Consider the following 72,089-nt stretch of genomic DNA (forward strand, 5'->3'; position numbering starts at 1 on the left):
TAATATAAAACCACAGCTTTTGCTTTGCCATTGCCATCATGTAGTCTACCTGCAGCACTGCATCTGTTGTACCAATCTGCTAATTAATCTCAAAATACCCGGCCTTTGCTCATGAATAGATCTTGAGGTACTGGATTTTAGCTCCTATAAAGACAGCAGAACATCATTGTTTTGTGGGAGAAAATTACGATGTTAGACTGAAGGCACAGATAATAAAATTAGTACAATATTGTTCCCAAAGAGCAGATATTAACTTCATTCTAGCTAAGAAAATATCAATTTAAACAGATTTTTTTATCTATGCTTTTTGCATGTAAGAACATATTCTCTCTCAAAAGGTATGTATGAGAATGCCACAAACACACCTCACCTAATATATTCAGTACAGTATATGCATACCATCTGGTGGATCACTCAGAGGCAGGCATCTGTTGCAGGTTTTGTGCTGTCTTTCTGTCATTCTTATGCTAAACATACTGTTTTTTTTGCTTATATGATTTCTCTCATAAGAAACATTACAGCACTTGTGAGTCTGGTTATTCAATCAATCAATCCAGCTCTTTCTGAAAAGAGAGGACATCCAGCTGTGACCCATACATGTCACATTACAGATGAGCCAGGAGCTGCTCAGGTTTTGTATTTCAAGCAGTCAAAAGAGACCTGGCATCATGATTTAAGAAGTTTTTATTTATTAAAAAAAATTGAATTTGGCTACTAACTAGTTAACTGCTAAAAAAATAACATTGTCAAACACATCTGAAGAGCGATTTAATTTCCATTGGATTTTTAATTATTGTATTTTTGAAATTCGTAACTGAATGTAATTTACACTTTCCTTAATTTTTTTATCACATTCAATATAACATTGTTTACACTGTGTTAAGTGAAAACTGTATTTTTGTGTATAATACTCATTTTAAAAATTATTTAACAATATTTATTTTTCTTGGTTAAATCTGTAACACATATATACTCTGCTTTAGTGATGATTGAGCCCTGCCATATTCACATCTCCTCGAGTTCGATGAAAATACTGAAATGTTAGGGAACGTCACAGTACTGACTGAAATGCTTTGAAGGTAATGGAGGAGAAACACACCTAGTTTTGAATGAATTATATTGCCACAGTGGTCTCTTAAGTGTCCCTGAGACACAGATTCAATAGCAGGTACTCACTTCTCTTGAATCTAAGAGTACAGTTTGTTTTTTTTTGCTCACTCACTGCTACTGGCAATTCTGTGCTGTGTTTCTACATTGGTTCCATATTCTTAGTGAATGAAGGACAATTGGGTTGTTAGTATATTGACGATACTTTTTATTTACTGGTATACAAAGCATGGAATATGAGGAAGTACTGCAGGATTTAATTTCTATTGCAGATCAAGCTAGTATGTGTTCATCTATTTGTGTCAATGCCAAGGTTGTTATGGCTTGTATATTTGCTGCCCGGTAATAAAAGTTAAAATTAGGTAGAGCCCTGCCACTTTCTGATTTATGTTGTTGTACAGTCGCCCTTTGGATGAATAAATATTTCAAATTCTAAATAAATGAAGTAATGATAGAATCTAATTTCTTAAAAAAAATGTTTATTTTTTTATTTGGTTTTACTTTTGTAAAACTTTATTTGCATGGAATGTTATTTGATTTTAATAAAAATCAATATATTAAAAAAAACGATTTGATAATGCTTATGGGGTGTTTTGAAACATAAACAGAAGCTTAGGAAGGATACTCATCTTGATAGTGTTAATTCTCCCTTCTGAAGTAAGATGGAGGGTAGGCCACCTATGCACGTCTTGTTTAAGTTTTTTAAGCTTTTTTTTTTTTTGTAGAAATAGAGCTTTATATTCACTTGTAATATTTACCACTATGTATTTAAACTGATCTGCTAAGATAAATTGGAAGGTGTCCAGTCTAGTATTACGTGCCAGAGAATTCCCACGAAAAAGCACACTTTTGTTCAAATTAATTTTGAATCCAGATATCATTTGATATTCTGCTAGTGCAGTTAGGGCTGCAGGCACAGAATTGTGTGGGTTTGATATATACAGTGCCGTATCATCTGCATATTATTATATTTTCTGTTCCAGTCCTTCTCTGAAAATCCTCTTCATCTCTTATGCATTTCGAAAGTAAATAGCCAATGGCTCAATGGTGATTGCTGACAAGGGGCATCCTTGTCTAGTACCGCGTTCTAGTTTGAAATAGTCTGAAATAATGTTGTTAATATAAAACTAAAGCTTCGGGACTGATATACACTTGTTTGACCCATGCACATATATTCAGGCCAAACCCAAATTTATGCAATTTGGTTAACAGGTAGTCCCATTCAACCATATTGAATGTTTTATCTACATCCAAAGATAATAAGATCTCCAGAGTGTTTGACTTTATGGTGAATATGTTACATTAAATAGGCATCAAAGATTAAAGCTAAGTGTTTACCTTTAATAAAACTGGTTTGGTCTTATGATATTACCGAAGGGAACACGATCTCAATCCTTCTAGCTAGGACTTTGGAGAGTATCTTAACATCACTATTCAGAAGTGAGACTGGTCTGTATGATGCACATTGAAATAACTCCTTAAACTGTAATTAATTCTTGGCGAAAAATTTGAGGTAGAATTAAATTGTCTCTGGCTCCTATAAATGTTGTTAATAAAAGGGGAGCAACTTAATTGAATTTTTTTTATGCAGTTCAACATGGTAGCCTTCAGGACCTAGGGCCTCATGTATAAATGGTGAGTATGCACAAAAATGTTACGTATGCCCGTTTCCACTCTCACATTGCAATGTATAAAAACTAAACTTGGAGTAAAGCCATGCACATTTTCAGGCTAGCTCAATCCCTGGTGTATGCAAGATCTGCACTCAGTTTTGCAAACTATTGGCACCCAGTGTCAAAGCAGTGCTTTTGTTCCAGTGTGGTTTCCCTTTATTAGATCCACATCCATGATACAGCTTTATCATATACACTGAAATTAACCGCATATTGTTTATTAGTTTAAGGCATCTGATTATAATTAACCTGTAACAATACAGTATAATGGTCCACAGAATGGCCAAACTATTCCAAATACTACAGCTGCTTTAGCATTGTTACTCTCACTGCACCTTCTTCTTCTTCTTCTGTCAGCTGCTATCGTTAGGGGTTGCCACAGCTGATCATCTTTTTCCATATTACTCTCACTGCACCACTTGGAGTATTTATATCACTGTATCTGAGGGTGGAATCACAGTGCTACAGCAGCTGATCAGAAAGAGAATTATTGGTATACAACATCTAGTACACGTTGCTTCAGCCATGCTGTCTATTTGAACTGCCTCCATACAGCAAATGCTTCAGAGCCTTTCCACTAGGGACCTCGTGGTTCAGAAACAGTTTCTTCCCAAGAACTGTAAACGCACTCAGTCAGTCCATCAAGTGCTCCTTGTAGAACTGTTTGTACTTATAAGTACAATTACTTAACTGTAAACTTGTGATAGTTATAATATTGCACAACCTCAGCCACTTTATTGTGTTTTTACATATGATGACGATATCATTTTAAGATGAAATGCAGCAAAATATGTTTATTACATTATACAGATAAAATGTAAACATCATTTAAATAATCTATATTGCTAATAATTAAACAGATATATATATAGATAAATAGATACTTTATTAATCCCAAGGGGAAATTCACATACTCCAGCAGCAGCATACTGATAAAAACAATATTAAATTAAAGAGTGATAAAAATGCAGGTAAAACAGACAATAACTGCATAATGTTAACGTTTAAGGATGGAGTCGCATAGTGTGGGGGAGGAACGATCTCCTCAGTCTGTCAATGGAGCAGGACAGTGACAGCAGTCTGTCGCTGAAGCTGCTTCTCTGTCTGGAGATGATACTGTTGAGTGGATGCAGTGGAATCTCCATGATTTTAAATATGTGAGGACATGGTGTTGCAGCACTAGCAAGCAGCTGGCGCCCTGTTCAGGGATTGTTCCTGCCTCGCGCTGTATTTTTTCTGGGACTGGCTTGACACTGGATGGATAGAATAATTAAACATGTACTACGAAGATATTTTCCTTAAAAGTTTTGAAGAATCGGCCTAGTAAGCTTACAGATGGCTTAACGTCTATTAAAGAGCTGATTGTGTGGTGATTGGGTACTTGGAGAAAGAAAAGGAAGGACAGAAATCGGTTGTTAGTACGTACTGCTGCAATAACTTACTTCATTGAAGGTTGTGCACTGCAAAGCAAGCATCTTGTGGGAGGCAGGAAAAATCTCTGAATGGGGCGCCAGCTCGTCACTATCACTGCGCCACTGTGTTCCCATGTTTAATACATGCTTTAATTCCTATCATCATGAAAATGATATCAAGTATACATCTCAGTGTTTTGATTATTCAGAGAGCTGTAATATCACGAATGTAATGGAATCTGTGTCCTGTCACACAGATAGAGCACATAGAAGAACACATACAATACAAAGCATTTAATGTGCTGCTGTAGTTACAATGGTATTTGAGAAACTAGTAAATTAAACGATTTTAAGATGTAGTTTGTGATCTCCTTTAATGACAAAATAAACTACATGATTAAAGTGGAAATTTCGAGATTAAAGTTGACATTTCATGCTTTTTTCCCGTTGTGTCTATTTTTTTTCTTTTCTCTGTACCCTAATAAGCTTTCATATGACACTCAGACGGTGGGCTACAACTCGCCTTTTCACAGCGACTTTGATATCTGACAACTTCGTTTTTATTTCGGGCACTGTGTGACTTTGTGAACTTGAGCTTTCGAGTTTCATTTGTTTAAACCAACAAATAGTATGTTTTTCCTTGCCTCCTTTTGATATTTGCTGAAATTCTTCTATTTTCCCCCGTGCTTTTGCCATTGTCTTTTCACAGAACGCTGAGCTTAAGGGCAGGCTATTTATATTGATTTGCATATACAAAGAGGCATAATTCTGGGAGGAGTCTGGGAGTGGCAGCAGGTGTGTGCACATGTTACTTTTCACGCTGACCAGGATTTTTGTAGTGGAAGAACTTGAAAATTGGCATACACACAAACATATGCATCTGGATTTTTTGAAAATAAGCAAATTTCCACTTTTGTCCTTACACCTTGTTTTAGTGTGACTTCTACACACAGCGTTATGCACAATGCATGTATGTGTTCTTCTATGTGCTCTATGTGTGGGAATCACTATGTGGTTCTTAAACCAGCTCTCTTCCTCCGACAGGACACAGAGTCTATTACATTCGTGATATTACTGCTCTCTGAATAACTACAATACTGAGATGTATACGTGGTATCAGTTTCATGATGATAGGAGTTAAAGCACGTTATTAAACATGGGTTTCATGGTGGCGCAGTGATTGTGTGCGACTTTTGATCAAATAATTTATTGCAGCAGTACTCTGGGGCGGCTCTAGGCTTGGGGCGGCCCTGGACAGAGAAAAAATCGGTGGCCCCTTCGCCTGCCAATGTCAATATGGTATCTTATGTACAGCGGATGACCACGTCCGTTGCGAACACTGCATAGCCGCCTCGTGCTCATGACACAAGCATTTAACTTTTGCCGAAATTTGCCGCTGCTTTCTTAGCTGTGTCGTTATTTTCTCTTTCTGTTTTATATTCAATATATATTGGCTTGGCGGCCCTGTGCAGGTGCACAGTTTGCACATGCTTAAGGCCGCCCCTGCAGTACTGTCTCTTTCAAACGTACTAACCTCCAATTCTTGTCCTTCCTTTTCTTTCTCCAAGGTACCGATTGCCACACAATCAGCTCTGTAACAGACGTAGAGCCATCTGTAAGCTTATAACGCAGATTCTTCAAAACATTTAAGGAACATTGAAATATATTCGTAGTACATGTTTAATTATTCTATTCTTCACGCCAGTCCCAGTGAAGCATACATTGCGAGGCAGGAACAATCGTTAGTGGAGCGCCAGATCCTTCCTAGCATAGCAACACCGTGTCTTTTAATTATTAACAATATAGATTATTTAAATGAAGTTAAAAATTTATCTGTATAATATAATAAACATATTTTGCTGCATTTCATCTTAAAAATGAACTCCTAACGGGAGCAGCTGAAAGAAGAAAAAGAAAGTGCAGTGGGAGTAACAACACTAAAGCAGCTATGGTATTTAGAATAGTTTGACTATTCCGTGGACCATTATATTGTTACTGGTTAATTACAATCAGATGCATTAAACTAGTAAACAATATGCGTTTAATTTCAGTGTATTTACAAGGCCGCATCAGGAAAAGAAAGGATAACCACACATGAACAATATCATTGCTTTGATGTTGGGTGCCGCCAGTCTGCAAAACCAAACAGAAAACTTGCGTACGACAGGGTATGAGGTACCATGGAAATGTGCGTGGCTTTAAGCCAAGTTTAGTTTTTATACATCGCGATTTGAACGTGGAAACATTCTTATACAACATTTCTGTGCGTATGCAACGTTTATACATGAGGCCCCTGGTGATTTCCCACTCTGAAGTGAGTTTATAACATTTAATAATTCTCATAGTGTCAGGGGTTTAACCAATTCCTCTGCACTGAGATGAGAGTATCTAGCTGTGGTATCCATAATGTATCAAAAAATGTTACTTGTGCTCTTTAAACTAAGTACAATATAAGGACTTAAAGTAGTCTCTGATTGTGTGCATTATTTTTTTATGGTCAATGATTTTATCTCCATCTGTGTTAGCGATTACTGATATTGCATTGCAAACTTCCTGCTTGTGGATTAGTTAGGCTAAGACCCTATTAGCCTTCTTTCTGTGTTCATAGTAATGATATCACGATTTTAAAATGAGTTGTTTCAATTGTTTTGTTTTCAAGATGTTGAGTTCTGATTGCAAAGCTTGTCTTTTTCTTAAAAGTACCTCATTTGGAGACCTTGCATGTTCTTGATCTATTTTGGTAATTTCACTGATTAACTCTTCTTGCTTTCTGATTTATTTTTGTGGGAGAGATATGAGATAATCTGTCCTCTTAAAAATGCCTTCAGAGTTTCCCAGAGTATTCCAGCAGAAACCTCTAAGGATGCATTTGTCTCTAAAAAAAGAAGCAATTTGCTCTTGTCAGCTAATAACAGGGGGTTAAGATGCCAGCTGTGAGATGAGTATATGGGGCATAGTTATTTGAGTTCCATGATCAGAGGAGCATTGTCGTAGATAACAACAGAATCCTACTTGCAAGATTTGTTCGTGGGTAAGAAGTTGTTATCTATAAAGAAATAATCAATTCTTGAGTAACAAAGATATACTGTTGAGAAGAAGTATGGATTAAGTCACTCATGGACATAGCTTACCTGACCCAAGGAAATTTCTATGATCAATTAAAAACTGTGTGAGTACTTCTGCAGTTTTAGATGTTATTACCCCTATAGCTGAAGATCTATCAAGGTATAAATTTAAAACACAATTAAAGCCTATGGCCATTGTAATTTTTATGAGTGTTCAAGATAAGAATCGATGCAAATACATTTTAGATGAAGTCTCTTTCATCCACATTGGGTGAAAAGATATTTATCAAAATCACTTCACAATTAAATAAGTTACCCATCACCATCACATATCACCTTTCAGGATGACATACTACTGTACATTTGAAACTGCAAATTAAATTGTTCTATGAATTAAGATTCCCACACGTCTAGTTTTCTTTGTATAGCTGAAGTGGAATATTTGGCCAGTTCAATCTCTTTGCAACCGAAACTGATTCTTGCTTTTTAAGTGAGTCTCCTGTAAAAATACTATCTTGGCATTTAGACCTGTTAGGTGATTCTTCCTATTTAATTTGTGATTGAGACCTTTGACATTCCAGGTCACAAAGTTCACTGTTTGGCCATAGAGAGATTGCTTCTGTTGTCATTTCATAATCTTAAATTAAGGTTGTACATTATTACGTATGATAGCTTTAACTTTAATTTCCAATATTTTAAGGACTTATGACGATGAAGCCTTTTTTTGTATTGGCTTTTACAATCTATACTAATAAAAGGCAAAGCCCTCACTGACTGACTCACTCACTCACTCACTCACTCACTCACTCATCACTAATTCTCCAACTTCCTGTGTAGGCAGAAAGCTGAAATTTTGCCGGCTCATTCCTTACAGCTTACTTACAAAAGTTAAGCAGATTTCATTTCGAAATTCAATGCGTAATGGTCATAACTGGAACCTACTTACGTACATATATACAGCCATAGCCTGCAGCTCGTTTGCCGTGTGAGGCGGAGTTGCGTCCCGCATCATCACACCTCCCACGTAATTGAGTGCCTGCCCATATAAGGCCGTCCATCAGCAGCAATCCAATAGACACACTGCCGCTAAATATTCGCGGGTGAAGGACTGTGCTTATGCAAACGAAGATGAGATGGTCAGGGATAGACTAGTGTTTGGCACAAACTCAGCAAAAGTGCGAGAGAAACTTTTAAGTGCTAGGTCTTAGCTAACATTAAATAAAGCCGTGGACATCACAAGATTGCACGAGATAGCACAAGCACAGCGGAGAACCTTCGATGCATGTACTCCGAGCGGCTCACATGAACTGACTGTGAACACAGTACGCAGAGAACAAGCAAGAGCTCCAAAGAGCGCTGAACAAAAAATGCATTACACAATTGAGAAGGCAGCAAAAGAATATGAAGCGAGTGATGCATACAAGCATATTCATAAGTGCAGCTACTGTGGAAACAAAGCACACGGTGGAAAAAGTCAATGTCCAGCTAAAAGAAGACAGTGTAAAAATTGTGGTAAATTGAACCACTTCCCTATAGTTTGCAGGACTGGGAAAGGTAAACCCTTGCATGCAATGTGTGATGTCTCAGATAAAGTAGGAAGACAAGCTGTTTATTGATGCAGTAAGACTGGAACATCCCTCTGAAGCTGAACAAGCCTTTGAGGACATATCAATAGGAAAGCACGGTCTGAACAAAAGACGCATTACATAATTGAGACGGCAGCAATAGAATATGAAGCGACTGACGCATACACTCTTATTCATAAGTTCACCTACTGCGGAAACAAACCACACGGTGGAAAAAGTCAATGTCCAGCTAAAGGAAGACAGTGTAAAAAATGTGGTAAATTGCACCACTTCGCTAAAGTTTGTAGGAGTTGTAGTGTTTGATGTCTCAGATAAAGAGATTTATTGATGCAGTAAGAAAGGAACTACCCTCTGAAGCTGAACAAGCCTTTGTAGACATATCAATAGGAAAGTAAGGTGTAAAGCTTAACTTTAAATTACGTTCATAGACACACTTCTGCTAAATATTCACAGGCAAATCCACAACTTAATACCGGGAATGCCTGTTAAACATCTTAAATTCACGAGTACTGTAGGGTTTGGATAGTGATCACTTCGATGAATGAAACCTGTTATCTTTACAACGGTTGACAACGAAGATGAGACGGTCAGGGATATTACGTTATTTTTTAAATTTTCCTTTTCTTTTTCATAACTTCTTTAACACACTACTTCTCCGCTGCGAAGCACGGGTATTTTGCTAGTTGTAGGGATAAAAAGGACAGATCAAAAATATCTTGCACTCTTTCTCTCCTGCCCTCCATTTTGCCTCCCCAAGTGATGCTAGACCACACTTCACAAAGTCCCAGTCCTCAAACATGCCTAGAAACAGAGCATGTCTAGAACAAAACAGACCACAATTAGCATTGTAGAAGGAATAAAGTAGAGCAGAGTAGAGTAGATTATAATTGTAATTAGAATGTTAATGTAGCAAGGAAGGAAATAGGACAAATTGCAGCTAAAATCTTTGCCTTGTACACGATGTGATTTATGAGTGTCGGGATCAATTCTTTTAGCTCTTTTTCTGCTTTATCTGGAGAATTTCACTTTCAAAGAGCCTTCTGGAATCAACAAGTTCTCCTGGTCTGACTCAGTTGCACTTTTGCTCTCAGCTGGAGGCGATGCTGCAGGGTCAGGTCCCAGAAGATCTGTGCTTTCACCTGTCTGTTCCAGGTCAGTACCTGGCAGGTCATACCTTGAACTTGAACCTGAGGCCTGTTTAGGCTTGGATGAAGCTTTATCTGTCTTTTCCATTTTTTTTTTTGCCTTTTTCTGATACTCATGCTTATATACTGTATACTTGCTTATACTATAATTGAAGCTTCTCTGGTTGAGTAAATACAGGATACCTAGGGATGACAAAAAAGGAAAAATAGCTGCTAATGGAGTTCCATCTGAGACATCCGTTTCCCGAAATGGATGAGACCTACAAAGCTTTAAATGGCCTCACACCGGACTATATTCATCACCTTCTCCATCACTATGCTCTTTTTCACACACTAAGGTCCTCTGATTCTGGCAATCTTGTTGTGCCCCACACTAACCTTCACTCTATTGGTGACAGGGTCTTCAGCTGTGTAGCACCCAGACTTTAGAATGACCTCCCTACATTAATCAGATTAGCTGACTCTACTCATTTTTTAAAAAAAAAAACAAGATAAAACGCATCTGTTCAGGAAGGCTTTTAAGTCAACCTGACATTCTGTCCCCTCTACAATCTTCCTCTCTGTCCAGATGCTCAGTATAATTTGAATGTGTGTTAATATTACATATGATGTTATTTGTTTGGTTTTCTTTTAGTACTGAATTCGGTATTTCACTGTGGTTTATTGTCTTTTAAATGCGTTTTATATTCTGTATCTATGTGTTTTAGTATTCTATTCAAGAAACAGCTGTATCCAATGTTGCATATACCTGCTATTAGTTTATGAGACTCTGTGAAGCGCCTTGAGCATGGGAAAGGTGCTATATAAATAAATTTATGAATAATAAATGTATTATTACTAACAATAATATATATTCATTTTTGTTTTATATACTTTTCAACACATAATTTACATAAATACCAAGTTAGCTAAATGTAAGTGGAATACTGCATATAAATCACCACAGAATTAAAATGATTAGATAGATAGATAGATCCTTATTTGTCCCCAGACTTTACAGAAGCTCTTTAAATAAAGTTATATGTTCAGAAACAGAAACAAAAACAATGAGATTAAGTTCAATGTTCAAATGTACACTTTATTAGAAATACTGTTTGATTTTTCTGTTGCAGAGAAGAATGAATAATTTGCAAAAAGTCTTCTACAATTTTGCACTGATGATATACAAAGGTTTAGATAACATATAAATCAAAAGGAACGTTTCATACCTAAGTGCGTCTTTGCAAGTGACACCACTAACACTTTGTCAAATGTGAAAATTATCAGAGAAAAAAATGTTTTTGGACATTTCTTTTTATTATATTTATATTCCAAGATTAAATAATACTGAAGTTTAACTACATGGTATTTGCATGAGCAATACTGATAATAATGAGTGGTATGGTCATTTGATTAGAAATTCTGCCTAAGACTCCCCAAGGACCTGAATTAAATTTCAGCACCATATTTGTACAGTATGTCTGGAGTTTGCAAAATCTCCTCCTGCTTGTGTGGCTTTCCACTGGGAAATCAGTATTTATAGAATGTGCCAACAGAAAAACAGTACAGATTAAACTATACATGGGCTCCTCACTTATGAACATATTTCTTCACTGCTACTGTATGTGTAGATCGCAATTGGTAGATGTTCAAAATATGCAGCCATATCTTACTTTTACATTTTCGTCTTATTCACTTTAAAATTGAAATAGAGATGAAAACATTATGCCTACAACTTTGAACTACAGTAGATAAGTGGTGGTGAATATTGAATGTCTAGCTGGATACATGAAGAGGCAGATGGACAGGTTAATAGATAAAATTGATGACTAAAGCCTGAGTAGAAGCTCTGTCTCTGCATTATAGAAGCAAGGAAGCTTAAAAAAGTTGAATTAAGATAATTGCTCATCCATTTTCACATTTGTTGACATTTCTGGAAGGTAAATTCTTCTTGTTAAAACCACGGGAAAAGCTATAAAGGCACTTCGTTGTCGACAACTAAAAAAACTATCAAGCATGACAAGTAAATTAACTTTCTTGAAAAAGCACTGGAGCAGATAAACAGACAATTACATAAAATTACATTGATCTTTGACCACATTTACAGGGAAGAGAGTATGACAAATTATACTTTTTCAGCCTGCACAGATTGACATGTATTTCCTACATAAATCCATTGCTTACATTCGAATTGACTCCTAGAAACTAAAAAAATTACCTTAGTTACCAAAGGTGACTTGAAAGTGTAATTATTCGTTTCTGGTAAATGAGCATTTATCTTTTCTATAAAAGTAATCTTTATCACATAAAGTGTATCCAATACACATGGAATACTGAAGACAGCCTTCATTATAATATATAATATGAAAACTATTTTGAAATTCAAACCTAGGTCCCTTACAAACTTTATGAAGCCAAATGGGGACAAAAAATATTTAACCCACCCAGTTCACGTCACCCAAATGATATCACAACTGACCTCTGCAACTTGCCTTTTGGGCAGTGAGTCAATGGTGGTTCCATCAGGTCTATTCAGGCTGGGCTCAGTAGCAGACATCTTCCTATAACTGGCTCCAGCAGTAGAATCCTAGATCCAGGAATCATTGCTTCACAGTGAGGTTCAGATAGATTTATTAAAACCATGAAAGGAGTTTTTGGATTGCTGTTTGTCTGGACCAACACATTACTCAAACTTATTGTGGGTATTCCTGTGAGGGACACACAGCTTTTGGTACCATAGTCCAAAGGATGTTTTAGACAGAAAAGCCTCTCCACTACACCATGGACATGATTTTGGGAAGAATATAACAATAATAACCACCTTTAAACAGATTTAAATGATTAATATAAGTAAAGAGCTGTACATATAGATAGATAGATAGATAGATACTTTATTAATACCAAGGGGAAATTCACATAATCCAGCAGCAGTATACTGATACAAAGAAACAATATTAAATTAAATAGTAATAAAAATGAAAAGAATTGAAATAAAATTAATGTTCGCATTTACTCCCCCGGGTGGAATTGAAGAGTCGCATAGTGTGGGGGAGGAACGATCTCCTCAGTCTGTCAGTGGAACAGGACAGTGACAAAAGTCTGTCACTGAAGCTACTCCTCTGTCTGGAGATGATCCTGTTAAGTGGATGCAGTGGATTCTTCATGATTGACAGGAGTTTGCTTAATGCCCGTCGCTCTGCCACAGATGTTAAACTGTCCAACTTTACTCCTACAATAGAGCCTGCCTTCTTAACAAGTTTGTCCAGGCGTGAGGCGTCTTTCATCTTTATGCTGCCACCCCAGCATACCACCGCATAGAAGAGGGCACTCGCCACAACCGTCTGGTAGAACATCTGCAGCATCTTACTGCAGATGTTGAAGGATGCCAACCTTCTCAGAAAATATAGTCTGCTCTGAGCTTTCTTACACAGAGCATCAGTATTGGCAGTCCAGTCCAATTTGCTATCCAGCTGCACTCCCAGATATTTATAGGTCTGCACCCTCTGCACACAGTCACCTCTGATGATCACAGGGTCCATGAGGGGCCTGGGCCTCCTAAAATCCACCACCAGCTCCTTGGTCTTGCTGGTGTTAAGGTGTAAGTGGTTTGAGTCGCACCATTTAACAAAGTCCTTGATTAGTTTCCTATACTCCTCCTCCTGCCCACTCCTGATGCAGCCCACAATAGCAGTGTCATCAAAGGTGTATTGACAGATAGATAGATAGATAGATAGATAGATAGATAGATAGATAGATAGATAGATAGATAGATAGATAGGAGTTTTTTTGTCCCCACGGGGAAATGTATCTTCCTATACAGTATAAGCCCTTTCAATACATGAATACATAAATAGGTAGATAAGTAAGTAAAAAAATAAATATGCACACACACACTTTTAAAATTTAAAAGAAAAAAAAAACATCACATCTGACGTTGCTGTAACAGTCCCAGTGAGACATTATGCAGTCGTATTGCTGTTAGTATAAAAGAGCCCCAGTAATGTTTCTTGAAACACTTCTGCTGAATAATTTGTTCGCTGATAGTACTCAGTGTTAGTGTGTCAGAGAGAGGATGTACAACATTTTTTAATTCTCTCTTTTGCTACTACCTCCAGGGGTCAAGAGGGTATCCTATAATTGAGTTTTCCCTTTTTATTAAGTTGTTGTTTCAGTGGACCACTCTTGAAGTGATATTACTAGCCCAGCACATCATAATCCAGAAAATCACACAGGCTATCGCAGAGTTATTAAAGCTGTGAAGGATGTGACTTCCTGCTTTGAAGAAACACAGTCTTCTAAGGAAAAAAAGCTTGCTTTGCCCTTTCTTATATAGTTCCTCTGTGTTCGGAGACAGGTTTAACCTATCATTAATGTGAACCCTCAAGTACTTGTAGGAGTGGGGACCAGTTTTACATCCACTCCTAGAATAGTGACCAGACATAGAAGCTGTTTGTAGCGACGAAAGTCAATCACCAGTTACTTGGTTTTGCTGATGTTAAGATAAAGATAGTTCTCTTTGCACCAAACAAACTTCTCCACCTGACTAAAATACTCTGTGTAATCCTCATTATCAATAAACCAAGTATTGTACATCATCTGAGAATTTCTGCAAATGACATGACTTGGTGTTATATTTGTAGTCGGAGGTATACAGAGTAAAGAAAAAAGGAGATAAGACTGTTCCTTGTGGTGCTCCAGTGTTGCTCACATTCGTATCAGAAACACAGCCCTTAAGTCTCACAAACTCAATGAGGAAAGATTAAAAGAGCTGAGCCTTTGCAGTTTAAGCAAAAGAAGATTAAGAGGTGACATGATTGAAGTGTTTAAAATTATGAAGGGAATTAGTACAGTGGATCGAGACTTGTATTTTAAAATGAGCTCATCAAGAACACGGGGACACAGTTGGAAACTTGTTAAGGGTAAATTTCGCACAAACATTAGAAAGTTTTTCTTTACACAAAGAACGATAGACACTTGGAATAAGCAACCAAGTAGTGTGGTAGACAGTAAGACGTTAGGGACTTTCAAAACTCAACTTGATGTTTTCTTGGAGGAAACAAGTGGATAGGACTGGCGAGCTTTGTTGGGCTGAATGGCCTGTTCTCGTCTAAATTGTTCTAATGTTCTAATGTTCTAAACTGCAGTCTGTCCGACAGAGAGTCCTTTATCCAGGACACCATAGGCTCATCCACCTGAGAGTTTACACCTTGACAGGGATGGCTGGATGGTATTGAAGGCAAAGGAGAAATCAAAAAAATATAAAATAACAGTGCTACCAAATTTGTCCAGGTGGGAATAAGCCTTGTGAAGCAGACAGATATTACATCCTCCACTGCAACCTTTGTCCAATAGACAGACTGCAGTGGGTCCAGGTGGTCTACCACAAGAGGACTCATATAGTCCAGGACCAGTCTCTCAAAGTTTTTCATAATGTGAGATGTAAATGGCACTGGTCTGTAGTCATTAGGCGAAGAGACACCTGCCTTTGGAACAGGAACAATGCAGGATGTTTTCCATAGCAGTGGCACTTTCTGAAGCCTTAGGGACAGACTGAACAGGTAATAAGCAGGAACATGCATTGTTTTAAGTGGCAAAATAAATCAAGTTTGGATTTCTGATCACTATAACACATGTCAATGTCAAACAAAAATGAGATTTCCAGGAATGAAATGATTGTAAATTGAACTGATTCAATCACTTCAAATTGTACGTTGTTATACAAACACATCTTTAGCTTCACCACTTTTAAATTTTCATTAATAATTTCACCTCTAAAAGGCATCATTTTTCAAACTTAGACATCTTCAGAAGGAAAGCAAATATGAAATGTACTCCCCATTCAGATGACAGTTTAATTATATTCATGTTTAAAATTCTAAAACATAGAAAAATGTCTCTGCAATAAAAAATGTGAATTGGCATTTATATAATATGTTTTATCTGTGTGTCTGATAATACCTATTTATCACTTTTTATATGTAAAACTATTATGACATTTTATTACTTTATTAGGCAGAACAAGTGAACTATAAAATATTATTCTTTAAATTACAGCTACACGCCATTATGGAAAGTTTCACTTTTTCCAAATTTGATTAGTTAAGCCTAGCTCACAATAAATTAATAGGAACAGGGAAAGACATTTCCCTGATTGGAAAAAAGAGCGGGCATAAATTGGTGTAGGGGGTGCCCGTTCACTTTCTATTAGCTAGGGGACCTTTCACCAGACCTCCACAAAATATATATTTAAATTTTGAAAATTTCGGGCATTTTTTAGGTAAACAAAACTGGCAGAATCTGATATTCAGTGGTACCTCTGGTTTTTTCTGTCTTCTTGGCCATCAGAGCTTACTTTATTCTTTGTTACTTGATACTGCCTAATCTTATTTTTATTTTTTTATTTTTACTTCATCTTGTAAAGCACTTTGAGCTAAATCATTTGTATACTATATAACTAAATGTTATTGTTGTTGTAGTCTTTAATAATTATTGCGATCAATATTGCTATTAATTAATACATCTTTGTGTCCAGGTTGGATTTTTTTATGTAATGTCATGGCATCAAAGGTAGCAGTACTATCATTGCACAAGCTACACATATTCATTTTATTATGATGCCAGTATTTCTGTTTTGTTATGGTTACCAGTCACTCCAAATTTTAAAAAAAAATCACAAATCTATACAACAGCTGTTTCTCACAATGCACAACAGTTTCTGCTTATGAACACACAAACATTTTGACAGAGTTCTCTATTGGTGCAGTAAAGGTATTGCCTTATACCCACAATTAAAATGAATATGGAAAAATATATTTTAGGTGTCCTGTGGGCGTGTGTTAAAAATTTGCCTTTAACCCAAAGTAATGAATTTGTAGAATCTAGCAAAGAACAGTGATAGAAAGTATAAACTGTATGCATTTTTAAATGATAATGTAATACAAAGGGCCATAGCTACCTACTGTGCCTGCTTAAAATGTAATTAAGTTGTCAGAGGCAGTCTTTTCAGGTCTGCATGACAGGTTTAATGATATTTTTACACTGAAAAATGGAAACTTATTGCATCCAGGAGCTGATAAATATGAAAAGCATGTGCAGTCATTTGACAGATAGCAAGACAAAATAACTAACGAGGTGGGTAACTATTTTGTTTGAATTACATTGGACAATGATTTAACTGACTTTGTTAAGTGGTCTCAGGGTAACACAATTGTAAAGTGGAACTGATAACTTCACTGGTGGTGTGATAAGTTGGCTACATCTTCCATATGGAAAGACAAAAATCAAATCATGACATCCAATCGAAATGACCAAAAAATGTCCTCGAGGTAGAGCCACTGACTGCCAATTAGGTGTTTGAGTCACGTCTTGCATTTCTTCCTGTGTAAGGAGGCAACACTAATATGTTGATTACAGGTCACTGCAACAGTGAAATGATTTTGTTTCTGACAGGACTCCTGCTTAACCAACATTAGCACACTCACTTTTGAGGATGTGACTTCTAAGAGCAGCAATTTCTGTGCCATCCAAATGTTTTGAAATGAGTAGAGAGTTGTATATTTCTTTACAGTAAATGCAGATCATTGATTGCATATTCACCCACAGTATGGGGTGAATATTTTTATTTTGACTACAGTTTCTTCCCACAGTTCAAAAGCATACACACTGTTCTTTACGAGGAACACTAGAAAAGCTATGTGTGCGTGTTTGATAGTGCCCACTAATTGACTGGCATTCAGCCTAAGATACTGTATCATATCTGCTGTTCCTGGCATAGGGTCTAATACAGGGGTTCTTAACCTGGGGTCCATGGATGGGTTTCAGGGGGTCTGTGAGGGTCAGATAAAAATTAACATTTTTATCGACAAATACACCCCGTTATTGTTGATTCAGAGTAGATATAGTATTAGTAGTAGTAGTAGTAATGGTAGTAGAAAAGTAGTAGTAGTAGATCTGTTTTAATTTGCACAAGAGGATTGTATTTCATAATTATAAGTGGCCATTACTTTTTACATAAAAAGAAGTGTTTTTTTTAGATTGTTTACTTTAAAGTTAAAAAATGCTTTGTGTATCTATACTAATAAAAGGCAAAGTCCTCACTGACTGACTCACTGACTGACTGACTCATCACTAATTCTCCAACTTGCCATGTAGGTAGAAGTCTGAAATTTGGCAGGCTCATTCCTTACAGCTTCCTTACAAAAGTTGGGCAGGTTTCATTTCGAAATTCTATGCATAATGCTCATAACTAGAAGCTATTTTTCTCCATTTACTGTAATGGAGTTGAGCTCGAAAGCCGTGGGGGCCGGAGTTTCGTGTGACATCATCACGCCTCCCACGTAATCAAGCAGTACGTATAAAACCAGGAAGAGCTCCAAAAAGCGCTTAAGAAAACATGCATTCTATGATTAAGAAGGCAGTAAAACAATTAGAAGCGAGCGAGTGACATATAAAACCATATTCAGCGGCTCACGTGAACTGACGCAGTGCGCAGACAAAAAGCAACAGTTCCAAAGAGTGCTGAACAAAAACCGAATTATATTGCTACGCTCAAATAGATAAACCACATGCTGTGGCGCAATAGTAGAGGCTTCGCCTCTAGCGCTGACGTCCGAGGTTCGATTCCCGAGAGGGGATGCACTGAGTATGTACGCATTTTATTCATTTTACCTCGCATCCCCTTGGTTTGAGACGTATGAAAAAATATGCGGTTAACGCAGAAACACAGATCACCAATTGAAGCTTTATGAATAATGGATACTTTATTCGCGATCAATGATTGTTTTGGTAAAGCCATACTCAGTGTATTCATTAGATGAACGGTAAAAAAGTAAGAGCGAGGGGAGGGTAACTTATTGAGGCACGCAGGCAAAACCACAATAGCACCCGGGCTTGATGTACTGTAGTTCGCGTCAACTCAATCTGAATTGCGCGATCACATTCGAAAAAATATATTTTTTCAAGTTCTATTTAGTCCATATGTGTCAAACTCAAGGCCCACGGGCCACATCCGGCCCGGCGTAATTAAATCCGCCCCGAGATCATTTTATATACTGTATTATTGTTATTAATGGCCCGGGATATGAAGCGCTGGTAACACAATAAACTACAGATCCCATAATGCAGCGCTTCAGCTGCCTTGCCGAACACTTACAGCGTTAATCAAGTCTAGCTTATGATGCTGCAAGTTATTGCGAAGCTAGCCCACACGATGCCAAAGAGAAAAGGTGATTCTGAACATAGAGCCTTTACAAAACGACTGAGTATATGTTTACTGACATTGCCGGTAAACCCGTGTGTCTCATTTGTGGAGCTAATGTGGCTGTAATTACAGAATTTAATCAAAGACGGCACTATGAGACAAAACATCAAGATAACCTGAAAGACCTGAATGCAATGCACAAGATACAGAAAGCAGAAGAGTTAAAGAAGAATCTGACACTTCAGCAGACGTTTTTACCCGTGCAAAATCACAAAGTGATTTCAAGTGAAGCTACTTTTATGGGAGACACAAATGCACCAGTGCCCCACTTTCCCTGTTGCCAAGTAATGTTGAACCAAGTCGGCACAACGGTGTTCCCAAATACGCACTTTGCTGATAAACTGAGTGCACTGCGCACTGAGTTCGCACGACGCTTTGGTGACTTTGAAGAACAAAAAGAATTTTGACTTGTTTCAACCCATTTGCCGTCGATGTGGAAACTGCACCTGTGCAGATTCAGATGGAGGTGATTGAGCTGCAGTGTAATGGCACACTGAAGGCAAAGTACGATACTGCAGGGCCTGCACAGTTTATTCACTGCATTCCCGCACAAATGCTCCAGCTCCATCTACATGCAGTTCGAACCTTGTACATGTTTGGTAGCACATATCTGTGTGAGAAGCTCTTCTCAGTCATGAAGACTAACAAAACAGCACACAGGAGTCGCCTCACTGATGAGCACCTGCAGTCCATCCTGAGAATCTCCACAACACAGAACCTCACACCAAACATAAACGAACTTGTTGCCAAAAAAAGATGCCAGGCGCCCAGCTCTGATAAAATGACATAAGAGCAAAGACAACTGAATGATTTGATTTGTTATTGCTGAAAAGAACAAATTTTATTTATATTTCCAGGTTTTGTTATGCACCATGTTCATATTTGAATTTGTATAATTTTGACAGGTGTGGCCCAGGAGGACCAGAGGAGGGCTTGTATCTCCTCCAGACCGAGAGGGGGCATCCGTCCTGGTTACGCTGGTGGCCTCGGGTAGGGGGCATGGAAGCCCAGCCCTGCAGGGGCCCATGGCCACCACCAGGCGGCGCCCCACTTCCAGACCGTCATCTGCCACATCTGGCCGAGGCAGGAGCCCGGCTGGGATGCCCAGGAGGACTGGAGGAGGGCCTGTACCTCCACCAGACCACGAGGGGGTGCCCGCCCTGGTTACATTGGTGGCCTCGGGTTGGGGGCATGGAAGCCCAGCCCTGTAGGGGCCCGTGGCCACTGCCAGGTGGCGCCCGGCTGTCTGAACAGCCCTGGAGCCCAGCACTTCCACCACACCAGGAAGTGCTGGGGGGAAGACGACAGGGGACACCCGGACGGCTTCCGGGTGCGCAGCCGGCACTTCCGCCACACAAGGGCGTGTCTGCGGAGGAGTGCCGGGGAGCAGCTGGGGCCCATCCGGGTTCCCATAAAAGGGGCCGCCTCCCAGCAGTCGGCACGAGAGTCGGGAGGAAGGAAGACGAAGCTGGCGAGAGGACAGGAGGAGGCCAGAAAAGGACTGTGTGGCCTGGACTTTGGGGATCGGTGCTGGAGACATTGGGGGTGATTGCATGGTAGAGACTTGTAAATATTAGTGTAAATAAACGGTGTGTGGTGAAATTATCATGTCCGTCTGTCTGTGTCCGGGCCAGCGTTCACACAGGATATATTTTTATGGAGAGCAAAATCTTTTGGGATATTTAAAATTTAAGTTTATTTTTTATATAAAATTACATAAGAGTAAAGAAATTTGAATGTTTGTTCTTTTAACGTTTACTTTATTTCTAACTTGTATAATGTAGATAGGATATATTTTTTATGGAGAGCAAAATATTATTTTTAAGTTATTTAAGGTTTGAGTTGATTTATTCCGGAATAATATTCTGTCGACTAAATAAAAATTCCTTCTATTTAACATTTAAATAGAACTTGAACAGAAACAATAGTTCATAATATCCACACAGACTTGCACGTAAGAGCGGGAGTCATCCGTTTTAACAAACAGCGTATTGCACTGATACGAAATAGCCTGCCCATTTAATTATTTAGGAATGGATAAATAAATTAAGATTGTATACAAATAATGTTTTTTATTTTTCTTCCTTCATGGATTCTGGCACCCCCAGCAACAGTTGCTCGCACCCCAAAGACTGTATATATGTGTGTATATATATATATATATATATATATATATATATGTGTGTGTGTGTGTATGTATATATGTAGATATGTATGTATATGTATGTTTATATATATATATGTGTGTATGTATATATGTATCGATGTGTATATATATGTTTATGTGTGTGTGTGTATATATACAGTATATATATATATATATACAGTGTATATATATGACAGCAACACTCATCACTCACAACAATGACAAAACAATTACATTGACAATCATGTTACGTTATTTTCAAAATGTTTCCTTTTTTTTCATTACTTCTTTAACACACTACTCCGCTGCAAAGCGAGGGTATTTTGCTAGTATCATATATGTATGAGACAATCAAATCTCGAAAAATAAAGTACATTATATTCATTGCATGCAAAGTTGTGTTTATATGAATATTTCTAGGGAAGAGGGTCTATAGCTTTCATTAGATTCTTAAAGGGGGTGTTCATGACTCAAAAAAGGTTAAGAATCACTCTAGTAAATAAAAATCTTACTGAGGATTATGTTAGTATCTTTAAAAGTAAAGTGTAACAGTCTTTTGATTAATGGTAAATGTAGTAACAGTATGATTCCACAAAGCTATTTTATTAAGTTTTGAGAGTTGATTACTACTAATAAATATAGAGTGACACAGAAAAACGGGAACATTTGAAATGCGTAGTGGCAGCCATGTACAGTTGGCATCACTGCGGAACAGGGACCTTTAGCTGTAAACAATCTCACCATTTAGTAATTTAGTAATCAATTGCAAGGTAATCAATGGCAACTGTGCAAGAAATGTTCGGTAACCGTGTCATCTCAAGATTCGGTGACATTCCCTGGCCCTCAAGATCACCGGATTTGTCCGTTTGTGATTTTTTCTTGTGGGGCTACCTTAAGAGTCGGGTCTACACGACTCGGCCAAGGACACTGAATGAATTGAAACAAAGAATTCAAGATGAAATCTGTGGTATCCCAGCTGAGATGTTGCAGCGATCAATGGAGAACCTCAACAGCAGATTGGAAGAATGCATACATACAGGAGAACACCATCTACAGGATGTAATTTTCAGACATTGATAATTTGGATTACTGTCTCTTAAAAGGCAAGTTGTAGTGGTTCAATTGCTGTCAATACATTTTTTTTGTTGGATTTCTTCTATTTTTATTGGGTTTTTCAAAAATTCCCATTTTTCTGTGTCACCCTGTATAATGTTCACTATTTGATTAGGTATTGATTATATAGCATATCTTATGTCCATGCAGCTTAAAATGTTAACAGCATTTGCCTTTGACACTTATATAAGGTATTTTAATTAAAGCCTTTTGATCTATGACAGAGTCCCACTGCTACTTCTCTGCAAGGTAAAGTTTTAATAAGAGATCCAGTATAATCTAGAGTAGCAGCAACCTGACTCCAGTGGTCCTGTTTATCAGTAACTAGCAAGGACATGATAAATAGAACTAATCACATGCTACTGTAATTGACAAGTACATTTAAGAAGTGTAACCAGCATCTGTAAGTCAGTCATCTTCTTCCATGTACAGTACAAAGTGATTCTTTATATGTGTAAATAAAGGTATTTTTCTCTTACTAAACTGGCTTTGTGATTTACCTTTGACAGCTGACGCTACGAGCAGGGTCGAACCTGTGTGGGAATGCCCCATTGGATTTGAATAAATAATGTGTACATTTCCAAATTATTTTAAAGCCTAGCTAAATTTACAAGGCTGAATCAGCATAGAGCATAAGAATAAAAATGATTTTAAAAATGAGAAAAGATCCATCCACCAGGCTTGTTTGTTTAGCTAAAAGTTAAGATGTCCCATTATCTCATTCAGATCCTTCTTACAGGTTCTCAAGGTTTCTTTTTCAACTCCATGTCTCGATAGTTTGTTGAAGATTCTCATAATTCTTTACGTTTTTTGGCTTCAGTCCTAAAGGAACTTCCCCTTATTTTGCATAAATTAAGGAGTGGTCAGTTTTTGATGGATTCTTTTATTCTTTTATTTGCTCTTCTGCCTTGTTAAGATGTGTCTGATAATTTGACATAATCAGAAATCATGAACAAACATTTTTTTCTGTGGTAATTAAAATGTCTCTTATGTTATGTTCAAATACCAACTGAAATTAAAACACACAGAAATAGAAGTGGGTGCTAATTTGTGTCCAGGGTTAACATGTAACAAATAGTGTCCTGTAAAGTGCTCTTTCTGCTATTATGAGCCAGTGCCTTCTGAAAGATTTGTGTTCATCCCTGCAGCATATATACCCGAATCTTGGCCATTTACAGAAAGTGAGAGAAAAAACAGATGCCACTATTTGTGCTTTTTCTTTTCTGTATGAGAGTTATACACAAACTACAAGGCCAAGATTGGTTAATAATAAGGGTTGGATAAAGAACAAAAAAGCACATGCCAGAACATTTCAGGTATTAGTTTTAAGAATCAATATAACTAAAAGCTAAAGCTTGTTGTCAGAGATACAATTAAGGTAGTGAAGGATCCCATGATGAAGAATATTCAGTGGGCATCTCTTTAAGGAAGATCATACACCAGGCACTTTACTAAGTAAAGCTTGCTTGAATATTGAAACACCCTAGGAAGAAGTCTGAAACTGTTTAAAGAAAATGTTTAAAATAAGGATATTTAAAGGAAAGTTTACATAAGGCAGAGTGAAGAGAACAAATAGGTGAGACAAGTTATAGGTTATAGACTTTCTATACTTAAAACTTGCATACAAATGTTCATGGCTAACTTTTCTCTAAATTCATCATCGGCTCCTGATTATTCACAATAGTAAAGAAAAAAGAATTAAGTGCAAAATTAAGAAAAGATCTCATTATAAAATAAAAGTAGAGAAGGACACTGTTTAAATGCATTTGTTAATTAAAAGAGAGCATGGCTTAGGTGACTGGAGAGCATCTGCTGCTGAAAGACAAGGGTAAGGAGCTGTGCTGCAGGACACTCCAGCAGGAAGACATGAGGCGAACTGTGGCAATAACATTAACCTTTATCATTAGTGTTATCTATGCTTCAAAGGAGGCATCCGTAGGAACAACCAAAATGATCACGAACCACTGTGGGTAAAGGAAATCAATTTGTCATACATTTCCACTCTATCTGAAGGTTATATTTGACTTGCTGCTCTGCTTGACCAAATATAAGGTGTCTATAATGTCAGTTTGCTACAAGTATTCTGAAGAATAAAATTCACTTTGACTTTGAAGAATGGCAATATACAGAAGTCAGAAATTATACAGTATGATCTTTGAAAATACAGTAAGAATTATGTGATAATTAAATGAAACATTTAAGGTATCCATGCATATCATTGTGCTTTCCATTTGCAAATGTAGTCTAACTAATTCCCATGGCTTTCTGGAGCTCATCCGTACAGAGCTATGCAAAGATAGGAGCCAATCCTAGAATAGCAACACTTTAAATCCATAATATTTGGAAATTAATTCAGTTTATTGATTTGCTTAAGATGCTGATTAAACCTTTGAAACTGGAGTTTATCTTAAAATAAATATAATGGAATTTTAAGAGCACAATATGCTCATAAATTATGCTTTTGCTTTATGCCACCCAGATTATTTATACCATTTGAAAGCATTTTCCATGTGTATATGTAATGTAATTTAATTGCAGACATATGTTTTTTCATTATCAAAATATTTAACTTTAAAAGAAGTACAGTAAAAACATTTCAGCTGGACAGGAATGAATGTTTTATTCACTGTCTATGAATTGCTACTCATTTAAATTTAAATTCACCCCTGCTGGGCATCTGAATGCAATTATTATTAATTTTTGTGTAACAAACATTGTTGATTGCAAAATATGTAAAAGTTAAGTATTTACCAAATAATGTGGGTTAAAGAAAATGCCCTAGAACAGCCAAAGGGAAAGATTCCATAAATTGTACAAAGCAAGGCAAGGAGTCACACATCTAATGGCTAAGGCCATTTGAACTAACCACCTGCCAAATAGTGCAGCAGGTAACCTGCTTTATATTTTTAAAAAGCCTCCCTAAAAACTTTGCCCAGCCTGACTGGGGAGTTTTACATTCTGTGGAAGAGCTTATAAAGCTTGTGAAATCACCCATGACAGTCTCAAAATCTGTAAGAGCAAAACAGTCCTCTAGTGGATTACCTAGAGACTACGTCCTACAGAATAAGTCTCTTCCACATAAATCGGAGCCCGTTTCTGAGTTCCCGGGCCACCGAGCATGCAACCTACCCTGGAACAAGGCGGGATGTAGGGGGGGGTTGGGGGTTTACGGTTGTGCGCTCTTGCCAACCCCATGACATTTTCGAATACGGGATCAGTAGTCATTAATGGTTATAAACTCAATGCCCTGTTTGATTCTGGCAGCAACATTTACATTGTTGATTGGCGATTTGTTTTACCGCGACAAAGAATTAAAGAGAAGACCAGTATTAAATGTATTCACAGAGACACCCGGATGTACAATACCGCCCTATTTTTTGTGAGTCAGGGAGGATCGCTAAAACATTTCCCATGGCGTTCCGCCCTAATCATCCCTTTCCAGAGATTCTGGGGCATGACTGGTTGGAAAATAAATGCGGTAAACTATTGACTACTCCCAATAAAAACTTAGGCCTCGTTATAGATGGGGATAACTCATCTCAAGCTGTCTCCACGCCGTGTACACAGTCGGTGGAGAAAGATATGGAAGCCCACGAGGAGGATGAGATTCCTGGACCGTCGCAGGCAAATACGTCATGCACCCGTGCCTCAACGAGTGGGGAGGAATCGCCTCCCCTTGAGGTCAAACCAGATCCTCTATCCGACATTCACTTTCAATTTAGACAAACACTGGCTTCTTTTAAAAGGGAACAGTGGAATGATGACTCCCTAAAATTTGTCCTTGTTAACGGCCAACGCACACAACGGCCCATTCCACAAGGACCTCACTTTGTAATAGATAATGATTTATTATATCAGGTTGCGGAACATGGGGCGGAGGTCCGGAAACTGTTGTTAATCCCACGAACCTACCGGCGGCAGGTTTGTGAATTAGCTCACACCCACCTCCTTGGAGGCCATTTAGGCTCCGGAAAAACTTTAGAGCGGATTAAGCTCAGATTTTATTGGCCAGGAATAAACAATGTGGTTTGCCGTTTTTGTATTTCTTGTCCAGAAAAAAATTCTTAAGTTGATGTCCCCTTTGAACGAATCAGGGTTGATATTGTAGGACCCTTAGAGCCCTCAGCCCTAGGACATAAATATATATTAGTCCTCGTGGATTATGTGACCCGATATCCGGAAGCTGTTCCCTTGCATCTAAAGCAATCGCATGGGAACTAGTAGAAGTTTTTATTCGTGTCGCCATTCCTACAGAAGTCCTAATGGACCAAGGAACGCCTTTTACCTCGGACACATTCAGGGAAACGGCCAAGTTACTGAAAATAAAGCATTTAAAGACCACCGTGTATCATCCTCAAACCAACAGTGTAGAGGAGGGGTTTAATCAGACTCTTAAACAGATGCTTCGCAAGGTGGTGATTGGGATAAACTCTCCCTCTCGTTCTCTTTGCCTATCGGGAAGTCCCACAAGCCTCTACGGGATTCTCACCTTTTGAATTGTTATACAGACGACAACCCCAAGGTATATTCGGTATTTTGAAAGAAGGTTGGGAAGGAGAGGCTCTTCCCTCTACAAATGTTTTGGAATATATCGCACAATTACGGGATAGATTCGAGAAAATCCGACCTATTCTAAAAAGTCATATGAAACAGGCACAATCAGCACAGGCCTGTTATTGTGAACGTGGCACGGCACTCCGAGATTTCCATCCGGGGGATCGTGTCATGGTATTAGTTCCCACCTCCCATTATAAATTGCCATTGGCAAGGCCCTTATGAAATTAAGGAGAGAAAAGGATTGGTCAACTATTTGGTAAAACAACCCAATCATAGACCAAGCGAGCGGGTTTATCATGTGAACTTGCTGAAGCCCTGGAAGGAGAGGGAGCCAGATCCCTCCTCCGCTTAGCCCTGCTCATTCTTTGCTCTCATAGTCACCCTTAATTTTGGTGAGGAATTAACTTATAGACAAAGACAGGAGCTGGAGACAGCTATCCTGTCCGTCTCTGAGGCGGTGAGTGAAAAACCCGGGAGGACCTCTCTGATTGCACACGACATAGTGACTGAACCGGGGGTTACAGTATAGTCCGAGAGCGCCCCGATAGACTTTCTGAGGCAAAGAGAGCAAAAGTGGAGCTGCAAATCAAGCGATTGAGGAAAGTTATAGTCCCTGGTCCAGTCCAATTGTCTTGGTTAGTAAGCCTGACAGCAGTTGGAGGTTTTACAATGACTTCCGTTGGCTTAACCAGGTCTCCCTTTTTGATGCTTATCCCATGCCTCACGTGGATGACTTCCTCGAGAGGCTTGGACAAGCAGGATTTTTGACCACGCTTGACATGACAAAGGGTTACTGGCAGATTCCTTTAACGGACTCCACGAAGGTCAAGACAGCATTTAGCACCCCTAGTGGACACTGGCAGTATCGTGTTCTTCCATTCGGGTTATACAGGGCTTTTGCGACTTTCCAGCATCTGGCGGATAAAGTGCTCCAACCCCATAATGCTTATAGTGCTGTCTATCTGGATGACATTGTCATCTATTCCAGCACATAGAAGGAATACATACAGCAGGTCACTGCGGTATTGTGGACACTAGGAGAAGCTGGGCTTCATATTAATCCCAAGAAATGTTTCTTTGGATTGAAAGAGGTTAAATATTTAGGCTACCTGGTGGGTCAGGGTACCGTGAAACCACAGTGTTCAAAAATAGATGCCATTGTAAAATGGTCCCGTCCACAAACCAAGAGGCAAGTCCAAGCCTTTCTCGGATTGGCCAGGTACTACCGCCGGTTTGTACCTTGGTTTTCAGAGAGAGCAGCGCCCTTGACTGATCTAACAAAGAAGAGGGCTCCTAATCATGTGGTATGGACTGACAAGGCGGATGTTGCATTCAGTGACTTAAAACAGGCTCTTACTTCAGCATCAGTATTAAAAGCTCCTAATTTTTCTCTCCCTTTTATTCTCCAGACGGGCGCTTCAGACACAGGCCTGAGTGCTGTGCTGAGCCAAAGCGTTGATGGTGTTGAACACCCCGTCATGTACCTGAGCCGGAAACTGTTGGATCGGGAGACCAAGTATGCAGTGGTGGAAAGGGAAGCCCTTGCGATTACATCGGCGATTATGCAGTTGAGGTACTACCTCTTGGGCCAGGAGTTCACTCTGGTGTTGGATCATGCTCCCTTACAGTGGATGGCCCTTCACAAGGAGTTGAATCCACGGGTCACTAGATGGCTTCTTGACCTTCAACCTTACAAGTTTTCGTTAATTCATTGTAAGGGTTCTCTCCATTGCCAACGGTGATGCTCTCTCTCGTGCCACGACCTCTCAGTGCAGGACACCCGACCCCATGGGTCCGGGCTGAGGGGGGGCCTTGTCACACACATGCGAGTAGGAGGCAGTTAAAGGGTCTGAGTAAGTGTAATAAAACATCTGATCGGGGGGAGCGGAGTGCGCCTAAGGATCTTTCTCAGTTCCCTACAGACCTTTCCCGGGAAATCCTGCAAGGTTCCGGTGCCTCAAAAGACATCACTTCTGAAGCCGGCCCCTTTTCTGATATCACTTCTGAAGCCGACCCCATTGCTGACGTCACTTCTGTTTCTGGCCATTTTGATGACATCAGTTCCTCTACAGGTCTCTAAAGCCTCCATCTTGGGCTACTATAGTCAGTTCTGTTTTGGACTCTGTTATAGGCACATCGTGCTACTTATTTCAACCCTTTTGCAGCTGGGAAAAACAATATATGGGTGGCTGACCCAAACCTTTATGATGTCTTGGACTCTTGATTCTGATGCAGCTAGACGAAAACAACTTCGTGACGCTTCCGCCAAATACACAAAACAATTACATTGACAATCATGTTACATTATTTTAAAAATGTTTCCTTTTCTTTTTCATAGCTTCTTTAACACACTACTTCTCCGCTGCGAAGCGTGGGTATTTTGCTAGTATTGTATATACAGTGCATCTGGAAAGTATTCACAGCGCATCACTTTTTCCACATTTTGTTATGTTACAGCCTTTTTCCAAAAAGGATTAAATTTATTTTTTTTTCTCAGAATTCTACACACAACACCCTATAATGACAATATGAAAAACGTTTACTTGAGGTTTTTGCAAATTTATTAAAAATAAAAAAACTGAGAAATCACATGTTCATAAGTATTCACAGCCTTTGCTCAATACTTTGTTGATGCACCTTTGGCAGCAATTACAGCCTCAGGTCTTTTTGAATATGATGCCACAAGCTTGGCACACCTATCCTTTGCCAGTTTCACCAATTCCTCTTTGCAGCACCTCTCAAGCTCCATCAGGTTGGATTAGAAGCGTCGGTGCACAGCCATTTTAAGATCTCTCCAGAGATGTTCAATCGGATTCAAGTCTGGACTCTGGCTGGGCCACTCAAGGACATTCACAGAGTTGTCCTGAAGCCACTCCTTTGATATCTTGGCTGTGTGCTTAGGGTCGTTGTCCTGCTGAAAGATGAACCGTCGCCCCAGTCTGAGGTCAAGAGCGCTCTGGAGCAGGTTTTCATCCAGGATGTCTCTGTACATTGCTGCAGTCATCCTTCACTTTATCCTGACTAGTCTCCCAGTTCCTGCTGCTGAAAAAAATCCCCAGAGCATGATGCTGCCACCACCATGCTTCACTGTAGGGATGGTATTGGCCTAGTGATGAGCGGTGCCTGGTTTCCTCCAAACATGACGCCTGGCATTCACACCAAAGAGTTTAATCTTTGTCTCATCAGACCAGAGAATTTTATTTCTCATGGTCTGAGAGTCCTTCAGGTGCCTTTTGACAAACTTCTGGCGGGCTACCATGTGCCTTTTAATAAGGAATGGCTTCCGTCTGGCCACTCTACCATACAGGCCTGATTTGTGGATTGCTGCAGAGATGGTTGTCCTTCTGGAAGGTTCTCCTCTATCCAAAGAGGACCTCTGGAGCTCTGACAGAGTGACCATTGGGTTCTTGGTCACCTCCCTGACTAAGGCCCTTCTCCCCCGATCACTCAGTTTAGATGGCCGGATAGCTGTAGGAAGAGTCCTGGTAGTTTTGTGTGCTTATTGGGACCTTCAAAGCAGCAGCAATGTTTCTGTAACCTTCCCCAGATTTGTGCCTGGAGTCAATCTTGTCTCGGAGGTCTACAGACAATTCCTTTGACTTCATGCTTGGTTTGTGCTCTGACATGAACTGTCAACTGTGGGACCTTATTTAGACAGGTGTGTGCCTTTCCAAATCATGTCCAATCAACTGAATTTATCACAGGTGGACTCCAATTAAGCTGCAGGAACATCTCAAGGATGATCAGGGGAAACAGGATGCACCTAAGCTCAATTTTGAGCTTCATGACAAAGGCTGTGAATAATGTACATGTGATTTCTCGGTTTTTTTATTTTTAATAAATTAGCAAAAACCTCAAGTAAAGTTTTTTCACGTTGTCCTTATGGGGTGTTGTGTGTAGAATTCTGAGGAAAAAAATGAATTTAATCCATTTTGGAATAAGGCTGTAACATAACAAAATGTGGAAAAAGTGATGCGCTGGGAATACTTTCCGGATGCACTGTATATAATATGTACAAGGTGAGACACAAAATAACCAGGTTGGTAAAAAAATATATATTTATTGATGAATTACAGCATTCTAAACATTGTCACCTTTTATATACTCCCCCCCCAATACATATCTTCCATTGATTGAAACAGTGCTGGAAGTTGTCTTGCTTGGGGCTCTTCAACAGGCTTGCCATTTCTGTCTTAATTTCTTCCATTGAAGAAATATGTGTTCCCTTCAGGTCACTTTTGATTTTCAGGAACATTGTTGTGCAAATACTGACTGGGCTATTCACAGGATATACCTAGCCGGTTGGCAAGTAGAAGGGGATATAGTTCTATATATATTGTGTGGGTAGTTTGTTTACTTTCCTTGGGAGCAGCTGGTTGTCAAGCTGCATTTCAAAAGTTGTTCATGTACTTGTTCAGCAACCACATGTTGATCAGCGCAAGTGGTATTCTTCCTGAAGACTAAGATAATGTAGAAGGTATATTTAAGAACAATGAAATTATAGCAGCACTAATAAAAAGAACCACAAAGCCCATGCAGCCCCAGTAGTACTTCGCCATTGGTCAGTTGTTGCCACTGAAATTGCTGAGGGAAATAAAGTATGGCGTGGACTTCAAAGGTGCACTAGAAGCTTTTCTTCTTCTTCAAAGAAGGCAGATATGGAGTCCAGAAGAGAATGCAGAACATTTCTTTATTTGCACAGAGTTATGTACAAATGTCCTAGTCCATGAAGTGAGCAACCAATAATTCAATTCATCTGTCTTTATTCTTTTTAGAATTACTTTTACCTCATCTAATACATTATGTCATCTCACTCTTCATATGCAGAACTTCATCACCTTATCCAGTCAACTGAAGTCATCAATAATTTCTGAATCACGTCAATGTTCCCATTTTTGTGAATACTGCTTCCTTAAAAGGTGTGTTTGTTACTCATTTACCTCAATGGAAAATTGGAAAATTACATTGGTAGCTTCTCTAAGACAAAAATTTGCAAACTTTTTTAAATGATTAATATTTATTAACTAAAAATTATATAGAATTCAGTCATCTGTCTTTTGTGTCTCAATGCTTCACCCTAATTAATACAGTTTCTAGAGGATTACATTGTCTGGATTTGTGTATGTGTCCGGTGCCTGATATTCTCCTGATGTTCAATTGGTTTGATTAGAGTTAGTAAAAGACTTTGTCTCTGGAGCACTCTCAATGCCTGCATTTCTTCATCTTCACCCCATCACGGTAGGACAAACTTTATGTATTATACTGAAAGCTGTTTACTTGGGACTTCTGTTCATTTATCATCTTCAATCTGCAATCTGAATCTGAATCTGGACCTGGAATGTGTTCTGACTTTGTATTGTCATATTTATTGTTGATCTTTTTGTATTTAGTATTTTTTTAGGTTTTATTCTGTGTTAGTTAATACACTATTGTCATCATGGTTATTAAGGGTGGCTTTTGTGTATGTGTTACTTGTTTATTAGTTGTTTTCTTTTTTTCTTTGTTTAGTATATTCTTTATTATATACACTGTGGACGCCGGCCCGGACACAGACAGGTGGACATGTTAATGTCACCCAACACACGTTTATTTACACAGTCCATATTTACAATTGTGCTCACAACAACCCTCAAAGTCCCCAAAAATCCTGGCCAACACAAAGTGCCTTCTTCTCTTTCAGGCCACCTCCTTGCCTCTCCTCCAAGACCTTGTCTTTCTCCTCCTGACTCCAGACATTGTCTGAAGGGAGGTGGCCCCTTTTATATGCACCCGGGTGTGCTCCAGGTGTCTTCCAGTGACCTTCCGCCCCTGTGTGGCGGAAGCAAAGGCTGTGTACCCTGAAGCACTCCGGGTGTCCCCAATCCTCTTCCCCCCCAGCACTTTGGGGTGTGGCGGAAGTGCTGAGGTCCAGGGCTCTCTAGGCACAGGGCTGTCCCCTGGTGCTGACCACAGGCCCCTAAAGGGAAGAGCTTCAAAGCTCTGTACCCGTGGCCCCCAAAGGAACCCGGATGGTCGCCCCCACGTGCTCTGAGATGAGCGTAAGCCCTCTTCTGGTCTTCCTAGGCGTCCCGGCTGGGTCGCCACCCCAGGCATCTCTGACAACACATTTTGAGACTTTTTTATGTCCCTGTGTGTGAGTGTGTGAGAGCTAAGTCAAGGTTGGGTGTGTATTTGGAGGCTCCATCATAATATAAACAAATCTTGCAACTGCTACAAAGATGAATCGTGGTTAATGTCAGAAACTGATCAGAGCCAAAAGGACGTTAATTCAAATTGTAACACCAAACAGAAAGTCAAAAAAGGAAAGCAATTAGTTTGAATGTCAGAGGTGGTGGTGAATGAAACCATGCCCTGTTGGGAGCAGAGTCCAAACAAAGGGGCCCTAACAATGGAGGCACCCGTAAGCAAAACAAAAATGCAGCACAATAATGTGAAAATAATAACTAAAATAATGAATGTTACTTGCACAGGCAACATAAAATGAACCTGACCATCCAGACATGCTCTTGGATATTTAAAGAAACCTAAACCCACATATGTTTTTTGAAAGAAAAATGTATCTTATTCAAAATAAATTTTTAAAATGTACTGCTTGTAGCAAGTGGCAGCTGTTCATATCCAAAAAAATTAAAAGATAGGAAAATTAAACTCTAACAAATTACTGTTGATTTAACCCGTTTTGGAAGAGATTTCTCATCTTCCTGTTCTTAGACCCAGCATGGACTTCTGCTTCTTTTAAGCAGTCTATTTCAAGGCCAGATGAGTCATGCATTCAGAATGGCGCTTCTGCACTTTCTAAAAAAGCTGCTATTCAAATATTTAAATCCTTTGTGTTAGCTTGAATGAGTCTGGCCATTCTCCACAGATCTCTCATATTAACTAGATGTTTTCATCCAAATGTGGTTCTGTTCATTGGATGTTTTTGACTAATTGCTCCATTCTTTGTAAACTGTGGCTGTTGTATTTCCTGTTTCAAACATGCTGGAACTAACACTGGTGCCAACAATCTTAACACAGTCAAATTTGTTCAGACCATCTAAATGTTCTTCATATGGCAAATAAACTCTTTATCATGTTTATATGCTATGCATGTTGAGCTGTAGCCGCAATATTTAGAAGAGAAGGTTGTTTGCAATAATTTTACTGTACTTAATAATGTGGATACTGACTGTATTTCTCTCCTGAATTTACTGATCTTGATGGCACAATGTTTACCAGTCCTACCTCACTGCTCTTGACTCCTGAGTTTGAATCCGATCTCGCTTGCCCTAATGTGAGTTAGCATACTCTTCTATCTCCAAAACACAGACATGTTAGGTTAACTATAGTATCTCATTCCTAGAGTAACAGCAGCCCAAGGTAAGAAAAAAAATCTGTAGGCCGATAACCCGCTCTCAGGAGCCGAAACATCCACATCAAGTTGCTACTTTACCCTCTGTACTGGGAATACTACCATTCCTCAACTGGATGGCACTGCACCATTTGCAACAGATTGTGACATCAACGCTATAGATGAATGGCAGGCTATGACTGCCTCATAAAAATTTGCCTAAATCTTTTACTTATTTTTAACATAGCACCATTACTCTTTAAAGCACATTAAAAGTGTAAAAAAAAATTTTATTTTGATTGCCATGGTGCTTATTCACTTTGGCGTATGTTTAGTTTAAATGCTGTGGGGAATATTATTTATTATCAGATGTGTTGAATTCCTCATCCTTTATACCCTATGCTGGTTGTCAGGCCATCTCACCTCCATCTTGTCAGTGGACAACCTGTGCAATTAAGATGGGTAAAGCAGTTAACAAGAATACATATCTGAAAGTGGGTAGCAAAAGACACCTGAGATTGAGTAGTTTTAAATTATCTGGGAAACAAATGACAAATTATATCCGATAACCTTTTTTGTAGTTTGTGTGAGGTGAAAGACATAATAATGTTCTATGGAACATTGGAGAGCTGTAGGTGTCATTAAGCACACAGTATACAAGTTTGTCCAGATACCATTTTAGACTAAGAAGGTTCTTTATTGGTTTTAAAAATACCCGTTCCTATCTACGTGATCATACTCACAACTCTAACTATAAAGAAAGCTCAGATGGTGAACAAAAGTGATTTGTGAAGGTTCTGTAAAATCAAAACACTAAAGTTTGCATGATTTTCAATTTCAAGTGTAGTTTCCATACAGCTGCATTACAAAAATGAATCATACTTTTGACAAGTATAAATGTTCTCTGTTATTTATGCAAATTTTGCCTCTTTAAAATGGCAACACCTTAAGTAGCATAACATAAATCTGCTTAGTCCATTTCAAGGTTGAGCAGCACACATGCCATCCTAGAAGCATCAGGTGCAAAGCAGACACCAGCTCTGGATGGAGTGCCAGTCCATTGCAGGGTAACACACGTACTGTACATATCCGCATTCACACAAGGTCAGTATTAAAGTTACTGATTCACCTGTCATTTTAATCTGCTATAGTAGCTATCTAAAAACCTACAGCATTCAAAGAAAGCTAGGCTAAAAACAAATAAATGTAATATATTGGTGCCAATGATTTGTACTATGCACCTATGACTGAAAATGACAAAATAAAATGAAAATGCATTAAAGTAGGGGAAAACTATTATAAAAGCCTTAGTGTTTTATTAAAAACCAGTAACTGCACACTGGACAATAACATGCAGTGAATATACTTGACATGAGCATTCATAGTTTTCATACTCTTTCTCTGTACCTTTAGCATTCATTTGCTCAGAGATTGATGCGCTTGCTGCTTCCTGAGCAGCTCTTGTTTTCTCCACCATAGCATCCCGCTTCTTCTTTACTTTCGTCTGCATCTTTTCGCATTAAAACTGATTAAGTCAGTGTTTGTGTTGCAATTACTTAGTACGTTTTCCTTAATTTTTCACTTAAGCTGGTACTTAAGTCTTCAATCTGCATCAAGAATGATTTAAGATATGAAGAGGTAGGGGAAGTGACGGCGAAGGTGGTAGGGATGAGAACGGCACCCGTATGTATGTGCTGCATGGCCGCCATGCTGGCTGCTGCCGAGAGTTAATTCTACAATAAAATAAAATGAGAAAACATTGGAGATTGATCATCACCCTGTAAGCAGATAGTAGACGTTGCGTAGTGTATGTGTACCAAATTTCAGGTCAATAGGTCAAACGGTTTGTGAGCTACAGGTGATTTAAAATCCTGGACAGACAAATGGACAGCCATGGTAGTTTATTATATAAGAAGACACTAGCTTTGCTACCCGTCTAAGACGATTTGAAATACTAAGTAATCAAAGCAGACCTCAGCATTAACTTTTGCACTGCACCATCTATTAGAATGTACTGTATCTTATAATGTACAGTATATAGTAATCAACTGCACTGCATTTGTCATTCTAACAGATGACACATTACATTACTACAAATGTTTGTGATGTGCCATCTATTGAAATGACAAATACAATTCATATGTCTATGTTAAATGCCATTTGGTATATGATTGGTAAAAACAATGTTAATGTTTGTGATGTGACATCTGTTGGAATGTCAAATGTAATGCATTTTATTACTGTAAATATTTGTGATTCACCATCTGTTGGAATGTCAGGGACATATCAACTGGACAGACTGACAGATACACAGACTCACTGACACTTATCCTTTATTAAGTTGGATCTACCATTTTTTGAAAAAATCTTTGCAAATTCTGTGTAATACATTAAAAAGGCACAGGTTTTCACAAAATGAGAAGGTATTTTACTTTAGTGAATTTGTGTACACCCATTCAGCAATCTGGACATTTGTACAACTTACGTCTATTTATTTACCTGTATTGCCTTTGTTGACTAGTGTTCTGTCTTATCAGTTGAAACAACAAAAGGATAGGAGTCAAACGAATGAGTGAAGTACTACCGCAGTAACCCTGTTTAAAGATGGTAATTAAAAAGGCTGGAAAAGAAAATGCACATGTGGTTGCAAAAATTCAGCTGGTGCTGTAAGCAAAAATATGTAGCAATAATGAGTTGGTAATGAACGCCTACTTCAGGTGACCTGTTGGTCTTTATAGCGCTCTCCCTTTGAACACTTGAAGGTAAAACATCCCCATCCTCAGAAATGATTGCAATTTGGCAGCTTTTCAGACATAGAAACAGCTGATTGTGTGTGAGGGTGTTGATGTGAGATTTCAAACCCCAGGCAAGTAAGACCAATCAAAGTTATAATTTATACTGGAGCTTACTGGAGGAAGCTATACTTGAATGTTATCAAACCATCTTAGTATCACATGCACAATGGAGTTTAGTTTGCATATTGTACTGACTGGTTACTGAACAAAAGTTTCTGCATTTTTCATGTAGCAAATTCTGTAAAGAGAGCTTACCAAGAACCAAATAAAGCAACATCCTCCGCTTTTCACTCATTTCATTTTAAGCATTGATGTGTTTTTTTTTTCTTTCAAAAAAAAGAGAAAAAATGTACACTTTAAAATAAGTGTATTTTATGCAAAGGCTTAAGCACAGTCCACCTATAGCAGGTATCTGAAGTTCTAAGAATTTAAATGACAAATACACCTGAGACTCGGAAAGCAGGTGAAAAAAAAACAGAAGAATGGTTAAAAAATACAAACACATGTAGCCATAGGTTTGAAGTGTGCCATCATAATCGATGAAGTTTTTCCCAAACATACATAAAGCTGAAGCCATACAAACCAGCTGACAGTGTGAGCCTGGCAGAAAGATTCGGCGACACAAATGGCAGATGACACAGGCAGGCTATTTAAAAGTACTGCTATGTCCTGATCGATATATGGCTAAGGCCACAGTCTACAGAAGCTATTGGTGAATTGGGCAGGTGCAAAGGGTGCTATGTGAGTCTGGCAAGAGCACAACTCAGATGGCAGCTGCCCATATCTGGCAAGGTTTATAAAAAAACTTGAATATATAACATGGAGAGAAGCCATCCACAAGCTGCCTACAGTCTGCTGGACTGGATGATGCACATTCATCAGCATTACCCACTGAAGAACTGATTGTACTGTTCCAATGGCTTCTCTTCGGCTGGCATATGTATTTGTCACACACGTGCGATTAAGAGGAAGCAGAGTGGACCAAGTGGATTTAATTATCTGTCAGGCCAGGGGGTGGCGGGGTGTGCTAAACCTTCTTCTGTTGACTCTGCAGGCCAAATATGGGAAAACCTACTATACCTCATTTAACAACAACAATGTCACTTCCAGCTCCGGTGGCAAGAATGACATCACTTCCAGTTTTCAGCCTCAGATGATGTCACTTCCAGTATCACCCTTTAAAGCCTCCATCTTCCATCCCACTGAATCCAAACACAGGGCACAAGGCAGGAACCAATCCCAGGCAGGGTGCCAACCCACCACAGAACACACACAAACACCAAGGCCAATTTAGAATCTCCAATCCACCTAGACTGCATGTCTTTGGACTGTGGAAGGAAACTAGAGTGCCCGGAGGAAACCCACACAGACACGGGGAGAACATGCAAACTCCACGCAGGGAGGACTCGGGAAGTGAACCCGGGTCTCCTAACTGCAAGGCAGCAGCGCTACCACTACACCACTGTGCTGCTCAGCCTCCATCTTTTCATCACTAAATCAGTTCAGTCTGGAACTCACGTATGCACATCAGCGCCTATCTCAAAACCCTTTTTGCAGCCAGGGACAATATACAGGTGGCTGCCCAAACCTTTCCAGTGTGTTGAGACTCATTCTTTTACAATGTATAAGTCACTATACTACATTGTATGATGGGAATGGAAGCTACATTTTAAAGCAAGTAAAAAACATATACAGTATCTCTTTTAATACCATATTTCTATTGTCTGATTATTTCCACCATGGTTACTCAAAGGATGTGTATAAGGGTCCAGAATGTATTCAAAAAGAACACAATCCCAGTTAGCAAGTGCCCCCTGCTGAAGACATCAGCATTTATTCTTTCAGTTAAACATCCTAGCCAGTTAGGTGCAATTTCTGTGTGGTCAAAATAACCATTATTACAAAGTATTCAAGCCTTTAACTGTGCCAGCAAAGAGAAAGGGATTACTGAATTGAAGACAGCATAATCAGACATGGCAGACAACAGATATATTGCTTTTTTTTTTTGTTTCTCTTTGCTGTTGCAAGACCATCTGGTGGGTGTCACAGATGCACAGACACACCACAGGAGTGACTTAGCAGTGCAGTGTAATGAAATAACTCTACATTAAATTGCAATTCTTTATTCAAAACTGTTAATGACAAATGTTAACAACAAATATTCATACTAATAAATGCCACAATTTACATTGAAAACTACATAATTAATTTTATGACTATATGTGGCCTGAAATGTTTTTCACATCAATATTCATATTGATAAAAGCTACAATTTGAGTGTAGAAGATACTCCTGAAAGGTCCTGAACAACTTATTTGGCTTAAACACGACTATATAATGGGTTCCTGGTTTTGGTGGTGATTTAAAGCCATTTTAAAACAGAGAGTTAAATATTTATTTTAGTGTGAAGGCACACTGGCAGAAGAAGTGTGGCATATGATGTGGAGAAGATTCATAAAGGAAATGAGACAGGAAGTTGGGGTAGACAGAGGTTCCAGAACTCTATAGTTAAGCCCAGAATATTTTTTTTTATTTGTTTTTACTAAAACCAAAATTATTAAGTTATGACCCCCTTAGTGTTTTGATTAAGGAAGGTTATTACAAGGATGCCCTCTCCTGTGTCTGTATCTGTAAGTACATTTAGAGACGTCTATAAATTATGATTTGACATGTCATAATTAAAATATCCTAATATACACAGGATTTCTTCTATTTTATGTCCTACAGTAACTCACACTCATTAATACATTTTTTAAAGTTACTTGCTAATGGTATGAGACATTGGCTGAATATATTCATGTAGCTTTTTTGCAGTTTACATGGAAAAATCACAAGAAGTACATAATTCAACTTTAACTGAACTTTTTCAGTGTTGGTATTTATACGTTTTAGCAATTCTAAACTCCTACGCTGCACATCTGCTGCACTTGCATGCAAATCTGAACACATACACAAATATCCACCCTGACATGTTGGATGAAAACGGTGCTCATAAAAGACATGCTGCTTCCACTCTCAGTTCAGTGTTTCTGTTTTGTGATGTAAAAATAAAATTAAATATTTTTGAATCATGGGGAACAAGAAGTGCTAACATATTAGTCTGTTAAATTTCTTTAAAATATTTACATTATATAAATCAAGTTTTTTTCTATTTGATCTAAGCTGTAAGTTTATTGTCCTCTGTTTACTTAGTACAATGAGGTTTTTACTTGCATATCTCCTCAGAATACTTGAAAATAATGTAGTACCAAAAGAGCTATGCACAAACACACACACACACAAAAGTATACATTATATAGCAAATAAGACATACAGTGAACTGTAAATGCAAGATATATTTGCAAGGATTTGTTTATACTCTGCATGTGTATATTATATATATGTATAGATGTACGGGGACACTGCCCGCCGGGACGCCTGGACAGTCCCCAACGGGACAATACTTCTCCTCGGCCACGAGAGGGCAGCCGCCCGGGTCTATTTGGGGGCCACAGAGACGGAGCTGGGATGCCCGTGAGAGGACGTGGCCACCGCCAGGGGGCGCCCGGTCAGTTGGGGAGTCCTGGATGGCAGCATTTCTGCCACACCAGGAAGTGCTCCCGAAACAGTTCAAGACGACCGGAGTGCTTCCAGGGGCTTTCCTGACAATTCCGCCACACCAGGAAGTGACGTCAAGGGGAGCACCTGGGACTCATCCGGGTCCTGATAAAAGGGGCCGCCTCCTTCCAGACAGAGAGCCAGAGTTGGGAGGAAGGAGACGAAGCTTGTGAGGAGGAGGAGGAGGTCCAAGAGAAAGAGAAAGAGAGAGAAAGAAAGAGGGAAAGAAGAAGAGAAAGAAGAAGAAGAAAGGAAAGAGTTGGTGAAAGAAGAGGAGAAAGAAGAAGAAGAAAGGAAAGAGTTGGTGAAAGAAGAAGAAAGGAAAGAGTTGATGAGAGAAGGCATTGTGGTGCAGTAAAGGAAAAATAAATAAAGGAGCGTGTTTCATACATCCTGGTGTCGGTCTGTCTGTGTTGGGGTACGGTTATATATATATATATATATATATATATATATATATATATATATATATATATAGTGGCAGTAGGGGGCGCTAGTGCTCCCTTAAACCCTCAGTGATGACTCCAAACACCAGGTAAAAGTCCAAGACTTCTTTATTTTCTCAGTTAACGTGCACAAAACACTCTCCACATTACTCATATATTATCTCAACACTACCACAATATTCTCTTTCCTCCTCGCCCAGACACTTAGCCACCCTACCTCCCAGCTCAGTTCAGTGTCTGGACTGGCCCATAGTCCTTTTATAGCCCCTGACCTGGTCCTGGTCCGGGTCAGGGCAAACAGTCCTTTTCTTCACCCCGGGAGCACGTCGTTCCTTCCCGTCACGTGACCGTGACGTACTCCCAGGTTATAGGGCACACAAGAGCCCATGAGCCCCCCTACAGCGACTCCCGGTGGTCCCCAAGGTATCCAGCAGGGCTGTGTAAAAACACTACATAGTCCATGAGGCCCTGCTGGAACTCGGGGCACGATCCTGCTGTCGGGAGAGCTCCTCCTGGAGGCCTGGGGGTGAGGGCCAGAGCGCGAAGCCAGCAGTCCTCCACAATAATAGCTCACTGCCCTTTTCTTCTCTCTCTGTTGCCATTTCTTCACCGCCTCCAGTCTTCTCCTGCAAGGTCCGTTCTTTTCCACCTGTCTCCGGCTCCCTGAATGGAGTGAGGCGGCCCCTTTTATAATGCACCTGGATAGCTCCAGGTGCTCCCTAATGACCATCCTGCAGCACGTCCTGGTGTGACGGAAGTGCTGCATACGCACCCGGAAGCACTCCAGGTGTACCTGGTTCCTTTTCCGGCAGCACTTTCTGGTGTGGCGGAAGTGCTACAGTCCATGGCTCTGGAACCATCCAGGTGCCCTCTAGCGGTGGCCATGGGTCTCCACAAGTTTGAGCTTCCCAGCTCCATGGTTCCCATGTAATCCCAGAGGGCTGCCATCTTGCGTCCTGGGGTAGAAATTGCCCCTCTCCCAGTCCTCTGCTTCTTCTCCAGGTCTCCTGCTGGGGCAAGGTCACTATATATATATATATATATATATATTATACTGTATATACCGATCACCCAAAACATTAAAACCACCTGTATTTCCCCCTCACACCACTGAAAGAGCTCTGACCAGTCAAGGTATGGACTCCACAAGACCTCTGAAGGTGTCCTGTAGTATTCAGTACCATTAGCAGCAGATCCTGTAAGACCTGTAAGCTGCGAGGTGGGGTTTCATTGATCAAACCTGATCTGGAGAATGAGAAAGAAAAGTAAACACTGTGAACACTTTGCCATGTTCCTCAAACCATTCCTGAGCATTTTTTTTGCACTATGGCAGGGTACACTTTCCTGGTGAAAGAGGCTACTGCCATCAGGGAATACTCTTGCCATGAAGGGGTGTACCATGATCAAAATAACATCCACTTGAATGCCAGGACCTAAGGTTTCACAGCAGATCACTGCCCAGCGCATCACACTACGTCTACCACTACGTCTACCACTACGTCTGCTGAAATCGCTTCCCCAGGTTAATGATGCACATGAACCAGGTCATTCATATGATCTAAAAGAAAATATGATTCATCACCATTCAATTGACACGTCCTCTGAGCACATCCTCAGAAATTAACACAACGCATGTGTGAGTAGAAATACCAGCAAAATATTTGGGGGTGCAGTGTGTTAAAGTTAGAACATGACAGCAATTAGTGCTAGAGTAGCTCCTCTATAGGTTTGGACCAGATGGACTAGTGCCCATGGCTCTGTTGCCGGTTCACTGGTTGTCCTTCCTTGGACCACGTTTGATAGTAGTAATCACATCATATGGGGGACATCACTTAAGACTTGTCAAGCTGGAGTTGCTCTCACCCTGTTTTCTTGCAATTACATTTTGGCCCTAATCAAAGTTGCTCAGATCCTTACTCTTGCCCATTTTTTCTGCTTCTGACACATCACCTTCAAGAACTGACTGTTTACTTGCTGCCTAATCTGTCCCATCCCTCGACAGCTGTCATTGTAACATGATTACTTAGCATATTCACTTCCCCAATCATATGTGTATAAATATATATATCACATCTTCGTAATCTCTCCAGCCACATCACAGTCACAAGCACAGTACAGTAAACCAAGCACCTTCTTCTCCCATTACCACTCCTCCTCAGCAAGCTTTGTCCTCCTCCTCCCGACTCTGAGTGGTAGTCGCTGGCTCCCTTTTATTGGGCACCCAGAAGTGCTCCAGGTGCTTGAATGGCGACATCCGGCTGCACTTCCAGGTAAGGTGAAACCAGTGCCCAAAAGGGGCCAGCAGCTCCTATAGAACCCCATAAAGTTGCATAGAACTCCAACCCCATGAAGCCCTGGGGGTGTCCAAGGCACTGCTGGAACCCAGGGAGGCTGCCTTCTAGTGTCCAGGGGGAGATACTGGGCTTCCCACCCTTGTCCCCCTGGCAGATGTGGTGAAGGGGTGTCCCGGCCAGGCATGGGCCCTGGCCATCCGTCACAATATATATATATAAAATTCTTTTCGCGTTTGAAACACAAATTGCGTATGATCACGCGAAAAAGAAATTATGTATGACCACAGAACATATTATAATACAGGAACTAATCACTTCGTTTGTGGATGCCATTTTTATATCGTCTTTACGAATTGTTATTATTTGTGTGAGAGTTATTTTACTGTTAAGTTTGGCTTTTGTGATGAATTCTTTTAAGAAGATGGAGGGTGTACATCTAAGATGATGTACCGACCTCTTCATGTGAAGTATTGGACTTGGGAATTGTTTGGACCTTCTGCCTGTTAAGCACGGAAGGGCAGCGTCCACATTACTCAGAATAATTTTTCTCTTAAATCACAGGCACGTAGTGCAAGGTTGTCAAGCAGGTAGTTTACCCGAAACCACTGCAGTAGTACTCAATGTATCTTTACTTCTTAAATGTTAATGTTTTACTGTTTAATAATTTATACACTTCTTATATGTTCTTCAAATTCTTTTATCAAAATGATTTACTACTTAATAACTTATTTTATAAATACTACATTTTATTTTTTTCCCTTGCACTCAGTGAGCGAAGCCACTGGGTAATCAGCTGGTATATACAGTATATATATATATATATATATATATATATATATATATATATATATATATATATATAAATATATATATATATATATATATATATATATATATAGTGGACGCTAAAGGGCACTGTTGCTCCTCAAACCCGACAACCAGACACTGAGGACACAAATTAAAAGCACCAAGAATTTCTTTTTATTCTTTTTTACTTCCTTCACAGTGCTCTCCACCACCACAGCCACAAATAAATGCACGATACTGTATTCGATTATTCTTTCTTTCTGCTTCTTTCTTTTCTTATCCACACCTCCCAGCAAGCATTGTCCACCTTCCATTCAACTCTGGCTCGCTTCTGTGAGGCATGTCCAGTCCTTTTATATTGGCCAACCTGGAAGTACTTCTGGGCTTCCGCTAAGGTGTATTTCCGGGTTGGGTGAAAACTTTGTCTCCTTTAAATTCACAAAACCCCCTAACAGCACTCACCAGAGCTGAGATACAGAACTCTAATTCCCAGGATGCCCTGTGGTAATGTGGGGCACTGCTGTAAACCAGGGGAGCTGCCCTCTTGCGTCTTGGAGAGGCTGCTTTCCCCTATCCTTCCATATTCGGGGCATTCTGGCTGGGTAGGGATCACTTACAATATAAATATAGTGTTTGATATGCTACTATACTTGTTATTATGATTGGATAATCATTAACCTAAAAAATCTGTGGCTATAAACCATCCCAGAATTTACTGGTGTGACTGCCAATGGTCCTTTAGAGTTTGCCAGAAGGGAAGAGGAAGAAAAGCAGCTGTGCAGGTTGGCTGAGGTGTCTATTTATATAATTATACTGTTTGCCTTTCTAAGGCAGCGAGTGTTGTATATTTCCTGAACATAAGGCAGCTGGGTGCTGGCAATATTCTGTGCCACCTTCACCACTGTCTACAGGGGCTTTATGATCTTGAGCCAAGCAGGTGTCATACCAGGATGTATAGCAGCCAGTGAGGAGGGACACCACTGTGCATCTGTATAAGTTAGTGATAAACCACAAACTGAGGAAGAAGAGATGAGACACTTTTAATGAGACCTGCAGTTCATCTACATTAGTCACTATAAGAAATTTAAAGTTGCTCACCCTCTCAACAGCATGCAGTATGATGTAGATGGCTGTGTTGTCTGCCTTCTGCTTTCTGAAGTTTCTGACCAAATGCAGTACTTGGTTTTGAGGAAGGGTGAGGTCTTTGTCCTGGCACAATTGAGTCAGCATGAAAACCTTTTCTCTGTCACATGTTTCATTGTTATTGGTGATCACACCTATGAAAGTGGTACCATCAGTACATTTTTTCATGGAGTTAGAGCTGTGTTTCCCCAGGGACTTATAGGTGAACCAAACGTACAGAAGGGGGCTCAGCACATCACACTGTTGAGTGTCTGTGTTGAAGGTCAGTGTGGAGGATGTGATGCTTCTAATTTACACATGCTGAGGTCAGTGTGTTAGAATGTCCAAAATCCAATCGTATAGGGTGGCACTAAATCCTAAGTTGAGTATTAAACAGTGTTAAATGCTCAGCTATAATCTATAAACAGGACTCTGGTGTAACAGTTCTTATTATTCATATGTTCAAGGATGGGAAAGGACGAGCAATGGATGTAGTATCCTCTCTTGATGGGTTGTGATGATATGCAAACTGGAAGTGTTCATGACTGTTTGGGATATTCTGTTTAATGTGTCCCAGCACTAGTCTCTCAAAGTACTTCATCATGATTGGAGTCAATGCTGCCAGTCTGTAGTCTTTCAGACAGTCCACTTATGTTTTCTTAGGCATACAGATAATTGTTGTCCATTTGAATTAGAAGGAGACAACATAATCTCTCAGTAAAATCTTAAACATATTAATACTAAATGCATAAGAAGTAATTATTTGTCCATTTTAACCAGCTTGTCTTAATCAGAGTTACAAGTAGCTGAAATATACAGTATCTCAGTTAATCAGAATTCACTTTATTGGCAAGGTACACTAATGTGTACTAGGAATTTGGTATTGGTATAAAATACAACGACAACACAGAACATAAAAAAGATAAATATAAGAAGTTTGTCACATTTGCACATGGGAGGCAGCACAGGAGTCTAACTAATGCTGAAGTGCAGCTATAGGAGGTGACCAATTGTACTAATGCCTTTTCTCCCAATCTTTCTGGAGCAGTAAGAACTAACTTCCTTCCTCTTCCACACTCCCTGACAACTTCATATCCACCTTCCCTCCAGATGACCCGCCTCTTCCTGTCTCTCCACTGTAAAAACCCATCACCTTTGTTCTGAAGGCAGTCCTTGTTGGTGATTCAGTCATGACACACTACTTGGTGGAGTATCACTCTGTCTTTTTTTTGTTACAACTAGGGGGCTCTATCCCCTGCTTGCTTTGCTCACTAAGCCCCGGGCTGGGCGCTATGTGCCAGTCACTTCATATCTCTGCCACTCACGTATGAGTAAGCAGATGTACAATTTAAACAGATTGTTATTTTCATGGGAACTGTTACATACTGTATGCATAATAGAACTAACTATTTTACATTACAGCAAGTAATTAACCATAGAAAAGAATAGTAAAATGTAATAAATAAAATTATGTTTCATGTTGTGTTAGAGGTATTTGTTGAGTTATACATTTTCGTTCTGTTTAGCATTGAAATTAACAAATACTTTTTAAACTTCTGTCTCTGATATCTCCATCTTTCGAAACTATTATTGCTGACAATTCGTGACATGTTGGTTTATTATAAATGCAACGGTGATCTTTTGGATTCATATAGAAATCCAAGAAAACTTCTTTGCAGATAAATTTTGTGTAAAGTGCTATACTTTTGGATGTATGTATTTGTCTCCATTATTGGCTGTAGAATTTCAAATACGTCCGATTGTTTAACTCTTTTGATTCTATGTTGCATTGCTTTTCCATGATCATAAATATAAACCTGACATGAGTTGTGGTTTCTTTGAAATTAAATTTTGTAGTAGCTTCAGATTGTTGCGGGACCACAGATTCTCATAGCGTATGGTCCTGAATTGTGTAAATCTTCGTTTTGAGCATTGAATGTTGCGAACGTGAACAGATTATTGTAGATTCGGATAAAACTGAGAACTTTTCCTAAATTACTTTAAATGAGGAAAACGTAAAAAATGTATAAGAGCCGAGAGCAGAGGAACTGTGTCTGACAAAAACATTTACATAGATAAGAGTTGAGTGGACCATAAGCGTGTTTGAATATGGTTGAGAGGAGGGCGTAACTTGAGAAAATCTCACGGCAAAAGTCTCGTCTCGCGGGACTTTAAAAAAATCTCTTGAAAAAAGTCTCGTCTCATCACAGGATTTTTTTATATAATAGAGAGATTTACAGGGTGGATCCCCCAAAACTTTTTCCTGTGTTTGTCTCTGATTACAGAAGATAAAATATAAAAAGATAAACTGTGATGCAGCATACAAGGACAAAACAAAAAATAAAAATATAATAGGATTAAAATACCCAGGCAGTCTTGTCACAGATACTGAGTAGAAGGTCAGACGAATTAGTCAGAAATGTCAGTTCATCACAGTTTATACACATAAAAAGATGAAGTAACACAACACACACGTCACCCTAAAGTCTGTCTTAGAACTAAAGAAATAAAGAAAACTGCATTAAATAACTGAAACAAAAGGAGAATATTTAACATACACACAAATCTCAAGCAGGCTGGAAAATCAACTGGAACTGAAGTGCTGTGAACAGTCAACACTACCTAATGTGCCACTGTCAATGTAATTTAGCAAGATTACAATTTAATTACTAAATGCTTTATTTAAGTAGAAATTAAGAGATTTCTCCAAGTACAAATGACCTGTTTACCTCTCTTGCTCTGACAATTAAAAAGTAGACATGATAATATTGAATACTCTCTTGTTTTTTACTTGATGCATCACTAAGTTTTTTATTTTATTTTTTTTTTCTTTCACACCTTTTTGAATACCTCTTACAACATACAAGGTTGAGGTTATGATTTTGTAACTAATTTCATTTCATTTCCCATTGCCATTTTTTTAGGGAAACAATAGTAAACAAAGCCTGTCTGACTTTATCATGGTTTTATCCTGGCAATGTGTTTCAGGTTAATGAACAGGTATAAATGAAGGTTAACAAGCAACTGTTTTGTCCTTTAATAATCCTGCCAAACAAATATGTCTTACATGAATGCCTAGAGAACATGCAGTTTAAAACATTTGTGTAGGCTGAGGTGCCCAGAAGCCTGGGAATGCCAGAAGGCCTTTTAAGGTTATAAATTGGCCTGAAAATTTGATCCTACAGGGAAGGAAAAGTGGCCAAAAGACAGTCTTTTTAAATTATGTTGAAAAAAAGGTTTGTTCTGCCAGCTCCTGAAAGAGTGGAGATTCGATAGGTGGAGTGACCAAAGAGTGCATAGTTGTCATTAGGCTTAGTTGGCTCAGAACAGTGTGTTCAGATCAGGGGTCTCCAACTTCAATCCTGGAGAGCTACTGTGGCTGCAGGTTTTCATTCTAACCCTTTTCTTAATTAGTGACCAGATTTTGCTGCTAATTATCTCTTTGCCTTCATTTTACTTGATGCATAACTTAAGACTCATGCCTCTTAATTATTTATTTTTTCCTTAATTAGCAACCAAACACAATTAAGGCACAAAATGTACCAGCACATAGACAACAACCTGCATCCATCTCACAATAACTGAAAATAAAGAAAGGTGAAGGCTGCTCAGGTCCTTAAAAAAGAAAATCAACAGTTTTGGAAATATCTGCCATGACAGAATGAATGCCATGCAATTAAATATCGGGTTTAATTAGCAACGAGAATTTGCTTCAAATTAAGAAACTGAATGAAGTGAAGTTGGTTGGAGTTTGAGGCCCCAACTTAGTTGGTCATCTGTTGGCTCACTTCACATCAAATTTATGTTTAGGTTGCACTCAAGGAAAAAAGAATCAATTCATTGGTGAGTGTCTCAAGAAAAGTCAATTAAAATAAAGGGAAATAGTTAATTAGCAACAAAAACTGGCCACTATTTAAGAAAAGAGTTAGAATGAAAACTTGCAGCCACAGTAGCTCTCCAGGACTGGAGTTGGAGACCCATGGTTTATATCATTTATGCCTTAGTGGATTTTTGTATCACAAGTTACACAAGCTACGGGGATAATAACATTATGTTTTGCGCTTTGTCTTAAAAGTATAGATAACTGCCATTGGAGAATCAATCAGTAGTTTTTTGGGTACGACATAACAAGGCAGTATCTTACCCTGAAAAGAATGCCAATCAATATGTACAATGTTGAATGGCAATTACTAGTTGTATTTAGTATTGCCCCATCTGACTTCATATTGCAGTATCGGTTCAAATCTTGTTTCTTCCTGCCAGTTTCTTTACCTGTAATTATTTTATGTAGTTCATATAGTTCCTTGCTTAAAAGAACTCACTCAGTCAGTTCACAAATTCCCTCTATTTGTATATCACATAATGAATTACCATTTGTTTAAATATACATTAAATAATGCCTTATCAGTATACAACTGCTGGCTTTGGAAAAGCTGATGGGCAGCTTAAGTAAATATTGAACGATGCTGTACAACAGCTTCTGTCAGAGATACAAAGGTAGGCCAATGTAGAAACAGAAAACTATTTTTGTGTGAGCAAGTGGCAGACAAAATGTGTCATAAGAGCTCTTAAAAGACATAAAACCCTGAGTGCATAATCAGGGCAGAATGCTGATTATTACTGAAAATCTTTATTAAATGAGTAGTACATAGTATATGTGTACTCAAATTGAAACAAGCCCCGTCAACACAAAATATAGGAGCAGAAAAAAGTATGCCAGATATGCAAAAACTAACGGGAGATCCATACTTTAAATACATTTAAACCGTAAGAGGTTGGTTGACCTATTTTTTTAAAACCTTTCACTTTTTAAAGGAATGTACATTAAAATTTCAAATTTCTGGATGAAATTGTATACTGTATACAAACAAATTTTTGGTTACATTCATCCCAGTGTATGTTGAATGATCCTAAGTTAGCACTCTACCAAATGCACACTACAGTGATTCTCTTGCTCTTTATTCATTACTTATATTGTAGACAGAATTAATTGAGAAACAGGTACTGGGAAACAGACATTAACATTCTAAAATACTGGTGGGGGATCTTTGTTACCTTTGGTAAGTTGGTCAAGCTAAGAAATTTTAATAGTGTTTAGAAGTCAAAACATGTCATTTACAGTAACAGTTGCTTAAAACAAAAAGAAAGTTTTTCTTATCAAGTATGAATTACCAAATATGGCATGACAAACTTTAAAAATATATTACATAATTCTTTTTTTCAGCTTTTTATGTAAGCAGCTAAAAAATGGAGACAGGCAATGTCATGTCTTCAGCTTATAATTATGTTAGGCTAAGCACCTCATCATTTAATTAAAAGTAACACATTTATGTTGCACTTCTAGCAAGCCCTATTAGTTGTTCATAATCAGTAATGAAAGATTTACTTTGTCTTAAATAAAGTTAATGCTAGTTTTGTTCTAAAAAGGGCTTATTAAATGTCTGTTGGTTTATTCACATTTAACCATACTACTCTGAGATAATAAGAAATGTATGTTTTTCATGTATGGGTTTGGAGTTTTGCCATTTTTATTTTGGGCTTAGGTAACTCTAAGCTTTTATTTTCAGAAAGGTCTAATAAACGGCTAATGAAATGCTCACATAAGGACTTCATAATTTATTAAAATTTAGCTCATTTGCCAAATTGGTTACCTATGCTCACTTCATGATTGATGCTTCAAATGAGGGATAAACTCCAAAATTAAAGTTTACTACATAATTCTATTTTTAGTCTGACAAGTACAGAAAAGCAGAAGGCAGGTTTTCAATGTACATTATTGTTGTTAACAAGAATGTGTTACAGCCATGTTTTGAGTATACTGTATATTGTCAAGGTATTAAAATGTGTCTGGTACAAAAAGCTTGTTAATTTCTTATGCATATGTGTAGCATTTTGCATTATGCTTCTCTATGTATGTTTTTGTTTATAATGCACATCTTTAAGTCTTGTTATATATTTGTGATTATGGTATAGTGCACGGAGCTATAAAATGGAAGTTTGCTTGATAACAATAAATTCAATTTCAACAAAGGTCCTGCTCAAGCTTTATAATGCACTGGTGAGGCCTCATCTTGAGTACTGTGTGCAGTCTTGATCTCCAGGCTACAAAAAGGACACAGCAGCGCTAGAAAAGGTCCAGAGAAGAGCGACTAGGCTGATTCCAGGGCTACAGGAGTTGAATTATGAGGAAAGATTAAAAGAGCTGAGCCTTTACAGTTTAAACAAAAGAAGAATAAGAGGTGACATGATTGAAGTGTTTAAAATTATGAAGGGAATTAGTACAGTGGATGGAGACTGTTATTTTAAAATGAGTTCATCAAGAACACGGGGACACAGTTGGAAACTTTTTAAGGGTAAATTTCACACAAACATTAGGAAGTTTTTCTTTAGACAAAGAATGATAGACACTTGGAATAAGCTACCAAGTAGTGTAGTAGACAGCAAGACTTTAGGGACTTTCAAAACTAGACTTGATGTTTTTTTGGAAGAAATAAGTGGATAGGACTGGCAAGCTTTGTTAGGCTGAATGGCCTGTTCTCATCTAGATTGTTCTAATGTTCTAACAACATTCTTTTTTATTTGTATATTTTCTTTCCCTTTCATTCTTATTTACTGATGCACTTTATCTTTCATAAACTACACTTTTCACTATTAATAGTACAAAATAAATTATGTGAAGGCTCACTTCAAAAATAATAGCAGTTATATTTGGTCTGTTTTCTCAGTTTTTATGTTCTTGTCCATCAAACCCTCCTTTACAAACTGTTTCTGCTATCTTACCAATACTTTCTAATTGCTGTACAGACAGCCCAGTTGGTTTCCATCTTATGACAAGTGCTAATCTTTTACCTCCTGGAACTCTGAACATTATTAGTGGGTTACAAATTGGATGGATTTATGGACTGCACAGAATCTAGTAAGTGGTTTGAACAGAAATATAATGACTATTCACAAAAGAAGTAAGCAATAAGCAAAGGTGTGAAATGTTAGCTGAACTTGAGTCTCCCACCATTATGAATCCAATAAGTAGTTATGACTCATATTAGATGTCTATTGCCTTCATTTCTACTCTCCTAGTATTTATAAAGCAAAGAATAACTAAAAATTCACCAAAAAAAAAGCTGAATCAGTGCACAGATTCACTACAAATAGCACTGATATTAAGTCAGTTAATCTGACTATTTCTTATAATTTAAAGCCTATTACTACTAAAAGAATAAAACACCCACAGCTCTTAATGTGCCTACTTTGAGTAACAGGTAACTAAGGGTAAGCTCATAAAAGGGAAAATAAGGAAATTATAATAATTATAATTGGACACCTTTAAGATTTTTGAAAAATTATTTATTAGCTATCCTATACATGCCAGACAGACTATGGGGTGTCCTCTAGTTTTCAAATGCTCTTATGTTCTTGTTCAGACTTATGCTTTATCCACTCCATAAGACTCATTTTGTTATGACTCTCTGTTTGCTCTTTTCATCCCTACATTTCTTTTCTTCTCCTTTTCCTTATAGGAACTGCATATCTAGTAATTGCTGTTTTAGTTTTTTTTTTCAATCCACTTCACCAGTATTGTCAAATTTCATTATCGGTTGAAGCTTAGTCAGTGCTATAAGTTCATCCATATTGCAAAAATCCAACGCTTAAGCCTGGATGCATGACAGAAGGAAAATGGGCATGCAACAAGAATAGCAATATTTAAATGGTAACAACTACTCAAGCAGTGTGTTAATTAAAAAAGACAAATAAGACAGAAGAAAACAAATGTGTATCATGGCACTACAAAGAAAAACATTCATTACTCAATTGGCTGACAATAAAATTGATAGCCAAGGCCTAGAATGGATAATGTAGTCTGACAGGTAATCCCCTTGCACCTCTTATTGCTGTGCGATTCATTCTGTTAACATAACTTGGGGTCTTCTGCTGCTTTATTTCAACTACAATAATGAAAAAATATAAGGTGAAGTAAATATGACCTTCAGATCTTTCAGTATTGCTTTATATTAGATTGTATTTATCTTTGTGAAAATTTCTTCACTGCTAAATAAATTTTGACAATACTTTTCAATATGTTTGATGGTAATGGAACATGACAAATCATTGACTGTCTAATTTGCGTTTGACTTTTAGTAAGGTTATAAACAAAGGTCAGTAGTCTTGATGTCTAGTGTGTCTAATCTATTTGGCCTACAATAACTCCATTCTCGGTATTTATGCATTATTACTTATTTCTTTGAATTGCATTATTTTTTTGCTTTGCAGAAAGTGTTCACTTTTGAAGGTGTTTTATTTGAAATTAACAACAATAAGGTATGGTGTGGCCATTATAAACATTTTCTCAATGAAAAAGTGTTTTCTCAAATTATGCTAAATAGTATACTATTCATGATACTGTCAAAACTATCTTTTCATTGTTCAAATGTCCTCTTTTACATATAACAGATGGACAGGTAACATTAACAATGTGGCTAAATTGTATTTTTTTAATTCAATTAAAAAAAGGTGCAGAGTCGAAATGCCTTTACTATTTTTAATATGACCTTTGTGGAAAACACTTAACTTAAAGGTATTTTTGTCATTGCTAGAAGTACATAAATGATGGTAGTTACAAAAAATGAGCCTGATTTGCTTTCACATTGCTAGTTTTTAAGAACAGTACATGGTGACTACATCGTTGTTATTTTGCAATACTTTATTATTAACACGTTTATTTACCTGACATTTCAATTATTTTAATCACTCACTGGAAATCTCCAGCTTTTGTGTCTCCTGCAATCTGGAAGGATTCATTTCACAATCTTACAACAACTTTGCGCATTTCAAATCAACAACTCTTTTTGGTCTGCTATCCACAACTGTCTTCATGCTGTTCATTTAGTAAAGACCTGGTTGGTGGTTGCTCCGTAAGGCAGCTTATCCTGTCCACTTTTTACTTTCTTGTATACATAGTATAGAGAAAGTATAGGAATCGAGAAAAAATTTGACCTTGAGATTTTGATGAATCTTGACATTTTAGACCTTCCTGGGTCCAAAAATATAATTTTTGAAATTATGTCTGTCTTTGTGTCTGTAAACATGATGATAACTTGAAAAAACGCTTTGACCTAAGTCAATGAGATTTTGTACACCTAGTTTATATAACAAATAAGGAATCCTATGAACTTTTGGGTCACTTCCAGTTGACTTTAACTGAATACTTTCATGAATTTTCAAGTAAACTATGGTTATAATTACAGATAGATGATTTAAATTTTGTATAGATATTTATAATATTAAAAAGTAAACAGATATGAAATTTTATAAAAAAATTACTCAACTGGAAGTAGTATTTTATTTTAACAACCATCGGAATTTTTTGTATCATGTAAATATAGATTTGTACACAATATTAAAAACTTTATTCAATATTACGCATATTCTTTCAATAACTGTTATTCATTTTATTTTAATTTATGCATCATCAGTTTAACAATAAGATGTAAGCATTGAACATGCCATGTAACTATAAAGATGTAATGGGTTACACACCCGATGTGTTCCTGGTAATACGTTTAATTTTATGATTTTTTTTTTTTATTTACTTCTGTCATCATTATCTTAATCAAATGTAGTTAAATGCAGTTTAACCTATAGCAATTTATTGCAACAAATATTATATAATACTAACATTTTTTCTATGTTTTTACGTGACTATAACTCTTCTTACTTTGCACATAATCTAGGTAATGCATATGAAAATCATGAAAAAAATTTCACCATCATTTTTGACCACACTAAGTGTAAAAATATCATTTTAATATAAAATTTGATTAGAAATAGAGATAAATGATTGTGTATCGATATTATCAACTAGTTATGATGAGATACAAAGACATATGATATTTGAGAAATACTGCACAACTGGAAGTGGTTCTGATGACCTTTTCCTCATTCTCAGTATACGAGAAAGTTGAGGGGAGCACACTTCTACGTTTTTTTTGTCTCCCTTTGCTGTGTGCTTCTGCATGTGTGTATGCCAGTTTTCGCAGTTGACTCTTTTCAGAAAATCCTTTAAGAAGTTAATTAAGAAACAACTACTACCCAGGCCAATCTAGACCCTTACCAGTTTGTATACAGAAGATGGTGGTGGAGGATGCCACAGCAACACTTCTGAATTTATTGTATGAGCATTTGGAAGGATTAAAAACCACACCAGTTTGCTGTTCATAGATATATAATCAGCTTTTAATACAATCCAGCCCCTCATTTTAATTAATGACTGATCAGTTCTGTTTGGATCCTAACATTGAGTATTAAAGGCTGTTTTTTTGATAACCTGGCTATATCTACCAGTACTTTGCAAGGGTACTACTTATCACCTGTTTTGTTTACTTTATATAAAATGATTGCAGGGGTTTATACAAGGACAGACATATCCTGAAATTTGCAGATGACGCTGTCATTGTAAGTCTTAGACAAGATAATTGTGATCTTTCCTTTTTTACAGGTAAATAGTTCTGAGACAAAGAATATGATTGTAGATCTCAGGTGCTCCCTTCCTTTCTTTGTTTCAGACTTTAATTAAAGAGAATCAGTGAAGATGGTAGAGTACTACAGTCATATGGGGACAATCATTGATAACAGCCTAAACTTTGATCTTGACATAAAACAAATTTGTAAGAATGTTGATACATTGCTTTTGTTTCTTAGGAAACTTAATAGTTATAAAATGGTCAAAAAAGTAATAAAAAGGAAGAAAATAAAGGGTACAAGTCCTTTATTAAATCTGTTGTTTCATCTGCATTCATTTTTTGGTTCGGCAACCGGTACATTAAGAGTATTTTAATACCCACAACCAGGCAGGGAGGATCAACACCAGTACATGTTCAAGGAGTCTAAATAACTGTTAAATGTTTATTCTTGTTTTCCAACTGTACTTCCACTGTTCAGGCAATGGGAAGTGCCTTAAGTTTTAAATCACTCATGGACTCTCTAAACTTCTCTACACGGTTTGTCCTCTGCTGCAGTGTTATGGACCTGAAGCATGCCACTCTTTCACTCTCACTCCCCTCTACTCAATTATACTTCCCATGCTACTCCTGCATGCCACACTGCTCCCTCTTGCATGCACATGTGCCACCGGCACACACTGTGCCCACCTGCTCTCCATCACCAACACTGAGCAAGGACCCCTCTGTTCCAGCCCCTTCCATCTTCAATCCTGTCAAGCTCTTTCCACTATTTTACCTGGGACCACCTCAACACTGCCATCACCAATATTGCTGAGATGTTCCATTTCCATAACGCACTACTCCTTCAGGAAGCACAGTGCTCAGTAGCTGTCCAGCCACATGGCCCTCAGAATCCCCAGCATTTTGAATTCTGTTACTTATAAAGATGCTGCTAAACGCTAAATTCTGAATTACTATTTTGTGTACTTTTAAATTTGCCTTTGTACTAATCTTGAGTGTGTAATTCTAATAGTAGTCATCAGCTGTTGTGCCTTTGCTTATTTGTCATATTTTTTGTATTACATTGCTGCAAACAAATTTCCCTTAAGGATAAGGATCCCTTCAGGATTTTTATAGTGTTTCTGTTTAGTCGTCTCAGGTGGGGAGGGGTTGCGTTGGGTGCAATTTGGGGGATATTTTGTTCTTACATCGCCCAAAAATCGGTTTCTATCTATCTATCTATCTATCTATCTATCTATCTATCTATTGTTGTGTTCCTTTTACTAAATTCTATTTTCATTTAATCAAGAAACATTTGATTACAAAAATGTTCATGGATCTAAAAAATTCATTACAGTACTTTCTTTTGAGCCTTTGAGTCACTAAGAGACATGCTACCTGAGACTTGGAACAATCTTTGTTGGATTTACACCCCATTCTAAATTTTCAAGCCTGCAAATAGAGCTGATACTGAGATAATCCCCAATACCGGGCAATTGATAAAGTGCAGCTCCATTCTGGTTACTGAATTGATTTGCTTGATTAAAAAATTCTGATTTGATTAATCAGTGGGGAGTACTAATTTGGCTAAATGAAACAATTTAAATCAATGTGCTATTTCACCAAATGAAACTCATCTAATTCTAAAAATGCATTGGGTTAGCAAAAAGAAGGTAGGATGTGAAATTGTGGGGAGGATGTGAAATACAGTAATCCCTCCTCGATCGCGGGGGTTGCGTTCCAAAACCCCCCGCGATAGGTGAAAATCCGCGAAGTACAAACCATATGTTTGTATGATTATTTTTATATATTTTAAGCCCTTAGAAACTCTCCCACACTGTTTATAAATATTCTCCGCACAGTTATACTGTAAACCCTTGTTTATCGCGGTTAATCCGCTCCAGACAGATAAATGAATTTCCACGAAGTAAGATTCTTTATTTATAAATCTAATATTTTCGCAGTTAGAGCATAGAAAACCTGTTTACGACCTTCTAAATACGTTTTTTAACATTATTAGAGCCCTCTAGACATGAAATAACACCCTTTAGTCAAAAGTTTAAACTGTGCTCCATGACAAGACAGAGATGACAGTTCTTTTTCACAATTAAAAGAATGCAAACATATCTTCCTCTTCAAAGTGCGCGTAAGGAGCGGAAAACGTCAAAGAGAGAGTAAAGTAAACAATGAAAAATCAATAGGGCTGTTGCGCTTTTAAGTATGCAAGCACCGCGATAAAGCAGCGGCAATGAAGGGATCAATGCGAAGGTAGCCTTTCAGCATTTTTTACAGGAGCGTCTGTATCTTCTAAGCAAACAGCCTCTGTGCAAAAAGCCCTCTGCTCACATCTCCTCCGTCAAGCGCAGAGAACGTCAGAGAGAGAGAGAGAGAGCGCGAGATTAAAGCAAACAATCAAAAAATCAATAAGTGTGCTTTTGGACGCACCTCGATAAAGCGGCATTTCTTAGAGGATCGTCCGTATCCACTGGGCAAACAGCTTCTGTGCAAACAGCACCTCTGCTCACACCCCCTCCGTCAGGCGCAGAGAATGTCAGAGAGGGTGAGATAGAGGCAGAGACAAGCAAACAATCGAGCACCGTGCAGGAGGCATATCTTATAGCATTGAGGAGTTTTAGTTAATATGTAATACGTGCTCTGATTGGGTAGCTTCTAAGCCATCTGCCAATAGCGTCCCTTGTATGAAATCAACTGGGCAAACAAACTGAGGAAGCATGTACCATAAATTAAAAGACCCATTGTCCGCAGAAATCCGTGAATCAGCGAAAAATCGCAATATACATTTACATATGCTTACATATAAAATCAGCGAAAGTCGAAAGTCAAAGCGCGATACAGCAAGGGATCACTGTAAACCAAATTTTGTTTCAGGTTCTTTTGTTGGAAATATGGTTTTGTCTCTGTTTATATGATATACTTTCACAGTCTTTAAAGAATTGTTTTCATTCTGCAGCAGTTTCTGTGCACTGATATTTACTTCTACATCATTCTTCTCCTCATTTAAATGCACACCCTCTTCAGAAAGCTGAAGGTTCTTTGCATCCATTTTAGGCCTTGTTCACACGGGTGTTAAAATCGAGCGTTTTTGCGTTCAGAAGGCGTCCGGTGAGCGCGGATCAAGCACCGAGTGTTTTCTACGTAGGAGTCAATGAGAGTGTTCACACGGGCTTTGGTGACGTCGCGTTTGTCCGCAGCGCGTTTATACGGCATCAAAAACGCTGCATGCAGCTTTTTCTTGGCATTCAAAACCCAACGAACGCAAGGAAACTGCTTCTAGTTCGTTTTCTGCGCGTTTATTTTACGCTTCGGAGGACCGGATATATATAAGTTTACATGTTGTATATGAAAAAATATTAATATTTTTATGTTTTCATATACAACATATATTTTCATATTGCTTATTTTATTTTATTGTCTTGTGTAATTTGTAAACCATGAACCTATTAATTTATGTTCTAATATAATATTTGATAACGATTATGTAGGGAGGCAATCCAGGTGGGGGTTGGCTGGGGGGCATTTCAGTGCATAACACCGGTGTAAGCGCACACTCGACTACTGTTTCCTTACCTCAAAGTGACAAGTAGTCTCTCTTCGGGGCCAACACCAAGTCGCATATTGGTTGATCGGCGTGCAATGTGGCATTGCACCAGCTGCAGCAGACAATCAAAAGTGGAAACCGACATCCGACAGTAATTAAAAAACTTGCGTGGAAATTTTCGCATTTCTTCATAAAGCACAAAAAAACTTCCTTTAACCCAGTGTTTCTCAAATAGTGGGGCGCACCCCCGTGGCTCCGTCAAGGAGGTCGCGTTTGACCTCGGGAACATGCTTTTTTATTTTTCTTTTAAATTTTTTTTGAATTTAGAATGCACTTTAAATCTTTTCTGTTACATTTAATAAAGCTATTCATTGTTGTAAATTGGTCCATATTTCTTTTTTTATTCTCTTATACGTTAATATGGATACAGTGTTATGCAGAGGTGTACTTATAACAATTTTATAGACAAATGATACTATTTATAGTCGCTGGGGCGAGATGTTTTCTTCTTCCTAGGGGGGGCATGACAGAAAATAATTGAGAAGCACTGCTTTAACCCGACGTTGTGCAGTCAGAGGATGAACCCAGTAGCGGCGATTTTTTCTCTCTCTACGTCACTGTATTACGTGTATTTTTAAAACAAGAAGATTAATATCTAATATAGCAAAATGGTCCATATTGAAAGGAGGCACCTCAAATAAAACGACAAGGGCTTTCATATCCAGTTCCCGACACTGCCTCCACAGGTTAGCACACAAACTACAAATTGGGCTGCAGGCTGGCGTTAGACAGAGATAAACGAAGTCAATCGATCGCCACCACAAAATGCAACATAAACGTCTAGGACGTTCAGAGCAAGTTCGTTTATCCAAAAACTTAACACCCGTGTGAACAAGGCCTTAATGAACAGTAATGTGCCTTTCATTCTTTCCCCAGTTCTGACTTGTAATGTATGCTGGTAGAGCAGTGCATTGTAGACAGCTACTAGACACAAAATTCAAAACTACGACGCCTGATCCATAAAGCAGCATCGCAAACCATTATGGCATCGTTAAAAAAAAGAATGTAATGCTGTTTCCAAATACTAAACAATTGTGTGTATAATACACAAAAAACAAATGAAAACACCGACATCAAGCCACAGAGAGCTACAGATCTTTACCAGTGGTAATTGTGAAAAGCTTTTTTTGTAGATATACCTACTGCCTCAGTGAAACAACAAAAAAAAACAAACACACATTAGTAAAAATCAATAACTGAATTCACTTCATGCACATGAAATAATGACTGTGATAACAATCTGTCCTAATTGGAAGCCAAAGAAAACACACTTTTCATACTCAGATATTCATATTGCTCAAATCATGACAGATAAAACATCACTAAAATATCACTAAAAAAACAAAAACCAATTGATTGACACTTTTGTCACTTTTAATTTGAGAAACATCTTACTGAAAAACTGACCCATCTACTCAAATGCGTTTTCTATCTTTGACATGTAAGTCATGTCACGACAAATTGGCATTTTTTTCTGTGCTGGTTTTCAAACACAGCAAATCACTCATGTTGCACTAGAAATATTCCCTTAAACACTTCTTTAAAAAGGGTGATAACTGCATTCCAATCTGGTGCAAATGTGTGGTATACTCAGATGTAGGAAGAACATTACCCTGACGTTGTGGGTTCAAATTCCACTACTGATGTTATGTGACCATGAGCAAGTCATTTCACCTGCCTTTGCTCGAACTGGAAAAACAAAAGAAATGTAACCACTTGTATATTGACTATGGTCAGTCACCCTGGGTAAAGGTGTCAGCCAAGTAACATTAAAAAATGTCGATGTGTATTCCCCATTATTAAACAGTATTACCCCCTCTTTGCTACTATAGTATGTATATGTTGATACCACATGGGCTGGACGTGCATCCTGGCCAGAAGAGGGGATGGTTCCTTACCCGGATTAGAGACTCCTAATAAGCTGATAACCTTCCCAGCTGGGGAGGAAGAAGGGATCAGACCCAGAAGGAAGGACCAAAAGGGATGGACAGGCAGTCAATTGGGAAAGAAAGACATTGCTGGAAGCTTTTCATTCCCCCAGCACACTACTGTAGATAGCAGCAACCCCGGATCTCGGTGCCCAGTAGGAAACCAGCAAGGCATGCCGGGAGATGTAGCCTGGCACAGCAAGACCTGCTAGAGTCACTAGGGGCCACAAGAGGGTGGTGCAGGGAGACAAGCTTCCTATTATATTAATAGACCTCCGTGTGACCCGGAAGTGCTTCCATTGGGGCAGCGTTTCTCAACCTTTAAGTATTTGCAACCCGAGTTTTCATAACAGTTTTAATCGCGCCCCTCCCTAACATTTTTTTTAAATATGGATGCATATTTTATTATACCTAGTTAACTTTTAGCGACATTTATCTAACTATATTTATTGTTCTAGTATCAGAATGTAGTTTAAGTTCATTTGTTTTGGTTTCAACAGATGTTTTTTTCATATTTTTGATTCTTGTTTTCTTTTTTTCACATCTTTGCACCCTCCTTTTTGTTACTTCGCACCCCCCTAGGGAGGCCCGCCCCACAGGTTGAGAACCACTACATTGGAGTATCGTCCTGGCACTGGAAGTACTCCTGGGTCTGTAATAAAAGGGGCCGTACTCCCTGATCTAGGCGAGCTGGAGCTGGGAGGTAGTGCAGCAACGCTTGAGTAGAGGAGGGCAGTGCGGTAAGAAGAAAGTACTGTGGAGAGAAAACCTGTGTTTTTGTGCTTGTGGTGACATATTTGAGAGGATTTCATTAATAAATCAACCTTTATTTGAACCCGGGACTGTGCTTGTGTGTTCGTGTTGGGGTTTGGGCTATTGATGCCCTGGTTTCCATTACAGTATACTATTAATCAAAGGTTTTAGAACACCTCCATTTTTCTAGTTTTTACTGAAAGTTAAGCAGTTCAAGTCCACAGAATAACCTGAAAGGGTACAAAGGTAAACAGTAAACTGTCAGGGGTTAAAAAGTAAAGTTTAGGTTACCAAAAACTGAAAAATAAGGTAAGCATTAAAATCTACATGGGGTTCCAAATTACTCATTTTGTAAGATAGTCTCAGCCCTCTTTTTTGAGCCATCCTGATTTAAAGGATGAGCTTTCAGTTCTTGCTGGTAGACGTCTTCCACTCAAACATCCAGTCTCGTCCAGTCTACCCGTAGAAACTCATCTAACCTCATCCATATGGTGAAGATCCCACAGAACAACTGTCTTTAAGTCCAGCCTGTAAAGAGTTTTCTGGACTCTGTTGTAATATTTACTCACAAACTTGGTAATGGCTAATGCGAAATATATAACATAACGTGATGCAAAACACCACTTTTCTCACTGTTTTGTTTAGCCTAAAAATGCAAACCATTATATTTTATTTATTTTTGTGATTTGCTTTTTGGAGATCTGATGAGGAAAGCCCCCACCTTGCAGAGTTTATAGGGGCAACCCCTATACCAATGTATACACCATGTATTATAACAGAAATTCTAAATTAGATTGCTAAATTAGAGAATTTCAGAAAAGATGTTATGGAACCTCATGAAAGGAATGGGTTTCATTCCAAACATTTTCTAACTCAGAAACAAGTTGTTTTGATTAATAACCTATTCTTAAATTTGCTTTATCAAGTACAGACTTAAGTGAAGCTAAAGTCAATCCTTGATGCATTTAGTGCATGGCAGGAACCATCTTTTTCAGTCCATTACAGGGCCAAACAAAAGAATTTCTTCATTGACAGGGTCAAGAAACAAGCAAGGAGGCAACCTTGCAGCTTTCACCCAAAGTGGAACCCCAGAAATGAACTTTCATTTACACATGAACTTTCCAAAGTAGTCAGTCAGTCATTTTCCATCCTGCTATATCCTAACACAGGCTCATGGGGGTCTGCTGGAGCCAATTCCAGCCAACACAGGGCGCAAGGCTGGAACAAATCGTGGCACCAGTCCACACACACTAGGGACAATTTAGAATCACCAATGCACCTAACCTGCATGTCTTTGAACTGTGGGAGGAAACCAGAGCACCCAGAGGAAACCCACACAGACACGGGGAGAACATGCAAACTCCACACAGGAAGGACCCGGGAAGCGAACCCAGGTCTTCTTACTGCGAGGCAGCAGCGCTACCAATGCGCCACCGTGCCACCCTTCCAAAGTAGTCCCTTTTTTATTTAATCTGCCACCACCTGAAACCAATGTCTCATTATATGACTTCTAGATGTCAAACATGACGACTAACACTACTGATCTTGTTGTCCAAGTATGTCAAACTACATGACTAGAAAATGCTAAGGATGTCAAATTATGCAACTGCACTATGAAGACTGCAGAACAGTTGAACCGAGTCACAGGGTATGGGTATATCACGCTACATGACTGTTTTAATGGACCATTCCACAATAGACCCCAACTTGCTAAGATTATGTAAATGAAGTCTATGACTGAGAACCACTGGAAAAGTCATGTTATGTGCCTTAGCTCTAACTTAGCAAATTTCTTGACTGCCATTAACTTTACAAAGAAGATCCAAGTTACCCACTGAAGAAATTTCTGTTTTAACAGAAGTTACTTTATCACTTACAAAAATGTCAACAATTGCATATATATACAGAAATGTAATATAAAAAGAAAACAGTCCAAAAATATTATTTACTGCAACTCTTATAAAAATTGTCCGACCATCTTAGGTGAAACAGGACAATGGCTTGCAGTTTGTTTCAGAGGGCACATTGAAGCTGTTAGGATCAACTGCCTTAAAAAGCCAATCATTGGACATTTCTCATGCCCTTGATCATGGTCGCATTACACTCTATGCCTCTGTTCTGTCATAGGATTTCAAAGATACCTTTCAAAGAAAAATCAAATAAGCTACAGTCATTCACAGAATTTGTTTAAAAATTTCTCCAGCACTTAAAGGCCAGCTAAGTTCTCAGTCTCTTCCTTCATCTTTTTAATGAGTAATTTTTGTACCTACTCATCTTCCACCAATTTCATCTCGCCTGGCTTTGTTCCCTTCTTCCCCTCTTATATAAAAACCTATTTTTTTTTCCTTTCAGTCACTCACTCAATGAAGGCTACCTAGTCAAAACATTGTGCCTCTAGCGTTTTTTTCAGTGTGAGAATAACCTTTACCTTTTTTCTTTTCACTCAACGTTAGGCCAGCTTGGAACAGTCAGTCCACTTAACACATATATGCCTTTCTAATTTAGGAAGAAAAACCATACAGATATGGGAAAGCTTGAAAGACCAACACAGTCTGCCGGCAGACACAGGATTTGAAATCAGAATGATTGATCTGCGAAGCAGCAGCACTAACTACTTTGCCACTCTCTTTCAATTAGTAGCATAATTTAATTAGCCAGCACATTCCTTCTCTTATATTAAAGCTCTAAAGCATTAGTCATTTTAAGATGTTCATATTTCCTCCCAAGGCATTTAGCAATACGTGTTTGTTTTGTAGATTGGAGTGAGTTCTCAATGCTATATTCACTCTGTTTTTTTTCCTAAATATACTAATTAAGATAAGTTACACGTGTTTGAATGTCACTGAATGAGGGCCTCCACTGTTGACTTCTTAATTTGCACTGGTGCTTTTTTATTGATATTTGGCTGCTGCTTCCAAAAAAATAAATAAACATGAATTCAGAACTGTAAGAAGCAAGTGAACTAAAAAAAATTGAAAAACACATATACTATTTTTTTAAAACGAAGTAAGATTCAGATTATTGGAAAATTCCCAGACAGCATATTTACAGTGAATAAATTAATTATTAATGACAGGAGGTGGCAGACTAACTAAAAATCATGAAAATCAACAGCCAGTTGGGGTTCCCAGAACCAAATGTAAATACTATTATGCTAAATGAATGGCAGATTACCTTTAAACTGGAACTGTAGGTGATTCTTTTTTATATATTCTTACACCACCCATGTAAGAGACAGACTGCAAAGGCAGCATCTCTGGATCTTATGCGCAGTGTATTCAGAAAAACATTAATGCTATAATGATGCAATAGACAAATTGGGAGAGCATGGGGGGGTCATAAGGTCACTGGAAATGTGTGTGGCACTCCCGATATCCATGCAAAAGGACGAAGGTCCAAGTCTTAAGAGTCCTGGTGTTTCCTGTCTTGCTATATGGTTGTGAGATATGGATGCTATCCAATGACCTAAGGCAATGACTGGACTCCTTCGGTATTGTGTCTGTCTGGAAAATCCTTGGGTACCGTTGGTTTGACTTTGTGTCAAATGAGCGGTTGCTCATGGAGTCCCGAATGAGGCACATTGCATGCATTGTGAGGGAGCGTCAGTTAAGGCACTTCGGCCATGTGGTGTGATTCCCAGAGGGTGATCTGGCTCAAAGGGTCCTCATTGTTGACAGGATGCCCACATAACACCTGGCTGTGGCGGATAGATAGTCATTTCCTGGGGACCATGTTTCTGCCTGGGGAGTTGCCAACCGGGATCCTGGGCTGTTTCATCATGTGGTGGGTGTGGCAATGCACTATACAAGCACATGCTCCCCAACCTGACCTGACCTGACTTATTAATATCTTTCTTTTATCATTCTTCAGAGAAACAACTCTAGGACTCATTTTGCAAACTTTAACTGAAATTTGATATCAGGGATATTTCATAGATGATCACATATCTGCTTTTGGATACTTTATGCAGGAAGATTGAACAACATCAGTTCTGTCACTTAGGAATTGCTCTAAACATTTATTTCCATTTCAGCACATATTCAATTTTTAGGTAGCCCTGTACTTTGGTCCTCTAACAGCATGATGTTTAGTTGCTTCTTCAAAGCTGTCTTGCATATCTCCTATGCCCTCTCTCTCAAATATCAAACACTGTGCCTCACATCTCTCATATCAATAACTGTATGTTTTCTCTCTACACCCTATCTTTAATGAACCTTGCTAGCTTACTATGCAAAGTTTAGTTACACCACTCTAAAATAGACAACCAATAATTTCCCAAGGTCTGGTTACTTGTCAGTTAAGTCAGTTGTAGCTAACTGCAAGAAATGTGTTGGGTACAATGTCCCAAGCCTCTGTTTCACATCTTCTTAAAAGCTTATACACACTGTTTAGTTTATCTAACCTTAAACTTAGACACAGAAACATTACTAACTCTTTTTTAGCATTTGCTTTTACATTTGCACATCTCCCAGTGTTTTTCTATCTTATTTGTATACTTACCAAAACTCTTTGTCTCTTGGAAAACACATTAAGTCACTATCATGCTGACCAAACCTTCTGTCCTTTGCCTTTCATACTCTAGATTCAATTCATACAATCAAAAGTAATTCTAGATTTCCTAGTGTATTCATTTTAAAGCTAAATAATCAGAAAATGAAAACACACACAAATAAAATATTAGGAGTCATGTTTAATAAAAAATGTAAAAATCACAATTTTTTATTACTATTGCACTTCTTTTGTCAGTCCTTGTCTCTCTCTTTTTCCTGAAAGAATTACAAACATAAAGTCAAAATAAACACAGTCAAAAGTTCTTAACCTGTCTAATGTCTTTTTTCTATGTCAATATTTGATTTCTGGAAAGTGACAATACAGATTATAACATGCGTCTAACTTGTATAGCAATGATGTGATGATGTTATGTGTAATGACAGATAAAATCATGCATCCAACAAGAGACACTTTTGCCAACGACAATATGGCTGTGGCCATGGAAATTATAAAAGTAATAGCACAACCCATGAGAAAAGCAAAATAAAAATGTTGCCAAGATGACGTTAATAAAATAACCAAATTATTGAATATTCAAAAGTAATGTTAGACATCAAACAGGTAAAGTAACAGTTTTCCTTAAAATTATAACACAGGTAGATGACTAGAACACATTCAGGTGGAGAAAACAGGAAAGAAGATCCAAAAATGATACACAAATGCAAAATTAAACAGTAACAAAAAAGTCAAAGAATGTCCAAAAATTATAAGATACTTAGAGCACCCCAAATTGCTGTGGCAGTGGCCAAAGTACATTGTTTTTTATTATCCCATACTCTAAAGCCTGATTTATACAGTATGTGTATTACCTAAAATCTCAACAAAATAGGCTCTGTCAAAGGGAGACAGCATGTGAAAAGATGGACCTGGTCATGGTAAGAGCTCAGGATGATGCTTGACACTAAACAGTAGGTACCGCGCCAGTCCCCCAAATTCCTTTCATAAATCTAGACTTGGCTGCCTCACAGCAGTACTGCTTCTCTTTATCGATCTCTAAAAAGCACATTCACTAGAAGCTATAATTGCCAGCATGGCAACAAAAATAACAGATCAAAGACTTCTCAGAAGGCCTATGACACCTTTTTCTTTTGTCAAAAACAACACCATGATCACTCAATGATATGCATTTACATTAAAGTTATGTCTTATGATATATTATTAAAACTGAAATCTGTGATTGCACTGAAATGATTATCTTGAAAGTTAAAAGTTTCCATTTCAGCAGAATAATGTATTGCCTTGTCACATGTGCTAATATTTGGTATTATATTAGTTATCTAACTCTAAATAAAAACAAAGTAGGAATAACCTCAATTCCCAAACATGTCACTTTATTATTAGAGCTCTTTAAAGCATTAAAATATCCCCATTTTCAAAATCTGCGATAAGAATAGCTGCCACCTCTTTTACAATTTGTATTACTGGCACTGATGGCTTCTGACAGCTGTCAGTGGGAGAGCAGAGTCCCGAGGGGAGAGACACACTGAGAATTCAACGAGCCACAAAGCTACCATGTCTACAGGTCATCACAGGCAGGGGATCAGTCACACACAATTTAAGCCCTGATGGACTTTTTCATTTTTTTTTCATATAAGTACTCTAAATTGGTTAAAGAAAGTTAACTATTTTAATAGAATTTTTTGTTTGCCTACCCTGCCACAGGCATTTCTAAATGTATATGTGCTGTGTGGAAATTTTTAAAATGTCATAAAACGTTATCGTGGAATGACTGACTGGATGTCATCTCTCTTTTTCTCTCTCTCTCTAGTGTTTTCCCTTGCTAAAAGAATGATACTGTATGTGACAATGTGGCAACTTATGACAATGATGTTACGTTACGTGCTATGCAACGTTTATATTATTTCCAAATTAGCCAAAGTATTCTGATAAGTTAAGAAACAAATCTAAATCCCACTTCTGGCTAACTTTATAAAGTGGAGCAAGTTATATATGTATATATACATATATACTGTAAAAAGGAGACAAACAAAGATAAAGAATTGGGACACCACCTTAGTGGCCCATCATAACTGGCACTATCAATAAAGTTCCTGATTCAGTTACAACAATATGCCATCTTCAATTGCTGATCTTGATTGACAGCTGGCAGTGGTGTCTTCAGTGCTATGGGTCCTGGAGACCATAAGAGAAGGTGCTGAAGAAGAGTCGATAGCGTTCTTCAAAGGTCTTATTTTCATGACTTTGCTGAAGTGACTACTACTACTACTATCCATATGAGTTATGTGTGACCTTTGGATACTTTGTAAGGCAGTCATGTAGAGGCATGCCATGCTTCCCTGTTTTCCACGGCTTCTTTCAGTTGCTTGATGTTCATTCCCGTGTCATTCTTGATGGTATCCAGCCAACAGGCCTTTGGTCTTCCTTGCTTTCTTTTTACCATTGACCATTCCAAGTGGTACATCCTTTTCAAGGAAATCGCCCTTATCACATGTCCAAAATAGGTCAGTTCTGTCTGGTGATCTTGCCTTCCAGGGACAACTCTGGGTTTATATGATCAAGAACATCTTTGTTGGTGATCCTAACTATCCATGGGATTTGTAAAAGTGTTCTCCAGCACCAAAGCTTGAAGGCATCGATTTTTCTTCTACCTGCTTTTATGAGTGTCCATGTCTCGCAACCATATGTTGTGATTAGGAACACAGTGGCAGTGATCAGTCTTTTTTTGATGGTGATGGCGAGACATCCTTGCACTTCCATATTTGGTCCATGCTTTCCATGGCTGCGTGCCCCAGTGCTAATCGATGATTGATCTCTACTATCGAACCGCCACTGTTATCAATGAGGGACCCAAGGAAAACAAAGCTGTCAACCAGTTCTGTTTCTTCATTTTTGATCTTTAAGTGGGTTTTCTTTTCGGTGGTAGTCATTATCTTGGTCTCCTTGATGTTCAGGTAAAGTCCCATCTTCTCACTTTATTCTTTCAGCTTCAGGATTAGCCTTGAGTTCCTTCTTACTCCCTGCCAGCAGGGTAGTACCATCTGCATATCTCAAATTGCTGATGGTACTCCCACCTGTTTTCACCCCAACACTTGAAACATTCAAGTACAGCTTCTTCATGATTACATCTGCATAGAGGTTGAAAAGAAAAGGAAAGAGGATGCCTCCTTGCCTTGAACCCTTTTTGACCTTGATTGATTTGATTAACCTGATCAGATGCACTTGCACTCCTAACTCATTCAGTGCTTCCCAAAGCTTATCATGCTCAACACAGTCAAAAGCCTTGGTATAATAAATGAAGCACAGGTAGAGCTTCTTCTGCTACTCCCTTGCCTTTTCTATGATCCGCCTCAAGTTTACAATGTGATCCGTCTGCCCTTACAGAGGTTCTCGACTAGGAATGTTGCCCAAGCGCCTCTGAATGATCTTTAGAAGTACCTTGTTGGCATGGGGGATCAGGGCAATTGTTCTATAGTTGGGACAGTCACTGGCGTCGCCTTTCTTCAGCAGTGGGATCAAAACTGATCTTTTCCAGTCCTTTGGCCATGTGCATGTCCTCCAGATCTTCAGGCATAGTGCTGTCAGTGTGGCTTTTGGGACTGGTTTGAGCAGCTCTGCAGGGATTCCATCAATGCCAGGTGCTTTGTTGTTTGACAGCTGCCTCAGCGCCCAATCCACTTCATTTTTCAATGGGTATGGTTCTGCTTCCTCTTGGTGAAGTAAGCAAACTGGTAAATTGTCCCCAAATGTTACATTTAAATTGGTCCTTGTGAGGGCCTGGAAACGCCTTCAAAGGACAATATATGTTATTAAGAATACATTTTTAACATACAGTGTAATCTCGGTTCACAAACGTCTCGGAACACGTACAAATAGGTTTATGACCAAAAAGTTCGCCAAACTTTTGCATCTGTTCACGACCACAGACTCAGTATACGAACAAGCCAGTTTCCCTTTCAGTTTGTGTGTGCCAATGATTTCCACATGTATTCAGTCTCTCCCTGTGTATTCCCTGTGCAGCGAGAGAGACACACACACGTGTGCACGAGAGAGACACACACACACAAGCGCGCGAGAGAGACACAGACACACACACACATACATGCACGCGAGAGAGAGAGACAAAGACACACACACATTCGCGAAAGAGAGATACACACACACGCGTGCGCGTGAGAGAGAGAGACACACACACGTGCGTGCGTGCGATTGAGAGACACACACACACTCACGATAGAGACGGCTGGACGCATAAGGCTTGTTTTTAAAGAGACAGATCCGAGCATTGTTTTAACCTCGTTGTATTTAATGAAGACTTTTTTCTATTGGATTTTAACCTCCACTTCTGTTTACAGCGATCGGTTTGTAGCGTGCATTGTTGCAATGTTACTTTTCCTGGTGGTTTATTAAATTAAGGATTTTTCAAATGTTAATTTTTTTCCTTGTGCTTAAAACTTAAAAAGTGTTTTTAGCGAGCGGTTCATAGCGCTACAGTGCGAACTCTTGCAGTGTTAGTTTTCTCTGTTGTTCAAGGTTTTCTCAGTTTTAGTCAATGTTTTTACATTTAGTTTACTATTATGCTGTGCATTCTATGGTATAACTAGCTATATTTGTGCTTAAAAATCTTTAAATAAAATATATTTACATACGGTTCGTACGGTCTGGAACGGATTAATTGTATTTGCATACAATCCTATGGGGGAAATTACTTCAGTTCACGACCAAATCGGTTTACAACCAGAGTTTTGGAACGAATTATGGTTGTGAACCGAGGTTCCACTGTACCTGGTGTTCACTATGAAAGGCAGTATTTGAAATAATAATTTAAGTTCCTTTTTTAAGGTTTTTTTTACTGCAAATATTCTTCTGTGTATAATATACAGTAAACAAAACAGACAGCAAAATGTATCATAAATGTATTATACAGTATAATAGGTTATACAGTATATATATATATATATATATATATATATATATATATATATATATATATATATATATATATATATATATATATATATATATACATATTTCACAACAAAAACACAGTATTAATTAGCTTGATATTATAATTAATGGCTATTCAGCAGTCCTTTGTTATAGATTTATATGAAGATGTAAGGGAATTTCCAAGTACGTTTCACGTGTGATATCTTGGTTCTTGAAGCTCATCTAACCAAGGAGTAAAAAAGCAGTGAGCCATTTCTATTTATGAAGTTTGCTGCATTATTAACAAGAATTGTTTTTAAGCCATTTGCCAAAGTCACATAATTAGTAAGGCTATGGAGGCAGGCAGAACACTGTGTAGCATGGAGGAGTCACAGGAGGACTGCATTATATTGAGTAAGTCTTCTTCTTTGCAGAAGCAATAACTGATTGCTTAGAGTGAATCTTAACTGATCGATAAAGAC

This window comes from Polypterus senegalus, chromosome 13 (genome assembly GCF_016835505.1).
Source record: "Polypterus senegalus isolate Bchr_013 chromosome 13, ASM1683550v1, whole genome shotgun sequence".
Taxonomy (NCBI): Eukaryota; Metazoa; Chordata; class Cladistia; order Polypteriformes; family Polypteridae; genus Polypterus; species Polypterus senegalus.